Raw genomic sequence first — 67,492 nt, forward strand, 5'->3', positions numbered from 1 at the left:
TAGTGAATAGCGTAGCTTGTTGTAAATTATCAAAGAGAAGTGGTACTCAAGAGCCGATGCTTACTCTGTTCTTAACAGAAAAAAAGACTCATATGCTAGCTGTGTCCGCGCTTCTGTTGGGAACATTGAGTCCAACTTGACTTCCTCGATTGTGGCCACAGTAGAAAAAGCCCTTACTAAGGTGGTGGAGCGATTGCTAAACACTTTTTTGGGGGCGTTGGCTCAGTTTGTTGCTGTTCAATATGTGTCACCGTCAACATCCTCCGCTCTGCCAGTCACGTCTGCATCTGTTTCAGCTTGTGCAGCTAGTGCTGGAGGCTCAACATCACCTCCTAATGCACCCCAAGTCCCAGCTAAGATCTCTGTTCCTAGCAGTGCTTGTCGCACTGACATCTACACAACAGACGTCGGAACGTCGTGCCCAATGCAGAAGCGCCGTGCTTCCTCGTCACCATCTAAATCTAGTTCTGGACGTTGCGACAGTTCAGCTTATAATAAATTTGGTCTTATGCCTGTTGAAATAATCTGCGCAGTACACGTGTGGATTCGAGGCTAGGAAGGCTGTGAACACACTGGCGTACTGGCCGACATCAAGGTCAAGTTGGCTGTTTTGGTCGAGATGAAAGTGCAAGTTGATGGTTTGGCGGGTTTGCGAACAACAATAGAGAGTCCTGAAACATCTGTTCAAATGATGTCTGATAAGTATGATGAAATTCCGGCACACCAAAAAAAAACAGGATTCTGATATTCAGACCCTCAAAAAAATTATTGGCGACCTTGAAGCAACTGATCTTGCAAATGAAATTATCAACCTAAAATTGCAGGTCAATGAGCTTGAGCAGTATGGTAGAGGTCAAAAACTAGAACTTCATGGCCTTAAGCAAGGTGAGGATGAAAATTTGCGGTCAAACGTGAACAAACTTGCTCGTGAACAACTTTAACGTGAACAAAGTGGCTCGTGTAGCTGTAATTCACAAGGGCGATGACGCCAACAACCTCAACAACTACAGACCGATTTCTGTTCACTCTACTTTTGCGAAAGTTGCTGAACATGTAATAAATAATCGCCTGTATAATTATCTGGCACGACACGAAATTACTTCGAAAGAGCAATATGGTTTCCAAAAGAATGAAACAACAAAATCTGTTTTGCTTAATACAAAGGAACAGCTAATTGATAATATAGAAAGAAGACGAGTAACAATAGGAATTTTTCTCGATTTCAAGAAAGCCTTCGACTCGGTAAAACACGATATCCTTCTTCAAAAGCTGGAACGGTACGGGGTAAGAGGTCTTGCTCTTGAGCTTCTAACCACTTATTTGAAAAATCGTTTTCAATTAACACAAATAAATGCAGTATCATCAACATCAGGTGAAATGGTAGTTAGTGAACCACAGGGTTCTATTTTAGGGCCGATAGTGTTCCTTCTATATATTAACGACATAGTGAACATACCGCAAACTAATAATATTTTTATTTACGCAGATGATACTAATGTGTTCTTTTCAGGAAATAATATGGCTATATTAGAAAAGGAAGCAAATGTATAGCTACAAGAACTTTCTTCATGGCTGGAATCTAACCTATTGAAACTAAAGGTTAAAAAGACTAAATATGTCGTATTTAGAGCCAAAAACATGACCATTACTGAAGGTTTTCAACTAAAATTTCAAAATTCAACTCTACTTCGTAAAAATTCAATAAAACTTTAGGAGAAATTTTCGAGCAGCACTTACTGTGTAATGACCATTCAGACTATTTGCGCAATAAAGTATCCCGGTCAGTGGGTACAATAAATATATATATATATATATATATATATATATATATATATATATATATATATATATATATATATATATATATATATTAACGCTAGCTATAACACGTTGCTTCCTCCCGCCCTCTAGCGACGCTGGTAGAAGCTTCTCTAAGGTAATGTCTGTCGCTCGGGTAACAGCGGCGATAAGTGACCAAGCTTTTTCTACGCAGCCCCCAAGGGCCTTAAATTAGATCTTGCAGATAGCTCAACAGTGCTTCGTTCCGATGGTCTTCGAGCGGTTCCACACGTGTGGACCCGAAGCCGTGACGACGCATTTCGCTGCCACATCTTTCATGCGCGGACAGTGCTCGCCGCTTTTCCCATGACGATACGCTTTTTCTTCATCCTCGGACGTCGCAGGGGTGATGGCTTGCGATGAAGTGATATCAAGATCTTGTTTCAGACACGCGCGCGTCTCGTCTGGCACGCCTGCAGGCAGTTGCTTAGACCACGTTTTCGTCGCTCTTGTCTGCGATCCTAAAAATGGCCGGCGAGTTAAAGCTTCGGGGTATTTTTTTATCGCATCACTTCCTGTTAAAAGGACACTACAGGGAAATGTAGAACCTAGAAAGAAGGATAGATTATTCTTCTGGAACTCTATATATGGATGTTTATGACGCAGTAACTGCCAACTTCTCGTTAGACACCTCAACCGTGCCGAGATGGAAGGGAGGTAGGAGTGAGTGAAAGAAGGGAGAGAGAAACAGGTGCCGTAGTGGAGGTGTGCGGAATAACGCACTAACATCGCCAGCACACAGGTGCCGTTTGCTCTTCGCCTCCATCTAAACGCGGCCTCCGCGGCTGGGATTTGAACCCGTGCTTGTGGGTTCTGCAGAAGAAAGCCATACCCACCGAGCCATCGCTACGGAAAAGAACGAAGACAGATGTGGAGGGTGAGCAACGTAAGAAAAATAAAAATGAGGGGGGGGGGAGATTGAGGCGGACCTCGAGACTTCGGCTGGGAGTGCCTTATATAAATCAGCAGCCTTGTACAGAAATCTGGCTGAACCTTGTTGAATTTTGAGCAAAATTTCAATCTATGTCCTAATCGACAGCAGCAGCTGGATTATGAAATTGGCTAAACTTGGTTTTGGTTTATGGGGTGTAACATCCCAAAGCCACTCAGGCTGTGAGGAACGCCGTAGTGAAGGGCTCAGGAAATTTCAACCCCATGGAAATCTTTAACGTGCACTGACATCGCGCAGTACACGGGCCTCTAGAATTGCGCCTCCATCGAAATTCGACCGCCGCGGCCGGTATCTAATCCGCGTCTTTCGGGTCAGCAGCCGAGTGCCATAACCACTGAGCCACACGGAGGACTCAAGTATTGAGTTTTCCAACATTTCTCTATCATTTCATCAGAATTTACTAAAAAAATTATCCATCAAACGGTTTCAGCGGTTTAAGTTTTCTTGGCGCGTGAAATATTATTTTACCACTTCGGCGTTATTCAACAGAGAAATTCATCATTGTTCGCATATTTGAGCAGTAAGTGAAGACCGGGGCTCGAACAGAGGTTCTTTCCTACACTCATGGCAATCACATTTGTCGTTCTGCTGCATAGGCTATCTGTGTCAATCAAACGGAATCTCGCAAACGCCACAGGATAGTCCACGTTTCGTCCAGCATAAGAGGAATCCTACGGTGTATATGACATTTCCAGGGGTTAACACGATTCCACCGTTTTGTAGGAAGTGTCTTTGTATTCGACTCACCTATAAAGGCGCTTTGCAGTACAGTCGTTGTTGTTGTTACTGTTAGCCTATCAAAAGATGGCACATACACTGAGGGATCGGCAAGAATCGCGTGACTATTCACCTGTATTCAGGTAATTGAAATGAAAAGCACGCGGGAAAGCCACACCGTAGGATTCTTCCTCATGAACAGAAAAGGGATGAAAGTTTTGACTTCAAAATTAGTAGTAATAATATTAATAATAAAGAAGAGAGGATCTGCATGGAACAGAATTATTAAGCCAAAATGTAATAATTGAGAAGAAATAAAATGTTGTAAGCCATAGCATGGCAGTCGGTGAGATTCTAGCAGGAAATTTACAACAGCGGTACAGTCAGTGCAACGATGGCGCTGAGAAGAACCTTCATTCTCTTTCTTGACACTAGACACGTGGATGCTAGACCGTTATGGCTGCCTTTAAGTCGAGGGGCCTTCCGCGAAGCGTTAAATACAATTTTAACCGCACACTGCGACACTGGGGCCTGTAGCTCTTTGCTTTTTTATTCATGACAGGCGCTTTCATTCGCATGTAATTAGATATGAATTATAAAAAAAATGACCACCTGGTTCCCGCTCTTTAACGCGAATATTGGTGAGAACTGTCAATGACGCATATTGTTGCTAATATTCGCATTACGATTTGGGGTCATTTTTTTATTTTAACGCGTAACGTCATCGCATGGACCGGCACACGGCCGCAGCTGCTTGTTTTGCCTGCCTGATATCACTCTACTTCGGTGACTCACGGCATGTCTAGACGTTTGTTCTGTTTGACCTGCTTGAAAGTTTGTTCTGCACTTGCACCGAGCAGTTAAGACTGCCATAGAAAATCAATGGGGTGCGTTTTTGACAATAAATGGCAGGCAGCTGCGACCATCCTGATGAGGGAGAACAATAACTAGAAAAGAAATGTACATCTGCCGATCATTTTCACAGCGTCAAACTTCGCCCTTGCGTTATATTACTGGTCCCATTTTATACGTGTAAATATTGTATACTTAGGGCTTGGACTTCTCGGTTTTTATTTTGAAAATTTGGCGAACATTAAACGGTTTTTATTTCAGATCCGAGGTTTCGGTTTTCTTCGGCGAATATTATTTCCAAGTATCAAATACTGACTTTTTCTGGTATTGTTACGCGGCAATACTCTGTGGTCAAAAGCCAATTGAAGTCTGTGTTCTTGTCATCACGAACAATTTATTTACCACTAATTAGCGTGCAAACGTTATTACCACAGGCTGTGCTTGTAGAAGAGTTTGCTGCCTTCATTAAAAGAGTAAGTCAAGTTATACATGATAGCGCCCAGACAAAAACGAAAGCTGAAATTAATTTCTAAGATCTAGGTTGACTTATTAACACTGGGTTGTCGCGCTGGGCTGAGCGCAAGGGCGGGGCATCACGTGGTCTCTTTGTTGATGGCAGTGATTGAACTGCCACCTAATTTTTGGTGGTAGCCAGAGCTTACCTTTTCATGACGCCCGTGCACGGTTCCGTGTCATTGTCCTGCATGCTCTAAGCAGGTGATGATAGTGAACAAATAGTGCTTAGCCTGCATGCGGTGAGAGGTTGCTGCTTCCCGGTCGCCACAGGCGTGTAAACTAGCAGAGCAGTACCTCAAGTCACACAGCTGCGCTGCTTATTGAACAACACCATCGTCGTTTCTTGCCCCTGGCTTCCTGCTTACTTAATTTCAGCTTTGACTGAGTGCACTTGCATTCAACAGCAGCTATCTGTGCCTTGGATGCCAAGAATTCAGAATTATGTTGAAACTGAATTTGAAAAACTAAAATCAGCCCACACCAATCGTTTTATTTCGGCTTAAAACGAAATGTCCAACCCCTAGGTACACTGCTAGGTGGCTGAGCCCTTTGCGAGATTGTTACAATTAGGCTTGTGCGAATATTCTTTGAAGTGAATATAAAGTGAGTAGTAGTAATTGAAAATGGTGGTGGTGGTAGTGGTTTTAATTAAAATAATAGTAAAAAGGAAGGAAAAGATTTCTTGCTAGCCCCGGCATCTGCCATCGATACTGAAGCACCTGAGCTGGGGCAGCGGAAATTAAGAATAGCAGGCAGAAAGAAATGAAATGAGAGAGGTGAGGGGACAGGAAGAGAGGATAGGGGGAGAAGTAATATGTACAAACTATTTACACAATAAGAAATGTGTCCAGGTTGTGCGCGTGATTAGTTCATTTAGAGGAATTAAATCACACACGCGCACAGCACTGTGATGGTTACAACTGGAGTGGGGCGTCCAGTTATTAATCCTTCAAGGTAGAACCCGCGGAGCGTTCGGTCACTGCGTGTAACTACCTGACGGAGAACAGACGGGACGTGAAGCCCGTGTGTTCGATGAATGCACAGCGGCTCACCAAAGTTCACTCACGAGTGCGCGCACTGCCCTGCGGCCACAATAGCGTCTTGACGGAGTCTGGTAGTATGCATTGCGCCCAATAGGCCGCGAGCATATGGCGACGAGCATCGGCGAACGCGGCACACCGAAGGAGCAGGTGTTCTATTGTTTCCACTGCAGCGCATCCGTCACACACATCACTCGTCGCGATTCCGTGACGCACCCGTCGTTCCCCAGGCCACACGCAGCCAATGCGCGCGCGGAGGATCATTGCACGTTGTGACCTTGTAAGTGCGCGACAGCCGGTGACACTGTCGATGCGCTCACCTCCCGCGATGCGTGGGTCGGGGTGCTGCTTTCGGAGGTGGTCGTGGATGGCCGCACGCACGTCCTCCAGCGCAAGGGGCAGATCGCTGGCAGGTAGTTGGTGTGCAGCGGTCGCGAGGTCGTCAGCTTCTTCGTTGCCGGCGATGCCGCAGTGACCGGACACCCACTGTGCACGCACGGCACAACCTCTCTGCGCCAGGCGCTCGATGCGCGAGCGAATTTCCCGCACTAGTGGGGTACCGCGGCCGTTAGATTGCAGGCGGCTGAGGGCGGCGCGGGAGTCGCACAGCAGAGCACTCCTGGGCGGCGGAGGGCCGAGGGTGAGCAGCAGGTCCAGCCCTAGCCGGATCCCCATCAACTCCGCCGTGGTGGAGGAGCCCAGGAAGGCTGCGTGTTGCTGGCTGTGCAGTTGCAGGGCGGGGATGGTGGCCGCCGCAGCAAGGGAGCAGCTGTCGCGGGCCACTGAGCCGTCGGTGTACACGAGGAGATGGTCGTGGAGCTCCTAGTGTATGACGGCTCTGGCCAGGTGCGGCACAGCACAGAGTAGTGTGCTCCGCTTTCCCGCAATGCCGACTATCTCTCGCTGTACCTCCGAGGCAGCAGGCCATGGCGCGCAGGAGCCGTAGGGGGGTGGTTGGTCTTGTGTCAATTGCTTATACTCGAGCAGCGCCGCGCCAATTCGTGAGCGCGGGTGCGAGCGCATACGCTGCAGCAGCGAGCCGCCGTCCGGTGCGCGGTGAAGCTGGTCGATGTGATTCAATGCCCTGCGCGCTGCTTGGAGCTCAAGAGGCCACGCTCCTGCCTCGGCCAACGTTGCGGCGCACTGCGAGTTTTTGGGCAGGCCTAGGCACACGCGCAGGGACTTGCGGTGCTGAAGCTCGAGTTTCTTCCAGCACGGCTTGCGCACCGTGACGAGCGGCAGCGCATACAGCACCGCCCCCAAAGCTGCGGCATTGTATAGACGCAGCGCGGCTTGCTGGGAGATGCCCTGGCCTCGAGCGGTGAGCTTGTGCACGGCGGCGGTGATCCTCTTCATCTTCTGACAGGCCTTGGTCGCCGCGGGGCGGAAGGAAAGGCGAAGTAATTAAAAATTAAAATTGGTTTTCAGGATAGGAAATGGTGCAGCAAGTGTCTCACATATCTCAGTGGACACCCGAAGTGCACCACAAGGAAAATGATAGAGGAGGGAATGAAAGAAGGGAGAAAGAGGTGCCATAGTGGAGGGCTCCGGAATCATTTGGACCACCTGGGGACCTTTAACGAGCACTGACATCGCACAGTACACTGAGTAATTGCAATGTGAATATTTTGAATTATTTAAGGCAGGCACTCTCAATCTTGAATATTTGGCTTTCTACGAGAAACCTCCCAAATTTTCAACTCTGCCCTTTCTTTCTTAACGCGCATGCATAAAAGAGTATGCACATGCGTGACCGCTAAAAAATCCAATCAAATTAAATTAATAGTGACTGGCTTTATAGTGTAAGTCTGCTACAATAAATTACAGCACAAGTCCCAAAATAAAGTACGCCAAAAAAAAGGAGGGATTGGGGTAGCTGGCATGGTGGCGGCGGAATGTGTCGATTCGGCAGTTCTCGAGCGATCACATGAGGATGACGACAGCAAAGTGAAACCCAAGACAGTCTAGTGGTCTCCGTCATCTGTCAAATGCTCAGCGTGGAAGACCTGCTGAGGTGGCTCGCGAGCTCACAACATGACCACATGCAATCCTATCGGGCATACGAGCGACGGGTAAACCTGTTGTTGAAGGCGAAGGAAGAGCAGAAAGAAAGGACCATTTTCACCACAAATGACTTTTTTCTCCTTGAGGAATTTACAACATGCTCTGAAGGATTGTTGGCACTCTAAATACGAATTTCTATTCAGCGAAATTTCAGTGTCACAAAGTAAACTGCTGATTCGACCAACTTCGTTAAATCCAGGCCTAACTGTATAACTCGACCTCAGCCTGTTCAAAACAGCAACAGCCGAGGGCTCTGCAAAAATGGAAACGGCACACAAAAATAGGAAAGCAACAAGTGTCTTAATATTATTGGCCAAACAACATATCACGCAGTAATGCGTGCGACACAAGGAGTGCAGCAAGGCCTTCGACACTTTGATGCATGCAGACACTCATGCAGTAGCAGCCGCCATCGCTGCTTAGCCACCGCTGCTTCACGCTTCGTGCTGTCTGCTCCCAGTGCCCATTTTTTCTTCTCTCTACGGCACTCGTCTCTTCCAGTGCCTTCTCTTTCTCATCGGGCCGAGCCACGTTCGCCTTTGCCCATGCACACCAATAGACACCCCAAGTTAAGCTGTCTTCTAGCAGTTCGCGAATCAAGTGGCGAAGCTCGCTGTAGCTGTCATAGAAGTAGCCGAAAAAAAAAACACTATGTTCGTATCTTGGTTTTGAATATAACGCATGATGTGTTCCCAAACCGACGGACTAAGGAAAAAAACTCTCGTTACGTTCCTGCAAATATGGTAATTGCAAAGGTACTGAGTGGCCATCGATGCAATACCATCAAAGTACCACGGATCCTGATTGCTGTACTGTGACTTATACTTGCATTGCAAAGAGGAGCTCACCTGCTGGCGGAGTTTCGCGATTTCTGCCTGGGTTGGATCGATGTTCGCCTCCGGCTTGTTCTTGGCCATCTTAGCCCGGTCGGCGTAGCACAGTGTGTCCAGGGTCTCCTCACGGTTGCCGATTGCCGGACTAATACGAGCGATCGTTACCGTGTGGCTACTACCTCCCAGCGAATCTGAGGAAAAAAAAGTAAATAAATAAGAATGGGAAGGAAAGCAAACGCTAGGGAGTGACAGATTTTTAAGAAAGTTCCTGCAAACAAAATATAGTGTCGAATGCAGAAGTTAAACTGCACAGTCCACGAGCATACCAAACACAATAGAACTTTGAACAATTAGAAGTCCGTCGGACCTTGAAAAACATTCGAATTAAACCATAAATGGCTGATGCTTCTCATCAGAAAAGTAGTAATAACGGTTCTCGAATTTCAGAGCCCGAAGCTGCAAACTACGCCTCTGTAAGCTTGGAAAGCTAGACAGGTACTTTATTGGCCATATCACGAACACCAAACGACCTTGTGGGAAAGTCAAATTAATCTGAATATTTTATAACGGTCCCTAAAACTTCAAGGAAAACACAAAAGGTAACCATTCATGCCAGAATGTAAAGTTCGCTAGTCAGGACCGCGCACAGACCGAAACATGTCCCCTGAGATTGCTTCCTCGGCAAGAGGCGCTCATCTTGGAGGTCACGTTGTGCGCAAGCCGATGTTGCCTCAAGATGCAAGGGTCAAGATATAAATTACGGAGGGCACTTCAGGCTATTTACCGGTTTTGAATGCGGAGCATTCGTAGTTGACTTTATTTTCTTTATTTAAAAAATGTTTTCCTTCTTTGTAATGACACACCTACTGATTAGAAACACTCATAAGGCAACACATATACTAGGTTCACCTTAGTTCGGCAATCGACCATGCGGATTTTTGTCCAATGTCTGGCGTTCCCTCCTAGCGACCTCAAAGTTCTGGGTTCGATTTCCCGGCCTGAGGAAGGAGTTTAACTTTTTTTGCGAGGTAGCATATGGGTTTTCTGACACGCACCGTCTGTCAGAAATAATTGGTAGCTGTGTAAAAAAATGTATCATGATAATTTGTGGTTCTAGTGATTGACGATTGATTGGAGTGCGACAGGCAATGATGAGTTAAAGAAATCTTTTTTAATTAAGGAAATGAAGAAATGAAAAGAACTAGAAAAAGCGGGTTCAAAAGTGTCACAAAGTGTCACAAAATATTAATACACCGCGCAAGCCTCCGCTAAGTACATAAGGAGTCTGCCAGGACCGCGTCCCCTAGCATTTCGTTTCGCTGCAATGACGAGGTGTGGTGTGTCGATGTGGCTATGTCTGCAAGGAGGACAGCGAAACGGGGAAAGTACGCTGTGTGCAAAAAGTCGCATTGGCGAGGGAGGAGCAGCGGTGGGAGACAGTACTGTGCAACGCTTAGTGCCCGGACGGACCGACGCCACGTGGGCGATTGTGTAACAAGTTCGCACCTGCAGATTGCATGGGGGTGCGTAAGGGCCGCTGCTCCTGTGTATCTTACTTCTGTGTTCCCCACTATGAGCTGCTGTCTACCGACGCACTTCCTTCACATCAACATAGATGGCGTGCTTTCTTCTCTACTTACCGATCCTCATAAATCATGGCCGCCATCAAAAAAATCTCTCACTGCCTTGCATGACGCATAACAAGGAACTGGAGTCCGCATGACACTTTGCAGTACTGACCACATGTAACGCGCTATTCACCAAAGCTTAACCTCAAATATTACCATGTCAAAGGTCAAAGAATCTGCCATCGCCGTCACAGAACACCCAAACATACGGTATCTCCTCGGCGCACCCAATATTATAAGAGAGTGTGCGTAAAACAGGTTGCTCAAATTACCTAAAGTCTCGGCAAGAATTTGTCCGGGAGCAGCACCTGCTTCGCAGTTGCAGCCTCAGGGTTCTTGTCGTGGCAGCGAAGCGTGCTGTTTGGCTTCTCCCGCTTTCACTCTGCGGCTTGAACGGGTTTCCGGTAGTTCCAGGCCACAACGGAAACGCAAGTTTCTTCTCGATGACATCTGCAATGAAAATATTCATATGATGCTCTAGATGTTTTCAGATTCAGTTATTATGCCTCGACAATCTGCGTAGCCGATTATTGGGTTGACAACTGTACCATTTTCAGACAGACGCAGATAAAACGCCGCCAATAAATACTGCACTTTCGGGTGCCTGGCCAGGCATAGAAGCTTTGTTTTCGGCAGAAACGTAGAAGCTTCCTGTCCGTATTTAAAGCCTTCGATGTCCTCAGAAAACAAAATGTCGTCTCCCGGCGGAAAAAGGTCAAACCTATACGGAAGCTCCCGCATGGGGATACAGCCACCATAACCCTCAGGAGAGCGTCGCTTATAGAGACATTACTATGGTTCGGCGCGATCTTCGTTTGTTCAGATCCACAAGGGGCCTTGCCACAGTTCGTTCTCCGTTTAGGCGGGGGAGAAGTAGCAATAACGTTGACTACCAGGGTCATCGACGGAGCCCAGCTAGATATCTCTCAAGATGTGCGCTTTACCATAGCGTCGCGGATGTCATATGAGCACTTGCTTATAGACAAAGATAATATGCGAGCACCTTCCTATAGACCGAGATAATATGCGTTCGAAGCAAGCTAGAGCTAGTCATGTATTCTTGTTTTTTTTACTTCAGATGGGTATTATGTGTGCCTGAGGTATGGAGCAGAAAAACACGTCATGGTCACGTGAAGCAATCAGTGGTATTTTCTTGTAGCCGGTGACTCATTATAGGTGGGGCTTTGTTCCAGCCGGTTTTATAGCTGGTGACAGGCGGTGCAACACACGGCGAAATCGGCTTTACCTATCGTAGTGAAGCTTTAGCTTAAAAAAGGAAACTTAAGAGAAAACAGGGGTCACTTACTACGAAGACAGAGGAGTTGAATAATTTACTCATTCCTCCTTAGAGATAGAGCCACCATTCGGAGCAGTCAGGCACGGAGGAAAATATTAATGGAGCGCGCACCATGCCCATTGGCTCAGCCATTGCCGCATTATCAACTGCACTGCAAACTGCTTATGAAAGTCGTGCCATCACACGATGTCTATGAGCTTTGGCGCCCAAATTCAGAGGTTGCACGAAGCGGGTTACCCGCCCCATTTGATTTTGGCTGTTTCTGAAATGTTAATCCAGAAATTCAAGCGGCCTTGTGATGAGAAACTTCCGGAAGCAAAAAAATTGGTCCCTGTGATTTCGTACATGCATAAGGTGTCCCATGGTATAAAAAAAGTCGCAAGCAAACATCAGGTGCAGGTTGTGTTCTCGGCCCCATCAAAGTTGTCAAAGATTTGCACAATGTCAAAACCCGATAAGAAACGACCGGTTTGCCCTATTAAACATCAAAAACTGTTCACGAAATGCACATCACAAGTTGTATATCAGATTCCTCTAAGCTGCGGTTTAGTTTACATAGGGCAAACCGGTCGATGTTTTAATGAACGTGCCAGTGAACACTTGCGGAATGTGCGCCAACATCATGGAAGTTTCCTTGCAGATCACTGCAAGACGTGCAAGGGGTTAGTCCGGATCTGAGCAAAACAACTTTTTTGAAGAGCGGTAAAGACAGATTTGAGCTAGAAGTTGTGGAGGCATTTTTTATTAGGAAAGCGGGAAGCGCATGCGTTAGTAGGCCGTCCATTTCAATTAGTGACGCTGAGGTGGTGTTTCTCGAAGGCTGTCTTTAGGTTTCAACGTTTGCAAGTTTTCTGCATACATTGTTTTTCATCGATGTGTTTTATCGACCGAAAAGACGTTTGTGTAGAAACCAATATTGTAGCACTTTGACGCTGGGAGGTTCTCTCAAAGGTTTTAAATTTTTGACGATAATTATAGTACATTGACGCTGGGAGGTTTCCCCGAAGGTTCAAGTTTTCATGTCCACCAAATTTTCCGCGTTTGTTGTTGGTCATTCTTTCATTTTCACTCTGTGTTAAATCACGATTGTTGAGTTTGCGCGCTGGTTGCCTTGCCCAAGCGTGTGTGTATCATTTGGATGATCAATTGCTTTCATGTGGGTTACGCAATCATTTAATCTGGGGACTTATAAAGTAAGAATAATGCTGTTATCAAGTGGATAGTGCAGAAGGCGTCTCTGGTCTGTAAAAGTAGCGCCTACTTCCGATGTTCTTACTATTGAAGAAATTGCGTTTTGTTGTGTGATAAGCTTGTTGTGATACGGCTCAGTTGATGCATAAAATGTAGGGGTTTGGTGCATTAAACTTCAGTTGCAAGTTGGCGCCCGTCCTGTTGTGTTCGTGCCTCTTTGTCTTTGTCGTTTTAGCGCCGTCCTAACTTCTTTCAAGATATGAACCAACTAGCCCAAATCAAAGTACTTATGAGACTAAGTATGGGCGAATGAGGAAACTTGTGACCCTCCTTTTCTTGCTTCTCGCTCGTGATTAGAAAAATGGGAATCCGTCGCGACTCACGAGCTCAGTCAAACCAGGGAGCATATGAAGCGTTGCTAATGCGTAACACGGAGATTACAGGACGAGTAGACACTCTTTAACAAGCCTTGTTGCATAAATGGGTGGCCGCAAACGAGCAAGACAGCACGGAAGCACCAACAAATTTATTCTTATGGTTTTGTCTTACGCGACAGGAGGCAGACGAATAACTACCGACTACCCCACACCTTCGCTTCTATTTATCGAGAAACCACAGGCTTACCAGACAGATAGGAGGCAGTGACTGCCTGAAGCATGCTGCTGTGGTGGCAGTGCGCAAAAAACCTTCCTGCTTCCGTGCTACGGCTGGCCGGCGGGAACCGCCTTCCATGTGTCTGAAGAAAAAGGACAAATGAGCAGTTATCAGTTAGAAACGTACCTAAGACCCACATAGCCAAAAATACAGGTACCTTGCACGGAGCGAGCAGTAAACGCATGCGTTGACGTTTTTGCGATGAAGAATTTGCAGTGACATAGATGGGCGCTCATAATGGTAGGCACTCCGTTTTCGTTTATCATAAGCAGAGAGCGAGGTGGGGAGGGGGGGGGGGATTGTGGTATTGCATTAGCCAGCAAGAATTTAAGATCGAAGGGACAGATGCCCTTCAAAGGAGGCCCTCCAGCCAATGGCGCCGGCCCATTTTCTTGAAGTCGCGGTTAATCCTATTAACACTCTTTAACTTCGGGATCTCCTTCTGTTTGATATACTGCCCGTATGTAAAATATTAACAAATAAAGACAGATTCTCATTCTGAAGCCGTAATTATCCTCCATTCATATGCCGCCCCCTGGGATTTCCCGCTAACGGGTTCAAGGGCACATGTTAACAGGGAGAGGTAGAGAATCATTCAAGGGGGAGGATTGATCGACGCCACTGGCTGGAAGGGCTCCTTTGAGGGGCACTGGCCGCTTCATTCTTGAGTTGCATCCGAGTACAGCAACCAACCGCTTTTTCCAGCGTCAGCTCTGCGCGGAGATCAAGTCGTTCGCAATAAAATAAGACGCTATGTGGACAAGCGACGCATTAAAGTTTTAACGCGACAGCTCGCGTCGCGTCGCAGAAAAGCCGGGGTCGTCAGCGTCAGCCGTGAGTGAAAAATCCCTCCTCCTCCTCCCCACAATGTATGCCACTGCCTCAACAAATTTGAGGAAGGAAATGGAGCAGTAACTGTCTCACATATGTAGGTGGACACCCGAACCAGGTTTGAGGAAAGGATATGGCGTATAACTGTCTCGCATATGTCGGTGGACACCCATGCGAGGGCTCGACAACTAATTATATACTGTACGCGCATTTCTGTGACGGCCACTGGCAGACGTATCTTCCTTTGTGGGTCACCAGGGCTGTTCGTAGTGTGCGAGCCTAGAGGTTATAGCTCGTTGGCCAGTGCGAAAGCCCCGAAGTCTCGAACCAACCGGGCTGTGTTATCCTGGAGCAGCTTTCCCTTATGACGAGGAGCTCCTCCGTCTCGGATGCTCTGAGTGGTTTGACGTCGTTGAAGAGGTTAGGCCGGACTCCGCCAGCGCCGCTTACCTGCGCGACGAAATGAACATCCTACAAGTGGAATGATCTATCGCCGCGCAAAGAGAAAAGGAGGGGACACAAGAGTTTGGCAAATCCTTAGATTCAGCTTGCGACTATCACGAATCCTACGCGCTAAAGCGCTGCACGTAGTAACAGAGTTGTTTGTAATGGTGACACATATCAGATAAGAAAGCCCAGAAATGACAGCGATAAACATTTCCGATGTCTTGTTTTGTGCAGTACATTTCAAACATACATTTGCATGCTAGTGCTTCTGATGTGACGGACACACTTTTGCTGGTTGTTCTATATTATCCAAGTCGACACTGATTAAGAGATCTGGTCTGTCTCGAGGCACAACGTAGTGATATTTCAAAAACGCTTCCTAGGACCTGTACCGATCGCTGTTGCACGAATGGCAGTCACTGCTTTTATGACGTGGATAAAAATGTGCAGTACAAATTTGGTACTTACTCAAAGGCTAGTCGAGAACAATAAAAAAGAAAGCTGGAAAAGCGGGTAACTCGATCAATAAGAAGGGCAAACTGCTAATCTTAGCTGTTAAATAAATGTCTACATGTGACATGAATACATAAAACGTTTGCACAACCTTATTACTATTTTTGAAGCAAAAGCTTTACTACTTCCCTATGCAGCTTCTTCGCCATGTGCGCCGTGTGCGCGACTTTGACTGAACCGAGGAGAGACCACGTGACAGCTATGACATCACTCACCCGCCAGCCCAGAAACCGAGCGCTCGCCTGTTTCTATAATTATTAGTATAGGCTGTCCGCGTTCATTCTGTTCATTGGCGTTGGCGTTACACTTTTCGAACAAATGATCCTGAACTCCTGTCCTCGCATCAAGGGAGCGATGCCTGGCCAAGCATGGGAAAGGTATAAATGATATAACCCATTCCCCAGAATACCTGCCCACAGTAGTTCCGGGCACCGGGATTTATTTTAACGCCATCATCCACCATTCTAGGCGGGATTGTCGTATACACTGTCTTCATGTACCAAGCAGCCGGAGGCTGAGTCAGAGATAGTGACCCCTTTACGCACTGAATTTTTATCATTCCGTACACAACAAATTCTGACTCATCGAATCTACTATTTCCATATCATACATGATGTAGCGGAGTGGTACGCTTAAGTTTCAACGAGAGGGTTGTGTACATTTGGCGCATCAAGTTTTAAAAGGTACTCATGTATGTGCCTCGTTGTTCCGTTTTATTTCCCATAAACCTGAATTCAGGCTACGCAATATGAGACTGCGGTCCAGTTGTTACGTGATGTCCCATTTCTCCTCTGGCAATGGTCCGTCGTGTGAATCTACCTTAAGCGGCGCTTTCATGCGCCAAATACAGGGTTAGAATTGTCTTCGTTTCTCGCGGGCTCCGTTTTTGCAAGAATTACATATCGCTTCCCATATTTCTGCATAGAAAAGCATTTGCTCATAACAGTTGCGTGAAGCCACGGGATCGAACCTTGCAAATACAGGTTGCAAATAGTTATACAGCGACTGCTATTAAAGACCAACTCACTTGGCTTAGCGGCGTATTGTAGTAGTAGCAGTCGCGTAAGCAGACTCTCGCTGAATCTCGCGTTACGTAGTGGCAGCCGTTCTGTAGTTTTTTTTTCTCTTTTGGAGCACACTAGAATGTCCATCATTCGGTTTGGTTTGGTCTATGCGGGTTTCACGTCCCAAAGCGACTGAGGCTATGAAAGACGCCGCAGTTAGTTTCACACGTAATGAGCTGCGACGGGTGCGAGACGATTTTGAATGAGACGAAGATTCTTGGCAAGGGCACAGATAAGACGGTGCGTGTTAGTCTGGAGGCTTTCTACATCAAGAAATATGGCAGTAGGTGCATCAGTACCCCTTCTTTATCTCTCTTTGATTCAGAGTATCAATTTTTAGATTCAGTTATCACGTAACTTTTTATTTTTCTTGTATGCCTTTTGGCTGCCTGCCTGTTTTTTGCGAAGCGATGTTCCCTTTGTTCACCTTCTCCTCCTTGTCACCCTTCTCTCCCCTTGAAGCTTCACCGTATATAAACTGCTTCCTGCTTCAATAAAAAGCCAGTTGTGAGTTAAAAAAAATAGCGCTTGTGTCTCGTCTGTTCTGTCTTTGTGGTTGCATGTTTTTGCGCTAGGTTTTCTCTAAATCAAGTAGTTAATGGCTCCGGAAATTTCGACCGCCTGGGGTTCTTTAACGTGCACTGACATCCCGCAGTACACGGGCCTCTAGAATTTCGCCTCCATCGAAATTCGACCGCCGTGCCAGGGATTGAACCCGCGTCTTTCGGGCCAGCAGCCGAGCGCCATAACCACTCAGCCGCCGCGGTGGCCTAAGGGAAAGGTATTGGTCTAAGTCTAAGGTAAAGGTATTCGAATTACGAAGGGGGCACCAAAACAGGAGATACTCGCAAACCAAACGTGCAGTTCGAATCAACTCGAATTCGAATTAAGCGAAATAACGAGATCCTGCCCTAGTGGTAGCGGCTCTGTTTTAGTGGGGTAGAGAGGCTACACAGGCTACGGGAAGGCCATTGAACCCATGCCTACCGATGGTTCCCAGCGTAGCGGCCGCCCGATGTCGTCCGTGTGGCGTCGTCCAAAGCGCCACCCGCTTCCTCGCTGCGGTCGCTGGAGGTGGAGCCTCACGTCCAGGAACTGCGTGTTATTCCCCCGATGAGGTATTGGAAGCGCACGACTTTCCTCTCGAAGCAGAGCATGCTGGAATGAATGCAAGTCTCATGTATATAGCAGATAGACGAATGATGCGGCGAAATGTCATGTGCATTCGGTCGGGGCCACGCATATACTGAAACATGTACTCATATATTACTCGCACGGCAAGGGCCATCACCAAAGAATATTGCCACGTGAAAGGTCAGAGAATTTGCCATGCCGTGACAGAACACTGAGACCTTCCGGGTCTCCTCGGTGCACAAAAGCTTAGAAGAGGTCGTGCGTACAACCCGTCGCTCAAATTACCTAGAGGCCTGCTCGCACGTTCGCAGGAGCCGCCGGCACCTGCTTCCCATTTCCAGCCTGATGGTTCTTGTTGAGTCGGCAAGATGTTCGCCGGCCCCACCTGCATTCACGCTGCGGCTTGAACGAATTTCCGGCTGTTGGCTCGCTGTGCATAGCTACAGCGGAAACGCTAATTTCTTCTCGACGACACCTGCAATGAAAACATCCATATGACAGCCTAAATATTTTCAGATTCCTTTATCATGCCTCGATTATCTTTTTAGCCGATTATGGCGCTGACAACCGTAAGATTTTCAGTCAGAGCCATATAAAACTCCGCCTATATTATTTCTAATTGCCGCAGTTTCGGCTTCTTGGCCAGGCATAGAAGCCTTGGTTTGGACAGTAATTTAGGAGCTTCCTGCCCCGACATGAAGCCAGGAAAGAAAATGGTGCCTCCTGGCGGAACATGGACAACCCTAAGCGTTGGCGCCGTAACGGAAACACCCGTTTCTCGCAAGAGACCTACTTACAAAGACGCTTTTATGCATGGGACAATCTTGGTTTCGTACAGGGGCATAGAACTTCGGTATTTCTACCTCGAGCAGGCTTGACAAGGGCAGTGTTATCTTGCACTGCTTGGAAACGCTATGTATTGAGCAATATCGGCATTAAAACAAGATTTTTAGATATAATGGTCAGCTTTTTTCGTATATGCTCCGCCGTCTTCGGCTGGCACCATCAGCTTCCCTAGAAGTCTGCCTTGCATCTCTATGTATTGGGTCCATGAAGTTTTTCATATATTTTGTCAGACATGCCAGACTGTATACTCACTGCACATTTTTCATTAACCCTTCTACGTGCTTTTTTTTATTGTGAGATGTATCCGTGGCTAGCCCTTTGTCTGGAGAAATGAAAAGCACTCCCTCTTCGTATCGGCTGGTAATTAGTATAGGCCGCTGAGCCATTAAAAGCATTCGGGGGACTTACATCCGTGTCTATTATATACAGTATCATTACTCGAAAAAGCCTGTGACAGAAAGCACATTGGACCTGATATACAAAATCCTATTCATCGTAACTAATCAAAGACCTGAGTAGAAAATAGGAAGTTCATTTTCTTTGCAGTAATGCTGCAGTGGCAAACGTACACATTAAAACGTTAGGAAGATGGTTGTTCAGGAGAGCCCAAACGGCAAACACAAAATTCCCGATGTAAATAAAAAAGATCGCGAAGGAAGAGTAACAACATCCTGAATCACATGTCTTATGCGGATATATCTCCTTTTTTCGTCTCGACTTCAAATCAAAAGCGCTCTTTACTCTTTTATAGCTAGGCGTTCATTCAGCATATGCGACGCACTCTTCTCACTGACTTGAGCCCCATATCTTTGGTGAGAGGATAACGTGTTTGGCAAATATTCTCACGCGTTAGAAGATTTCTGCCCGGACAGTTTTCTTTGCTCCCGCCTTGACGGGGTGCCGCTTAACAGCGCCGAAGAATATTTTGTAATTGTCGCCGATATTGCATCTACCGCCGCATCGAAGCTACACTTAAAGCTTAAAGATGTTGAATGCAAGTGTCAATTTCTCTCACAACCTAAGTTACGGCTATGTTTAGTTGGAATGTTATTCGCTTACTGCCACCAAAAATCTCAAGTAGATAGCAGTCTCAGTGGTCTACACACACATTTCTCTTGCGTTTTGCTTTACTTTTGTTTAAACTATAAACTACCACACTTCCTGAATCGTCCGTAGCAACACAGCAGATTACAGAACGCAGCAGAAACTTTGTTCCAGGCTAGGTACTTTCAGCTTTAAATGCAACTGCGGCGTGCTGTTGGCACGAAGAATTTGCACTGCGTTGTATTTTTTGCAGGCCAAGGCAATGTCACGTTATCTCACAGCTGCCTCGTTTTTACACCAGTGATGTCAACTACGCCTTGTCCACGTATACATGCACGCCCACGCACACAGACATGTAGTTTATCGGTAATTTACGCATGTAATTTACCTGCAGTTGTTGGCGGACTTCCGAAAAACCTTGTTGGAGCCAATGTGGTGTCTGAATTAGACATATTTCAGAAAATCTGAGGAACAACGAAATATAGTACATGTAATGGCGCCACCGAAGCGTGGATTGCATTCTAATCTGCACAGAGGTTAGTCCGGCAGAGACGTGGTGCGCTACTTGAGCAAACATGAAATCTTATTGGAGATCGGGCAGAGGGTACCCACGCCGTGCCCACCTGCTATCTCGCTAAGGCTGCCGCCGCCTAGGATGTTCCTGGGTAACAGGAACATAGATTATATAGGGGACAGAAAAAATGGTGTACCAACTACCCCAACCCTTCCCTTCATAAGAAAAAGTATCCACACGCTCACCCGACCAGAAGAAGACAGCGGCGCCTTTAGGCCGCCGGTCGGGCAGAGGGTGTCCAGACCGAGGCCACCTGCTTTCTTCTTAAGGCTGCTGCCGCCTAGGATTTTCCTAGGGAATGGGGACATAGATTATATAGGAGACATATAAAATTGTGTGCCAACTACCTCAATCCCTCCATTCAACACAAAAAGTATCCACAGGCTCACCCGACCACAAGGTGACAGTGACGCCTTTAGGCCGCCGGTCGGGCAGAGGGTGTCCACGCCGCGGCGACCTGCTTTTTCGCTAAGGTTTCCGCCGCCTACGATGTTCCTGGGGATCAGGGACATAGATTGTACAGGAGAGAGATAAAATGGTGTGCCAAGTACCCCAACCCTTCCCTTCATCACAAAAATTATCCGCAGGCTCACCCGACCAGAAGGGGGCAGTGACGCCTTGAAGTCACTGGTGGGGCAGAGGGTGTCCACGCCACGGCCACCTGCTTTCTCGCTAACGCTGAAGCCGCCTTGGTTGTTCCTGGGGAGCAGGGACAGATTATATTGGGACTATAGTGGTACTATATACTGGGATTATTTTGGGTCTATATTGAATATATTGCACTGATTTAAATTTGACGCGCTTGCATTCATTTCAGGTTAGAGGAAAAGAGAATCTTGCGCGATTGTGGCGCCACCTGACCTAGGTAACGTGACCTAGGTGGCGATGTAACGGACGGACGGTCACCGCGAGGAGGTCACCTGACCGGACGCACGGTCACCGCGATTATGAGCAATTAAAGGCTTTTGCTTTAGAGTATTACAACTGCGCCGAGTCTGAATTAAGGGGAGCATTCTCTGTACACTTGGTGTTGAGAAAATGAAAGTGCCAATTCGAAACAACCGATTTCACGCTAACAAGATTCCATTATAGTCGAATCTCGGTCATTCGTTCTCGAAAGGGACCGAAAATTCGAACTGAGCGGGGTTCGCGTTAAGGGAGCTTCCTCAATACACTTGGTTTTGGCATACGAATTAATGAATTGCTGCTTTACTGGCGCAGGGACGATTGATACCATGAGCCAAGTACTCGGGACTAACCGGAGGGCTCAGCCCCCAGTTGCGGCGCAATCAGCACCGATGGCTCCTCCTGCTTCCGCGTTGCGGCTTCGGGGGCGGAACCGACCTGTGGGTGCTTTCTCCGCAGGAATAAGTGGAAACTCGAGTGTCTACTCCAAGACCGGCTGGGATGACAATCTTTACTCCAAGACCGGCTGCATTGAGAGGACGTCAAATGAGAATGCCACAAAATGAATAGGTAGTTCAATTCAGTACACTTCATTTTAATTTTAAAAAATGGAATGCGATAATGCCTTGGAGGCGATGCAGGTATTCTGTAAATAAATAAATAATAAAAGACATGAATCTGTGGAGACCTTGTCTCACCTTGAAAATTAATAGCAGGGGAAAATTTTCAACTTTAATATTCAACTTCAATATTTCAAGGCGCCGCCCGGGGACACCTGGCGGCAATATATTCAACTTAAGAGATAAAACGTCGACACATGCCAATACTCAGTGCAGGCTGTAGATTAATACAACTTACGCTTTGAAACAAACATGATCGCGACAACGCACTGGTCAGAAAACTGGTCGGAAATCTCAAAGTGGAAATAATTTGAAATAGTTAACATGGAAGAAACCTGACAACAAAGTTATGAGGTCTGATAATACATATGAGTGTCTGTTGTATGTATAAAATGTTCAATGGCCATTAAGACGTGTATACTGTAATTCGAGTGGCTTAAATGGCAGCGTAAGGTCAAAATAGCGCTCGTGATGGCAACGCAACTTTATTGCTTGATAAGTAAGATCCTGTTTTCAATAATTAGTTCTTACGCTTCTTGCTTTGTGTGCGTAAGTTCTAAAGCGATATTGAGGAGATATATTATTGACTTCGTTAAAGCCTTTTGTGTGGAATACTTGAGGCAGTTTAGACTAATGTACCTTGTTGGTAGGCATTAAATCGCATCTTAAGAAGAGTGGTTGGGCTGACAGGGGCTTCAACAAATGCAAAACCACCACAGGGTTCTTGGTAATTGATTGTCATGCTTCTGTTCGCGTAGCCAATGTATGTGCAGGGTTTTACTCCTCCAGTTTTCCTTCTTGTTGAAAATGTATTCAATTCCGCCAGTGTTGATATTAATGCCACGTGTTTCCGGGAAGATTCGTAGAGCAAAATGTTGGGCCTGTTGGTGTAGCAACATATTCACGAAAACTTTGCGCAGATTAACACAGGGCGGAAGGGAGAAACATGCACACACACACGACCACGAAATACTTTCAAAAATGTTCGAAAATAGGCCTTCCGGGATGAAAATACGGGTTTTGCAGCGTAATATTACCATGTTCGCGTACATCGGAAAGCTGGTGAATTGTCTTGAGTAGCAAGCTGGTTAACCAAACTATCGCTGACAGGCAACTAACTGGCTACAGTAAGGTCAGCCTTACCGGTCGCTGAGGGGGGGGGGGGGGTGTGATGGAAGTGGGTGCGACTAAGGTGCTGCTGTTCCAGCAAGCTGCCCCCTGTTGCCGTGCTGCCGCCTGAATCCCCTGTGAAGGGGGGGGGGAGGGGGGAGCTTCGGCGCAGTCCCAAGTATTTGCACACAGGCAGGAAGCTTTTCATGGTGTTCATCCGCGACATCCCCAACCGCTTTTTGTCATCAGTATCTAACGAAAACACAATCCTACAACACCCAAAACATATGTTATAATAAGGAAAAAATACGTACAAATCCAGTTTTTTAAATGATCACCATCCTGCTGTAAGCATTATCCAGGAAAGTCAATCATTGAAAGCTTTCAAAAATAGCATCACTATGTATCTGTTGTCACTGCAGGCATGACCACTATTTTTGTTTTTATTCTGTCGTTTCTCGCAGTTTTTGCCCTACTGTTGTACATAAATGTTCAATATGAAGTAACTCAAGTTTCAATGTTAACCAATCCACTCTGTAATTCCTCGTTTAGTGTTTATTTTATACGCTGAATGTCTTGTGCTCTCGATTGGGAGCAAGAAGGGCACAGACTCTTTGTCAGGCATCCATTTGCCTTTTGGTCTGCGCCCTAGGCAAATGTACCACACGTTGCCTGAATAAACTCTTTGACTCTTTGACATGGAATGCGAGTCGGTTGCAAATGCTCCACAGCCCAGACTTCGTTTGTCTGGCTGGAAGCCCCCTCGAAGACCCCACTTCGATATCGGAAACAAACACGCAGCGGCTGGGTGCCGCGCTCTTTTCACCAAAAGGGAGTGCATGCGGCATAGTCGTTTTGGACATTTTGGTCGGCCTTTGAAGCCACGTCGGCCAGTACCCATTCAAACACCCCTCCACACCTGCTACCATACACTGACAAGGGGCATTGTGGGCCGCAGCCCACTCACATGGCCACGGAGAGTGCCCTGACAGTCCTCCTGGGGATTCGCAACTCACTGCAAGGTAGGCCCCCGTGGGAAACCCCGACTATCGACGTAGCTACTGGACACGGAACAGCAGCCATAACCGCCTCACAGCCTCCAGCACAAATGAGGGGCAACCAACCAGCACGTCCTAGTCGGGTTCTCCATCGGCTGACACACCTTTGTGGAATGGGACACGTGTGGGTCAAAATGTTTCGGAAATGCAATTAATTCCTTTTCAGCCTAAACATGCTGCCGCAAACCAAAGAAGATAGTCTGCACTGCCCCGCCGTCAACTGCACCTTGCATACCTAAATACGTGGCCCCGTCTCTAAGCAGCCAGAAAATTGATCGTTTTCTTTAGATTAGTGTCTCGAGAACTTCTTGGACAGCCGCACCTTGGACGAACAGGGAAGCCAGGCTTACCTGATCAAGTGCTTCCTTGGTAATCGAGCATAAGCCGAGTGCTCCAGGCATGTCCCTGAAAAAAAAAGAAACTGTCAATGATCATTAAGATTTCAGTGCCATCTGAGTAATCGAGGACGCGGTGAAGTGGTATGTCATAGGGACATCACCCGTAAAGGAGGACGAAATGGTATACGATAGTAGCGGCAGTAATGTGAGACTTTATTTAGGCACAACACTTAGACGCCTAAGACGACGATGGCCTGCTGCACGAGAAAACGCTGTTCGTGTTCACCTTCAGCTTCAAGCCAGTCCAGCCAGCTCCCGACAGTGCGTGTAAGGGGGTGCGAAAGAAATACGATTGCAGAGAAACCGGGTAGGAGAATAAACAGTAGGCGAGGTTGGCATAAGGGGCAGGACAGTTGGTATATGAAGGATCGCGACGGAATTTGTACAGGTAAAGTCGTGCAGTTGTGATAAGTGTGTTGAGTTGTATCTGTCGAAGGATGTGATTTTCTCGCTCAGAAAGACTAGGGTGAGAGTTGGGTTAAAGCTTACGGTTGAGTCGGAGAGCGTTGTATATAAAATTCTTCGATGGAGCAAAGGTAGCTGTAAACCGCAATAATAGTGCAAAATTCATGTGGTAGAAGGCGTATCTTGTGTCATAAAAGAGATGTTTCCGGAAGGGAAACATCCTTCTAAGGCAAGGATACATCCTCGGATGTTTGGATTTATTCTTCACGTTTGCTGAGCACGCCGAATTAAACACTATGATCCTTAAGTCAGGGGGCAGTCGCATGCACCGGAGTATCACCCACACGAGTGTGAGAGAGGATATACAGACATCCTAAACCTACACAGGGGGACGAGATCTAAATACCCCCCACCGCATAAAGCCCTGACGAAAGAGGAAGCAGCGTTTTCGCGCAGACTGCAAGCAAACTCCTTCCCAAATTTATACATCCTAAACAAAATCTACCCGACGCAGTACAGAGATACCTGCCCCTGGTGCGGGGCCACACCCACACTCTACCACATCACATGGGAATGTAAACGCAACCAAACATTCCGCCAACACAATAACCCGAGTGCGGAGCAATGGGAGAGTCGGCTCACCAGCTGCGAGCTCACGGCCCAAAGGGCTTTAGTGCAGCACGCAAGTGAGGTAGCTAGGCTTAGTGGACCCCTGGAATAGGGGCCCAACCTTGCTTAAGAAGAGGCCTCAAGTCGCCAGCGCAGTGAAGACGACGGAGGCCTCGAGAGGCCAAGCTCTTGAAAGCACCCAAATAAAGATTTTTTTCTCTCTCTCTCCTATGAATACACTGCAAAATCGAAACACCGACAGAGCTGCGCTCAAATTTCGCATTGAATATCGTAATCATCCTTAGAATTGTTTCGTTCAGGTAACAAACAAACCGAACCGTGAATTTCTTTACGCACACGAGAACTTTGCGGGTGGCACGAAGGATCAGTCTCGACCCGCCCTCCCAGGTTATTCGTAAAATTTTGATAATCAAGTATGATGATGCGTTTCCAGAAATGGACAGTATAAACGGACATGAATCATTTCCCGCATTTAGGCGTCTTACCTCCCAAAAGCAAGTACTTGTGCGTTACTTGTGTGCGCGTGATTCTCACTTTGGAATGCACTTCTCCTTTAAGAATGTGGTTAAGAAGGCCCGAAGTTTTCATTCGCTGCGTTCCCTATAAGACAAAATCCATCTCATTTGCGAAGATGACGGATGCAAAATTGATCTGAAACAAATCACTGCTTAGTGCAGCCAACTCTCAGAAACAAATCCAAGATCACTTCGTACAAAACTGTGTAGTACACAGCGTGACAAAGCGTTAAGTTCATTCACGGGGAGCGACATCACTGTTCAGTATATCTGACTGAAATTTGACATCGCGTGAGGACTGTTTTAGGTGTTTCTGCCCTTGGACGGACGGAGTTGTTCGTATCAGTAACCCGGTTCCCGACGATTACGTAACAGGAACACCTGAAGCGTCTGCACACGATGCGGATGCTCAACTATATGACAGGACGCATTATCTGATTGGCCGACAAGGGGAAGTGAACTCAATAACGACCCGCGAAATATCCACAGTTGCACTTTCCTCTTCCATCAAGACTGGTAATGCCAAAATGTGACTTCGTGTAAAACGCCAGTTCGAATTACGGGAATTAGTACTCAGATTCTACCGCAGTAGTTCGGCACTTTACCGTTAAAGCTAACTATGAACCGAGGCATATCGTGACTCACCGAGGCACGCAATCCAATAATTCCGGAGGCTGGCCACGCACCACCGGCTTCCACGCTTCGGCCTCGGGGCTTCGGACGTTGGGTGAGGTCCTGCAGGCACTGTGAACTTTTCCCGTGACAGGAAAGGAAACGCAGGATTCTGCTCGAGCAAGCAGGCCTGGCAAGAATACAAGGATGCCTCATATAGCAGGTCGAAAAAAAATTAGCTGGGGCTTAACTCGCTTAAACCAATGTGCGACGTGCGAAAGCGTGGTGAAGTAAAGGATGACGCCACAAGCGACGCCATAGCAAAGAGATGGCGCAAAACGCCATTATATGTTGGCGGCATTTGATGCTTTTACCAGATGTAGCTTGACCTCCGGATTTTTGACGTCACTCCACTCCAGTCAAAGAGAATGCTTCCGTCTGATGAGGTGTGTGCCCTCCATCTAGTTGGAGAATTATAAGACCGCCGAAGCATTTTGGCCTCATGGTGCGTTATTGCTATTGAGTCAAAACCAAATGAAACATTTACTTTGCTCTTTTAGTACAAATTCCTGTCGCGAACACTGCCAGTCCTGTGGAACTTCCGTGTCCGTTCAAACTCTTCCTGTCTTTACGAATAATTCCCCGGCAGCACAACTGATCGGCCCAATATTGGAAATATATTGGCAAAGGCCAGTCCGACGTAGGACCATAGTGAAACCAGTCATTTCCAATACTGAGCCGATAACCTCTGGTGCTTAGGTTTCGCCTGCCTGAGGATCTTAACGTGCAATGAAATCGCAAACCAAACGGGTGCCTTCTGTGTTTCGCCTGCATCGAAATACGGCCACTGCGACAGTGACAAATATTTGGCGATACTGAAATTAAGGAAGCAGTAACCGCATCGCACTCGGTAGACACCTGAACTGCACCGTGACGGACGGTATGGAGGAGGGATAGAAAAAAAGAAGGGAAAACTAGATGGTGCAGCGGATGACTCCGGATTAGATTCGACTGCCTTGTGTTCTTCCTGCACTGGCATCGCAGAGCGCATGGCAGTTTTATACGCATCACCTTCACCGAACCGTGGCTTGCATTTGATACCGCATCATCGGGCTCAGCGGCCGACTGAATGAGTCACCATGGCTGATACTTGCTTTCCTTCGCTTCTGCACGGCGATCACCTTCGTAGAACACCACCGCGGCCATTTTAAGTTCCAGACAGCCTTGAAGCCAGACGTCTTTAGTGATATTAACGCTTTTTATTACATCAGGCCACTAAGACGTGGGGTCACTGCGAGTTTTCTTTAGAAACCTGTTTTGGGTGCCTGAATCAATGTGCCCTACTGAACAAGCGTCTGCATCTGGCTTTCGAAGATGGCAACAAAACCATGAACTCGAGATCTGCAGCGAACGTCATATAATATAATGCGTAGCGGCGAGTAGGATATGAGAAAAGCACACCCTGAATGTTCCCTTCTTTCAGTCCCGGTTTCTTCTGCTGAAGTTGCATTACATACAACTGCCAGAGATGTGCAGCTCATTGCACTCAGAGACAAAAACACGAGGCCACGCTCACTCACCCAGACCGTTGACCACACTGGACAGCCACGTCGGTGGATTTGCCTGCTTCCAGGTTATGGCTTGGTGACTGGGCGGCCAACATGGACGGAAAGCTGCTCTCCAGCATTGATGCTGCGGCTGCCTCGCCCTGTCTGCCCATAAGGAGGAAGACTGCGAATATGCGGAAAATGCCAAGCCTCTTCTTTTGGGATGTGACAACACCTGTGACAGGTAGACATATCGCACTAATCACACTGGAATCTGCGCTGTACAGCTGGCCGTACGATTATTCCACTGCGTGTATTGAATGTGTACTGTCACAAATTCTTTTCATGCCAGTTCCGTCCTGGAATATACCTTGCTCAATATTACTTGCAAGAGCACCAAATACTGGTCAACGGGTTTATTACGCGAAGCTTTACCATTTGGCCGCAGAAAAACAATAATTCCATTCAAAGAATAGTAGTTTATGCTGACGCTGGCGCATTATGCTTCGCTGCCTCCGTGCAGTGCCCCATCTGACTGCTCCTACGACCGAGACCGCCGGAAGCAGGTTATCACCAGGACTCACTCTTGCACATAAGACATGCAAAGAAAACCGTTGTGCGTTATGGGTATGGTCCCTAGACCCTATGGGTTTAGGAAAAAGGAGAGATTCTTAACAAGATTTATTGTTGCCGGCATAACAGTGGCCATGACGCCATAGCCTACACCTCTTCATAGCAGTAGGCCATAGAGCCATCTTAAATGAAGCTAGTTTTACCAATAGATCACGTAAAGTAGTTTTTCCAACGCCCGTCGATCGCCGAGGCACGCCGAACGCGCCCTGCGTCCAACGCGGGTAATGGGTGAAAAATCAGACGCGTGACTGCCCTGTATCAAGCAGTTCGACGGCCCCAACTTTTTGTGCCAGTATAAATGCCACCACAAAACGTTTGGCCACGGTTCCGGCCCAGGACACCCAGGCATATAGAATGCACGAGGCAGACTGCGTTGTCCCGAGCACAAAGTAAGAAAGCGGAAATGCATTAAACTAAACGCGAGCTGAACCAATGCGAAATTTTCCCGAACTTGCGAGGCTTTCCAGAAGTGCGAGCTCCACAAGGTACTCGTCTACAGACGTAGGAGAAAGTCATGAGTCACGTGTCATGGAAGAGGACGAAGAAAATTCATAACAGGTAGAAAAGAGAATGAAGGGGCGTGTATAATGCCAGGTGGGAAAGAAGTATGGTATGATGCGGTATGACGTGCTATGGTATCGTATGGTATCATACGATATGGTATGGATGACAGAAGCCAGAGTGCAGAGTTCCGGTTTAATGTAAGCTGCCGGGGGCTCTGCAGTGGGAGGGTGTTCCAACCGGACCCCGAGGTAACCATAGCCGACAGCGTGGAGTAAGGGCCGGATTTGCACAGGTCCTGCTGCCTTATGCTGCGTAGCCTTGGGGTTACTGCGTTCTATTTGGAGGAAACACAAGGATCTTTTCAAGGTCGGCTACCACGTGTATTCAGAAGACTCCCAAACAGGAAGTCACAGAAGGCTCGGCATCCTAAGAATTACAAAGAAAAATACACCTATGGGCTGAACTCCCTGCTTAGAACTCGCGAATTTGGACCTCGGAATTCACGATGTACAAATTTGCAAAATACTTCTTGATCTCAAGGCGCCTGCACCGGCGTGCTTTCAAGGCAGCTGATAGCGGCCTGCCACGAGATGAGAGAGAAAAAACGAATTCAAATTCGAACTTATTGTTTGGAACTCGAAACAATGGCGCCACCGTTAGAGGCGGAGGTTGTTTGCAGCACTTGCTGTGCAACATAGCTGCAGTGGCGCCCAGGATACGTATAAAGATCCCACCGCATGGCTATTCCAATGTGTATCATCGTTATGCTAACAGCTCTGAAAGTCATCTATAATTTATAGCCAGCCGGCTTTGCCAAATTCCTGCTACAAGGAACTTTCGACTAGCTACAAATTTAAAATCTCATTTTCCTCTAAGAGCGAGCTGCAGCAACGGGATGGAGCCCGCAACATTAGATTGTCTCTATTTTTGTGGTACAGTCTCAAGGCTAATATCCGAAGCTAGAGAGAAACAGACGAAGGCGTCGAATTATTCAAGATTCAAATACAGAGGTTATCAACAACGCTAACCCTTAAGTTTCCGTTAATCACGTTAGCATTAACGGGATTTCACTTTAATGGCATCGGCTGCGATTTAGTGGCTTAGAGCAAAGGCAGGCATTGCGCCGAAACTTGATCCCATGCCTACCGGTAATCCTCAGTGTGGCGGCTGAACGTAATAGTCCGGTTATCACCACGTCCACCTGCTTTCTCGCTGCGGTCGTTGAAGGTGCAGTCGCTAGTTTTCCAGTCTTGACGTGCTTAAGTCGCGGGAGGCAGTGGAAACGCAACTCTCTTTTTGGAACGAGACAACGCTGCAAATAAAAGAGAAAGTCTCGTATAGTTGGTTAAAGAAAATGGCGGCGTGTGCAACGAGCCTTCAGATCATTCGTCCGAAATTATTCGCTCGGAAAATAACGGTCCGTCGGCGCGGAGGTCGCTTTGCCCACACGAGCCATGGGTCATAAGGATTTAATGGTTCTGTTTCGATTTGGTTTTATTTCTGACCCTTCGTCAAAGGCTGAAACAACGCTATGAACCCGGCATAAAATTCCTGGCAACGCGCTCCTTTCAGATTTATAAGTCACAATAATGATACAGAAGAAATTATATCAAAACGTGTAATTGCTTGGCTAGGTTACAAAAGGTAGGCTCTGTCCTGTTCGTGACTAATGTCTCTTCAGTGCTCATATTCTTATGCGGCAGTATTAGCGTGCGTTAAACTATCTTCTTAATCTATTTCATGCGCTCTAACGCTCTTCAGTAAAGAGTAATCTGCGGAAAAAATCTGTTTCAGCTTCAGGCAGTGGTCCTTAGAGAGAGGTTCAGAGGTCGGCCTGCGGCGCGGTGACCGTGGCCTGCAAATCCACACTGGGGAAGGGGGAACGGGACATTTTGGGTGGATAAAAGTTTAACGTTCAGAAATGTTAAATACATTTGCCGTAAACGTTAAAACTCTAAAGGGGACACCGAAGACAAATCCACTGAATTACTGTTTTCAGTATAAAGTGAATCTCTGGCTCTTTCTACGTACGTTAAAGTAGGCCAGGCAACAAAGCCGATATTCACAGCTGAGAAAACTGAATTTTTAAAGCCAGATTTATTGTCTAAGGGCATCAGTGATGGGCGAAGGTGTGATGAACGATTTAGTAATGATTAAATTATGAAAAAGGCTAGCTGATTTGATAAAGTCCAGTAGAGAGCGATGGTATGGTCTCTGCGTCCTGGAAATATATGAAGCAGGGTTGCTTGGTGAAAGACCCGCTACCTTCAGGTGCCGGATCATTGTAGGCTTGAGTGCTTGGCAGTCCCACAGTAAGTGACGAATTTAGGCTTCAATCTCCTCGCGTTTATATATCGGACAACAAGGCCAAGAAAAGAAATAGCGGCCAAATTACAGATTTTGCCCCCATTAGTTTCAAATTCTTGACATCTACACCGAGAACGACCGGTTCCCGCTGTTTCAAGTGAATGGCGATGCAGCCTGCCCTCCGGGATCAGAGTTTGAAGTTCGATATCGACGCCTGCATTTTGCTTGCGAAATCGACCGATGATGGAGACACTCGTATTTGCTTTCTTCTCTTTTCTTCGTTATAAGCGATCTGTTTTCTGTGAGAGTTTTCTCTTTGCTGTTAGAATTCCATAGTCTGTTAATACAAGCACTTTACAAGTCAGCCTTCTTACAGAAAAATTGGGTGAAAAGGAATAATTTCATCTTAAAATGAGGAGGAACACTTGTTTGCTAAGTGGTTTATATGTTTTGCACAAGAATAACGCGTGATTCGCTCAAGCTATGTCCTGACGATATTCAAGCTGAGCCTTATATGGCGTTTATATGGTATGTGCACTTTAATACAAAGGCTGCTTTCGCTAGAAACCGCATAATCTGCTTTCTACGCATCAAAACGAGAAACAGGCGAAAAGCGCCATCCCGAGAATTTATGTGAAGAAAGCCTTCTCGCTGGGAAGAAGGGGAAAGGTATGCATGTGGTCGACACAAAGCGCAGGTGTTTATGCAACCTGTCGCCTGTTGCTGCGCTGCAGCCTGCTTCATATTCCTACCCTCACCCCCCCCCCCCCCCGGGAGCACCCAGTCCCTTCCGGGGGAGGGTGTGCTTTGTCGGCGCACTCCCAAGTATTTGCAATGCCGCGGCGATGGCGCCCTCGCTGCCAATTGTGGGCTGCTGTTCCCTTGCTAGACTTTTGAACATTACCTTGGTTCTCTGGAAGTTAAATTTTAGACCCAGCGTTCTGCTCTCCCTGTCTAACTCATTGATCATGATTTGCAGTTCACCTCCTGAGTGACTCAGCAAGGCAATGCCATCAGCGAACCACAGATTATTTAGGTAATCGCCATTTACTCTTATTCCCAACTGTTCCCAATTCATGCCTAGGAATACCTCCTGTAAACAGGCGGTGAATAGCAATGGCGAGTTCGTGTCCCCTTGCCGGACGCCCTTCCTTATTAGAATTTATTGCTGACTTTATGGAGGAATATATTTGCTGTGCAGTTGCTATATATATCCTCCAGAATTTTGACATAAGGCTCTTCTACCCCTTGATTACGCAATGCCTGTATGACTGCTGAGGTTTCCACTGAGTCGAATGCTTTCTCGCAATCAATGAAGGCTATATATAGAGGTTGGTTATATTCTGCGCATTTCTCTATCACCTGACTGATAGTGTGAATATGATCTACTGTGGAATATCCTTTACAAAAGCCTGCCTGATCATTTGGTTGATTAAAGTCTAACGTGGCCCTCATTCTATTAGCGATTACCTTAGTAAATACTTTGTAGGCAACGGCTAGTAAGCTGATCGGCCTGTAATTTTTCAAGTCCTTGGCGTCTCCCTTCTTATGAATTAAGATAATGTTTGCATTCTTCCAAGCTTCTGGTACAGTCGAGGTCATAAGGCATTGCGTATACAGGGTGGCTAGTTTTTCTAGCACGATGTCCCCTCCATCCTTAGACAGATCTGCTGTTACCTGATCCTCCCCAGCTGCTTTTCCCCTTTGTATTGCTCCTAAGGCTTTCTTTACTTCCTCTTACGTTACTTTCGGGATGACGCACTGCTGTGTACTACTGTCTTTCTCATTAACACTCTGATTACATTGGCTACTGTACAGGTTAGTGTAGAACCCTTCGGCTACGTTGGCTATCTTATCCATATTGCTAATGACATTGCCCTGCTTGTATTTCAACGCATACATCTGGTTTTTACCTATGCCTAGTTTCCTCTTCACCGCATTTAGGCTACCTCCGTTCTTTAGAGCGTGCTCGATTCTCTCCATATTAAACTTCCTTATGTCGGTTTCCTTGCGCTTATTTATTAACTTCGATAGCTCTATCCCTTCTATTCTGTCGGTAGGGTTAGACTCTCTCATGCTTTGGTGTTTCTTAATCGGATCTTTCATCACCTGAGATAGCTTTTTGGTATTCTGTCGAATTTTCCTACTGCCTATTTCTACTGCGCACTCCGTAATGATGGCTGTCAGATTATCGTCCATTGTATGAACATCACGATCGCCTTCCTCAGTTAAAGCCGAATATCTATTCTGCAACGCTTTCCTAAATTCCTGTACTTTCCCTCCTACGGCTAACTTGTTAATGAAGTTTTTCATCACTAGCTTCTTCCGTTCCCTCTTCAAGTATAAGCTAATTCGGGACCTTACCATTCTGCGGTTGCTACAGCGCATCTTTCCGAGGACGGCCACATCCTGAACGATGCCAGGTATAGCGCACAGTATGAAGTCGATTTCTTTTTATGCCTCAACACTGGGGCTCTTCCCGGTCCATTTCCTCTTTTCTCGTTTGCGAGAGAAAGCATTCATGATCCGTAAATTATATTTATCGGCGAATTCGACTAATAACTCTCCCCTGATATTACTAAAACCTAGACCATAGTCAACTATCGCGTGGTCGTCAGCCTGCTTCTTGCCCACCTTCGCATTGAAGTCGGCAATCAGTACAGTGTACTGTAATTTTACTTTATTCACTGCCGATTCTACGTCCACATAGAAACTTTCAACGGTGTGGTCATCATGGCTGGATGCAGGCGCGTAGGCCTGCACCACTTTCAGCTTGTACTTCTTATTCAGCATAATTGCAATAGCTGCTACCCTCTCGTTAATACTACAGAACTCCTCTCTGCTGCCAGCTGTATCTTGATTAATGAGGAATCCAGCACCTGGTTCTTATCTATCCTCTAATCCGCGATAGCACAGTATGTGTCCGTCCTTTAGTACTGTATACGCCTCACCTGTCCTCCTAGCTTCGCTAAGTCCTATCACATCCCATTTAATTCCCGCTAGCTCCTCGAACAACGTTGCTAGGCTTGCCTCACTAGATAAAGTTCAAATGTAAAACGTTGCCAGGTTCAGATTCCAATGGTGGCCTTTCCGGAGCCAGAAATTCTTAGCACCCTCCGCTGCGTAACAGGTCTGACCGTCGCCGCGGTCAGTTGCTCCGCAGCCGCTGGGAACTGAGGGCCGAGGGTTAATTGGTTTGTTCGTAGAAGGTTGTGGCCAAGTACTACACCAGGGTGGCGGAGTCCTGTTCTGTTGAGGGAGTGCGTTATCGGTTCTGGTCACCGAGATCAGGCCGCACCCCAGGCCTCGTTATGCAATTCCATCGACACACGTTTTTTTTAAACCCGGTGGAGAATTGTGCGGCACCAGAATTAGAGCCCTGGTCCTCTTGCACGCGAGGCGGCCGCTCTACCTCTACGCCATCGCTGGCTCCTCAGAAAATTTTAGTAATTGCAAAAATAATCTGCTCATGAGAAACAGTAAAGACCCCCACCTGGATATCCGTGAAAAGAGGCAGGCTCTTTCACCATTTAACAATCTTGTAGAGACGATGATCGGCCACGTTGCAGAGCTTGCACAACAGGCTTGGGCCCCCGTCTGCTCCCAGGGCGCCAGGGGAATAAGGGCCACCAGCATCAAGTGCTGTGGCTCCAGTAGCAGACGCCTTGTGGCCAAACTGCTCGGACAACATGAAGCACATTTCATACAACACATGAGAGAATACATACTAGTAAGGACCCACATTATACTACAGAAGTCTTACTGGACAATCATTGGGTTTCAGTTAATTAATCACCACACTTGCGACACGCAAAGGTGCCAAGATGACCTCTGTAATTCATATAGTAGAATGGGCGAATTACCTGTTCCGAAAAACGGCCTCCAAACTAAGAAAGGAGAGCCAATTATTTGCCTTTAATCACATAAAATAATGTTCGACCAATGGCTGCGTTTTTTTCTTTAGAAAGATATGGGAGCCTATTCCAAGGTCAAGAAAAAAAGACCAAAAACAGCTCAACCACAAGAAAATGGCCAATGGTTGTTTGCATTCCCCGTGTTGCATAGAACCTTTCTGACTAGTTCAAAGCATCCTAGCAGAGCTGACAAGAGAACAAAAGTCTCAGTGTCAGGTTCTTATGCTACTTCACCAGTATTTGGGTCATTCCATGCCAAATGCTGCAGAGTTTGCGCTTCGACCCTCTCTGCTTTTTCACACAAAATCTGTAGCATTTTACTGAACCGTCCAAAGCAATTTCTCTTAATATCCGCTTGGAAAAAATTTTCCTGTCTTGTGATAGTCCTTTCAATTTTGCTAACTAGTGCAAAACAGCCTGTAAAAAATTTAGAAAAATTATCTCCTTTTTCTGCTCAAACTTTTTTATAAACAATGTATATGATTTTTACTCTCGTATCATGCATGAACAAATTGCCAGTGGGAAGTTTTGTGTTCTTTATTTCGTTTCTTTGAACCCAAACCGCATAATTTTTTACTTTAAAAACCTCTATGTGGCATTAATGAGGAATATAAAAGCTTTAATCAGCTGCAAAAACATGTACTACTAGGTAATAATGTTTACAATAAAACTGAATAACATTCATTAAACATAATATTCCAAAGTTGCAAAAAAGTATTAAGGTGCATTGTAGGGCGAGTTGGTGAACGAACATTAGGAAGAAACACAGCGCTAAAGAAACGGGACAGAATGGAATGGGACAAGGTATTTGGCCGGAAATTTCATACAGAGGTGGCCTTAGGAAAAATGCGAACTATGACCACACTAATAGTCCGTTTCAAAGCAAATTCATCCCAGGCGACGTCAGGCTGGGCTAGCTGCGTATTAAAGACGCGTTGCCAAAAATAAGCATGCGCTCCATATTGTGGGTGTTCGACAGCGTCCTCCGTCATTTTTTGCATCACAATGTCTGCCTTACGGAAACAACTCCTGATGCACGCTGCAGGCAGTTCTATCCACGCGAACTTTTTCCATGGTGGGGAACAGAGTCACCCGGACAGAGACTTCGGCACCTTATCAGTCAATTGCGATCATTGCTCTTAGTATGGACAGGAGTCGGGGCTCCGACAAAACACCTGGAGCATGTGAATTACGCCAATGTCAAGAGGCACGTCTGGCTCGTCGTGTTTGTTGGCAGAAAAATGTGGTTGGCACAGTCAGAAAAGGTAGCACATGGTGCGCACCGACGGTTGTCGAGAACGAACGGGATACTCAAATTTTTTTTACAAGCCACTCGGCAAACAAGTCGCAAATTTATGTTTAGTGGCGTACTCATTGATTAAACTCTCATGCATTGCCCAGTCGTCGCACGAGTATGTAGATTTTAAAGCACTGCAGCCTTGCTACTCTCCGCAAAGACACATGGTGTCCGCTGGTCGCTCTCTTCCATGCTCAGGCATTCAAGGACGGTAACTCAAAGCTTACTGCACTTTTCATCACCCTCTTTGAAACCATGCGTTTTCGATGGCCGCATCTTGCGAAAAGCATTGTTGGCGCTCCATACAGACCGTAATTTATTCTTTTATTTTTGCTTTCCGGGGGTTGCGCTCTTTCTTTAGAAATAGGGCAGGTGTTGTCAGTGCTGTGGCATGTTGCAAGTTGCGCGTCCGCGCCATAAGTGTCGCCACGGTCGGAACGATTGCAGCGATCCTGGTATCTGGCAGCAAACGCGGCTGGAGTCAATGACACAACGCGTCTGCGCCGCCAGTGCCGCCGCGGGCAACGCTGCAGCGCAGTGGCAGCAGACGACAGCGACCGGCGCAAGCATAGCGAGCAAAGTTTTGAGCAATTTATGTTTTTACCGCCAACTCCCAGGCACCGCCACCGTCGCATTTCAAAATCGTCCCCATTGGCTCTACGGGAATGTCACACCCTTGGTGTTGTCATGCGGACTTTGAGGTGCTCGTCGCTCTCTGCTCCAGAGAGAAACTGAGGTTTTCTACTTCAGGACCGAGTTCACAGTGCCTCCTCAATCGCTGTAGCTGAGTTGTGCAGCCACACTTGTTCACTGTGTCTCAGATGCAACGCCATTGCCCTAATACATAATTTGATAGTAAGTCTGCCTTTGTTCGTAATAAACGAGTGTTCGTTATAACTCCAGCAGTTATAAGTGGGCTCGACTGCATTCGCGCACCCCTACATAAAATGCAAGCTGTGCTTTAGATATCTTAAATAATCTCAATTTTCTACCGGTTGTATCCTTGCTGGTTTACGCAGTGTGGCAACATTGTAAGAAATGCCGGTGCCATCATATGCCTGGGAAACACTTGGTAGCCAGGTTGTTATCACAGCATAGGTGCTTCTTGCTAACTGTCCATATTTTCTCTGATTTATTGAATACTTAATTTTAAATCACTTTATCCAGAAATACGTTCGATGACCATTTGTTTTAACTGAAACTGCTTTATTTTTTATCCACAAGCGACAGTGACGACACCTGCAGATTGCCTGAAGTATTGTGCGGCAGTCAGGGTCCCACTAGCCCTTCCTGTTCATTGCGTGCGCGTCCTGTAATCGATAGTTGACTTCTGGTAACTGTTGTCAAAACTGTTGGCCCGCACGTGATTGACAGTCACACTCCAAGCCACATCTTAGCTCTCCTGGAAGCAACGACGAGTGAATAGGATCTGCCACTGGAAGAGGTAGCTGTTTTTGTTGTGTCTGACAATGCTCCAAATTTCCGCGCAGCTCTCCGGGACTTTCAGTGCAGTGTTCGGGCCATACATTGCAGTTGATCAACAAGTATGCCAATGAAGAAACTGCAGGAGTACCAGCCATTCTTAAAAAAGGCCGTGCAATAGTAGGCTCTTACAAACACAGTGCCCAAGCTGCAGCAAGACTAAAGGACTGCCAGCAGCGGATGGAGCTACCCCTCCTGGAGCTCGTCCAGAATGTAGACACGAGGCGGAATAGCGAGCATGACATGCTATCACGTCTCCTTCGGCTTAAAGAAGCAGTTTGCCTTGAACACGCTACGTCGGAGACAGTGGTATCAAACCTGACACCACAGGAATGGAAAACAGTGGCTGGACTGGTCAAGGTCCTTGAGCCAATTGCATCAGAACAAAAGACATGAGTGGGCAGAAATACGGAACGCACATAGTGCTGAACGACTGTACTGCAGCGAATGAAGACACGTCACTGTTCGCAAAAAATACAAAAAACTGTGAAGGCAAGATCTCCTAACCACAATGAGCAAAAAGAGTACATCATGGCAACGGCATGCGGCCCATGATTCAAAAACATCTTCTGTACTGAAGCTTTACAAGAAACAAGGCTTCTGGAACGATAAGGACTGAGCTGCAGAGCTCGCCAATCCCACCACCCACTGACTGTGCGGAGCCCTCAACATCTACAGCACAAAAGCAGTGCAGTGCCAGCATATGGGACAATATTGACAAACTTGCAATGTCATCTGGCAAGAGAGACAACCGTGAACCAGGCAACATTGATGAACTTCAGCGGCATCTTCGAGAGCCAGTTTGCAGCAAGGATGAAGACCCTTTTACGTACTGGAGGAAAACAGGCAAGCAGAACTTTTAAGGTCTGTACAGAATGGCCATGAAATACCTGGCAATATCAGCAACGCAAGTTCCAAGTGAAAAACTGTTTTCTACAGCTGGCAACATTGCCACGTCCAGGCAAGAAAACCTGTTGCCGGATCACGTGCAGCAGCGGCTTTTTTTGCATGAGAACTTATAAATTACAAGCACTTCAGCACATGTTTGAGTAAATTTGTTACTATTCGATATTCGATTCAAGAGGTACTATTCGGTGTTCGCACACCTCTACACTTGTTCTGTAATGGCTTTACCGGAAAGAAACATGTAACTATTGGAATCATTCTCTAACCATGCAGGGATAAGGCCCAAGACTACAACCCTTGTGACTACACTGAAGGAGTGTTGTTCTTTGTTTGTTATGCCTTTACGCTTTACGTTTTAATATGCAAACCTCGGTCGAGAAATACTAGTTTTGTCAATCTGTATACTTGTCTTTTTTTTTTCAATCTACAAAGCTCAGCCAGTGGTTTGTTCATTGCAATGTTATCATCAACATCGTCACCAGTAGCAATAAAACTGTATGCTGTTTCTACTTTTTATTTCATTAAGAAAAATCTCTACGCTGGTGAATTTTGACTGACATTTTTTGGAACATTGACCTACTAATAATCTATGCTGACTTAATATTTGGGTTTCTAGTCCCTTTAAAGTTTTTATGTGATGCCAACAGTGTTGGGAGTGTGGACAATTTTAATTGACTCAATGAAACTAATTCAAAGGAAGGTTATCTTCTGGTTCACATTGAATAGGAGAATGGTTTAAGTTGTCAGCTGCTATTGATGCCCGATTCATGGGTAAAATGTCAGTACGTGAGGGACCCAGCTGGCATTGGCCAATGGTGTGGTGGAGAATCTGGCCATCAATGAGTTTTGTACTCCACCCATGCAGCTCTAGCAGCTGTGGTCCTGTATGTTCTGTCGGAGACAAAAGTGCCCAGAGAACGCAAGATCTAGCTGAAATGCAGTGCTATATCACCTGCCAGTTAACCACTTTCCTATAGAGAGGTGCGGTCGTATGAAAGCATCCATGGAGTGGTGTTCTATTGTTTCGGTTCGATGGAAGAAGTGCCGCTGTTGAAATACAGAGAGTGAAATGTTGCTGATCTAAATTATGTTGTCCACACCCTATCAGAATAGCGGCATATGGCAGGAGAGTATCCACTTTCATGATTCAGTTGTTGAGGTCGTTTCCTAACTAGGGTCCAAAAAAAGTAGAGCAGATGCTTTTATTTGGACCCCTCAGTACTAATAACATCATGTGTGGGATCGATTCAACAGGTGCTTGGACGTCGTGGGAACTTTTGCTTAGATTAGAACACCGCGCCGCTCCATTGCTGCCGCGGTTTTCGGCTCCGTCGCCGCCACTGCGTAGAGGAGGCCGGCTGTGAGAATATGCCCGAACGCGGTGTGATGTCATACCAAACAGCGGCGGCGACGAGCCGCGCGGTGTGCCATCGTGCCAGATGGCGCGGCGAGCGCGCGAAGGACAGTAACCGTCTCACATATTTCGGTGGACATTTGAACCGCGCCCTAAAGAAAGTGATAAAGGAGGGAGTGTAAGGAGAAAGGCAAAACTGAAAATTGAAAGTTGCATTTTGAGGAAAGACAGCGGCGGAACACTTATGGCTCGGTGCAATTAGTGGCGCATGTGCAATATTGACTAGGGAGCGAGAGAGAGAGAAATATCCGCGGTGAGGCGCGCGCTGTGACTTTATGTGCCTCGTTGGAGCACGGCCACGTCAAAATCGCAAGTTCGGGGCCAGTGAAGCTTTCGCTTTAAAATAAAAAGACGCCCGTGCGGTATGCGGTGTCGGTGCAAATTAAAGAGCTCCAGATGGTCGTATGTCGTATTTCGAGATATATCCGGAGCGCTCCGCTACAACGCCTCTATCGGTACACATGGCCCATCAAGGACACCGTAGTGGTTGTCCCCGGAATAGTTTTAACTAGCACCGAATCCTTAACGGCACCTAGAAGACTTATAACCAGAAATGTTCGTCTTAAAATCTCAAAAATAGTAACTGCTGACTAAAAAACCCAGTTGCCAGTCGCAAGTCGACTGGGGAACAGTGCAGCTGGGTACCGAGACATGGTTTAAAAGGGTCCCTGTCAGAATCTACAACGCTGCTCGGCTAGGTTGCAGTGTGCAAGCATTTGCAAAAGGCAGAAATGAGAGTGCACAGCAAGACTGAAGACGTTGGTCGAGCAAGCCTGAGCAGCGACATAGTAGCTCGCAACTCAAGAACGAAGCGACGTATCTCCTTGAAAGGAGGCCCTGTAAGCCCACTGTATTGATGTCGTGGTTAATGCGGTTAACCATTGCTTAGTCTCCTTGCAGCTACCAGCTGCCTTGAGATGCCACGCAAGCAGGAGCAAGGAGATTAAAACCACGACATTACAGGTGGTCGATGCTGTCGGCTAGAGGGCGTCCATTGAGGAGCATTTGCCGTTTCTGTCTTCAGCTGTATAAGACTGTACCTGGAAGTGACCATTGAGTCTGCTTCCGCGGCGCCGCGTCTTTCAAGATAAAGTCTGGTCGAATAGCGATCAGCATCCACTTCGATGTTCACAGACTAGTCTACAAGTAGCATTGCCATAGTTCCTACCAGTTTGTAACCTTTCCAAAAGCGTACACGGTTGCTGCGGAATACAATCTAATAACGTTGATGTGGTTAATTATCCTTAACCAGATCTTACATTTCCCGAGAGAGCTTCCCGGTATCCTGTGCAGCCAACCTACCGTCTGGTTCTGCTGCGGACAACGTAACACTGACTGTGCTGTGAGGTTAACGTTTGCTTCAACAATAGCGAAACGAGCACTCAGAGGTCTCTCGGTTACTAGAGAATTCTTGCTGCACCTAACCTGTGAGGTAATTCCCCAAGTTCCCTTAAACATGCAAGTCTCCCAATTCAACTTACCTGTTGAAGGGGCCATGCCTGCTTCTTCCGGCTTAGGAGGTGTGCGCCTGCGGCTGACCCCATCTGCTTTCATGTCACGGCTTGGCGACCAGGCAACCTTCTTCGATTCTGCTGTCGGACCTGCTTTCACTTCGTGGCTTGGCGACAGGGTAAGCCTCCGCGATTCTGCAGTGATAACGGCTTTCTTGCTAAGGCTTGGCGTATTGGTGCCGCCTTGGGTGCAACGATTGCAATCAAGTTGGACGCGGTGTAAACGCGTTTCTTCCAGCCAAGGAATCCACCTGAAAACGAAGACGCGGTGGAGATCACCCTGAGACCTACGATTTTTGGACGCTATGATTTTTGCACAGCAGAACAAAAAAAAACTGCTGTCGAACGCCACTTTAGATTCCTTAGGAGTCTATTTGCACAAAGGCGACCAAACTGTGACCCCGTTCTACAAAGACGCGAGGCCGACTCATGGCGTTCTTTTGGTGCTCCCGACTGTTTAAATTGCGCAGAAGCACGGTACACGCAAGCTCAAAGCTGGTATTATAAGCTCCGACCTCCGCTCATGAGCGTGTGTGTTGCGGCACTGTGATCGACTGGAAACTTTCCAACACAGATCCTTTGCAACATTCTCTCAAGGAAGGCGCAGCGCACAGTCAATGTCCTGCGCACTTTGCATGCGGGGTCTAAGTTCGAAGGGTTGGTGGAAGCGCCATTCATTAACAGAACCATTAATCGGAACGCTAACCATTAATCGCAAGCGTTTCACAACGGCGCTTAGCTGAGCGCACTAATCACCGGGCCACCACGGGGGGGGGGGGGAGTGAACTTAATCCGAAGCATTTCATTACGTCTTCCAAGTCGCATCTCTTTTTCACTGCCAACATCCTTTCTCCCTCGATGAAGTGTGCACTGAGGAGTCGCACTGTTACTGCGGCTTTGCTCTCCTGAAGAGAGAAATTATGATCTACGACACAGCACGCGGCTTTTAAAGAGTTTACTGATATTGCATGGAGATGTTGTGGTACCAGACCCGCTAAAATTCCCTCAAAATAATCGCTGTGCGGGGACAGTCTTAAGGCGATAAACGTGCTTCTTAAAATATATAAACGAGTGGATGGGCAGAACGAAAATCAACACTCATCATCATGTTCAAGGGCTACCAAGCAGCAGATAACCTGTCCCTTGTGCCCACACAACAGGCAGACCAGTACTGAATAAACACACGCGGCACACTGCACAGATCCTGTTACTTATGGCTCGAATTCACCTCTGCACCGCTCTCATTTTTTAGCCGAGAAACGTGGTATTTTTAGTGACGCTGAAGCTGCCCACCCGGAAGAATTGTTACTGTACTGCGAGGTACGCGATGTAACAATGCTAGTGAACTGATGTCCTCAACTTAGAGTGGTCAGCGTCTCGATTCGACAGCGAGTCCTCTCATACGGCCAATGCGCATGGCGCGTCTCGCCCCTCTTGGCTGCAGGCTTTTCCGCAGGCCACGCGGCACAATTTCTTGGATGGAAACGTTTAGACGCGACCGAGCAATGCGAAACGCTCTGCGGCACTACGTGCGCACCCTTAATATGGACGGCCGGCACGCCTCGAAGCCCGCGACGCGTAGTACTCAGGACCCGCCGAGGTGGATCAGTGTTTACGGCGCTCGGTACTGACACGGTGTACCCAGGTTCGAACCCGACCACAGCGGCCGCGTTTGGATGGAGGCGAAACGCAAAGGCTCCTATGCGCTGCTCGATGTCAGTGCACATTAAAGATCCCCAGGTGGTCGAACTTATTTCGGAGCCCTCCACTACGGCACCTCTTCCTTTCTTCTCTAGTCCCTCCTTTGTTCCTGACCTTACGGCGCGGTTCAGGTGTCCGCCGATATGTGAGACAGACACTGCGGCAATTCTTTTCCCCAAAAAACAATTTTCATTTTCATGGGGACACCTATGCATTTCTTACATGTAAATGCGGAAACAAGTGTAACTGGCTCCCTGGGTCACTGGACAACTCAGTCGCGCTGTGACTAGGCGGTCGCGTGCGTCTACAAATTGAGGAAGTTATGAGCCTTTCCTTTTCTTGAAACCAGGTTAATTGCCTCCGACTCTATTTTGAGGAAAGGAAAGACACCTAATTGGCTCCCCGGGTGGGTGGACACCTCACTAGTGAGAGAGTGGACACCTCATTAGCGCTTTAAGCTACGTGGTGGTGAGGGCGCCGGGACTCCATGGCTGCAGCAGGGGCGACGATGTCATGTGCGTGTCCCGATCCGGCCACATGTTTCTGATGACGGGAGGGGGTTGCTCACATGAGTCAAGTCTACTCTCGCAATGCAAAGCGCGCCGGCGTACTAAAAGAACAAGCCTCGAGATGACTAACTTCTCTTCAAAGAACATTTAGACAAGAAACGGGCACCTCGCGCCACATGACGCCACATTTCATTTTTCTTCAATTAGGCACCAGCAGAAAGAAGAGAAAAATTTGCAATAATTAAATTCGGCATATGATTAAAGGAAATGGCGCAGTATCTGTCACGCCTTGGTGGACAACTGAACAGCGCTGTAAGCCAAGGAATCCATGATGGAGTGAAAGAAGAAGGGAAGAAAATGGTGCCATGTAGGGCTCCGGAATAATTTCGACCAACTGAGGATCTTTAACGCGCGCTGACATTGCACAGCACACTGACGCGCTTTTGCGTTTCACCTCCCCGAAAGCTGTTCGGCTCTATGATTCCGCTCCAGAGAGCGCCCGGAGACTGAGTCCGGGTCCCCTGGATGAGCCCTCAATGTTTGAGTCTTACTACACTGTACATTTTGCAGACAGTAGTCCACTACAAGAACTGCGTCTAGCATAGCTCGACTAGGTTTTGCAACCAGGCTGCAAACTCTACAGTGGAGCCATGCTAGAGGCCGTTCATTCTGTGCTCTGCAGAAAGCCTCTCATGGCTTTACAAAGCTTTCAATTATCTCACATAACAGCTCAATCGAACTTACGGGGTCAAGCGTGATGGCCGCCACTTTCGATGGAACGGTGGCACCTGCTTCCACGCTACGGCCGGACGCCGTATAGTTTCTTCGCCTTTGATGCTCTGGAGAGGTCGGTTCTCGACGCCGAGGAAACACGTCTCTTCTCGAAGAAACACGCAGCCTGCAGCGAGGAGACACGCCGCAATGACCACGCCGGAATCTGCGTTGCCGAAGTATCTTTCCAGCGTGCAATTAAGAGAGAGCTAAGCTCCAATAAGCACGCCAATGAGCGAAGGCAGTTTTAGCTTTGGTTTAGCGATATATAGCGCTGCATTCTGGCTTGGTGGACACCTTCTGGTTTCGCATTCCTCCGCCTGCCGCCTGTCGCCCTCTCTCTCCTCCCTATCCTTCCTCATAATCGTGGAGACGACCATGTCCTTTTCTTTGGTACTTGCTACGGTTCGCAGATGGCAATAAATTTTAAATAAAAGATATAATCCCATGATTGGGCTGACCTGTTCACGAAGTAGTTATGACCATATGGCTGGCGCTGGAGGTTCAAGATAAAATGCAGGGCTATATCGCTGCACCAAACCAATAACAAACTTCTCTGTAAAAAGTGCTTCGCTCCGATGAAGCCTACTGATGCAGTAAGGAATGTATTGTAAACATCGTCCGCAAGACTGTCGAAGAGCTAGAACAAGGAGCAGCTGAGCATGTTAAGGTTGTTTAGCAAGCTGCAAAGCTGAACAGAATTCCCTATTTAAAGCAGGCGCTACCGCCTGCCCACAGCTTCTACCATCCACCTTCTTGAATCCCAACTAAGCACATCAGTTCAGCCATCGCAGTGCCCCACGAGGCGAAAACCATACGGCAGTTCTATGCGCACCCCAAATCATTCCGCATAGGCATGTTCCAAACCACGAGTGAGTGACTAAAAGCTTCATTGGCCGAAAGAGTAGAGCGTTGGTCAGGTAGGTGACGTATAGAACCTACAGGTCTCGGGCGGTATAGTCCCATTCGACGGCCTTGACTTGAGTATCTCGGGCATCGCTGGCCTTTGCTGAAAGCCACGCGTCAAATAAAGGAGCAGTCCTGAGACCGGGGGGTGGGGGATGTGCTGTGGGGGATGCGCTCTACAGTAGCAAATTATGGGTCTAAAGCGGCTTTTTCGCCGTAGAACCGACAGTTCGAGCTAAACATTTGAGCAAATAAAAATAAGAATTGGTTTTTTGGGGAAAAGAAATGGCGCTGTATCTGTCTGATATATCGTTGGACACCTGAACCGCGCCGCAAGGGAATGGATAAAGTAGGGAGTGAAAGAAAAGAAGAAAGAGGTGCCGAAGGGGAGGGCTCCGGAATAATTTCGACCACCTGGGGATCTTTAACGTGCACTGACATCGCACAGCACATTGGCGCCTTAACGTTTTGCCTCCATAAAAACGCAGCAACCGTGGTCGGGTTGGAACCTGGGAACTCCAGATATGTAGCCGAGCGCGCTAACCATTGAGCCACCACGGCAGGTCGGGACAAAGAGAAGGAAGAAATAGGTGCCGTAGTGGAGGGTTTCGGAATAATTTCGACTGCCTGGGGATCTTTAACGTGCACTGACATGGACAGCGCACAGTTTCGCTTCCATCGAAACCCGGCCGCCGTGGTTGCCTTCGAACCTGATTATTGGTTTTGAGAAAATGGAAGACGCAGTAAATGTCTTACTTCCCAGTGGACACGTCATCCGCGCCGTGAGAGAAGGGCGGAAAGTGGGAGAGAAATATACAGACGGAAATAAGAGACATTTTGCGAATTTTGAAGAGCATATGGAGCAGTAGCTGGTTTTCTTCTTGGTGGACACCTCAACGGCGCTGTCAACGAAAAAAGGGAGGTGGGAGCGAAAGAAGAAACTTAGCTGTGGCTGTACTGCTGAACCTGGTTAGAGAATGAAATCTGTGGTGTATCGGGCAAGTAGACGTGGCGTGGCGTCTGTTACCTTGAGTGCGCTCCGCACACTGGATAGGCAGCGTGTTCACCCTGCCACACTGGTAGGTGGCAGTTAAATTAAAGGTTGACCGCGAAAGTTTCGTCACCCAATGAACGCTGCGGCCTATTCGTGCAGTGCCGCCTGTGTGATACAAAGTTGTCAGCGCTAATGCATGAAGCCTACATCTCTCTCACCACCGCCAGGTACATCAAAGCGCGTTTGAGGCGTCCACCGAACCAAGGGGCCAGATACACGCCCTTCCTTTTCTCAAAATCATAGGAGTCTAGAGCGTTGCCGACGCCCACGAACACAATGGATGCCGATGGCCTATAGAAACAAACACGCGCTCGGTTTCGGCGGCGGCGGGTAGTGAAGTCATAGCTGCCAAGTGGTTCAAGATGGGTTCGATGTCAAACCCGCGTACTCGGCGAAAAACCTACGGATGGGGTGTTACAGCTTTCATAGAAGAAAAAAAGAGGTGTAATAGATGGAGACTCCGGGATAATTTCGACCACCAGGAGATGTTTAACATGGATTGGCATCGCACAGCACACGAGAGCCTTTTGCGTTTCACCTGAGCCGAAACGCGGCTGTCGCGGTAGTGTTCGAAACCGGATACTCTGGCTCAGTAGCGGAGGGCGCTAACTATTCGGCCACAGCGACGGGCGAGCAGCAAACCCCATCCTAAGCCGTTTACAACTAACCAATTTACATGCCCGTGTACTTTTCTTTTCGTTAATCCAGTGGCAAAGTGCAGTATGGTTGGAAGCCCTTGACTACTCTATTGTGAAGACTTGGATTTCCCTGTAAAACCCTTTTGTGCAAAATTCTATTCCAGCTGCTGAGTTCTTCCTGCTGAGAAATCTTGCCCCCAAAAGGGGGACACTTATTCGCTGATTACATGGGACAAAGCGATAACATAGTCGCCCGCCCTAGACACCCACGTCATTGACACCCATAGACACCCGCTCCCATTGGCACCATTGCATGTGCTAATTGAAGGCTCGAGGCCCGACCAATGGCTAGCGGAACTTCCGACTAGCAGTTCAGCGCTCGACCTCACGCATATTGAAACGCTATCAGCAAAGCACTAGTGCGACAGTTTGGGGGACGCCTCGTCACAGAGTGTGGGCCACACAACGACGCCGGGAAATCGCCTCCACGTGCTCACGCCCTGAGGTTCCCCTTCACGTCGAATAGAAAAGCTTCGCCACGGGCCTCAACGTCTCGGGGACCAAATCACTGTAACCGTGGTTTCAAATTTCTTGAAAAGTCTCCTTCACGTGGAAAAGGAAAGCTTCGTCGCTGGCCTCAACGTCTCGCGGTCGAAATTACTGTGAGCGTTGGTTCAAATTTCATAAAAAGTCCTTCACTTCGAAAAAAAACGCTTCGCCTCTGGTCTCAGCGTTTCGCGGACCAAATCTGTAATTGGTTGGTTCAGATTTCATGAAAAGTCTCGTTTACGTTGAAAAGGAACGCTTCGCCGCCGGCCTCAACGTTTCGCGGTCCATATTAGTTTAGGCGCTGGTTCAAATTTCATGAAAAGTCCTTCACGTCGAAAGAAACGCTTCGCTTCCCGCCTCCACGCCTCGCGGAAAAAATCACTGTAACCGTTGGTTCAAATTTCATTGAAATACGATTCTGATGTGGCCTGTGCGCTACCACGGCCGCCGTAGTGATGTGCTTTTACGCGAGAGCGTATGCAGCTCGTTTGGTCGAAATGCCCTCGGCATAGTATTTAGAACCCCGTGTCGGAAATAATCGAGGGCTGCGTGGAAAAAAATCGTATTAGGGTATCTTATTGTTCTAGTGACTGATGACTTCTGCGTGATAGGTGATGATGAGTTGATGAAATTGTAATAAAGAAAGGAAAAAAAAATGCGAAAAAGAGGGGTTCAAAAGTAAAATCGCTGAGAATTAAAACAACTACTTGATGTTGCTAATTAAGGAAATTTAGAGCGAGTCATTGATAAAATATATGAAACAATTGAAAGAATGAAAAATGAGTTCAAAGGTATGCTCAGAATGGTAAGCATAAGAGAGCGTTGTTGAAATTGTAAGCCTAACCCACTATGTACGCTATCGCGTCGTACCCTTAAGGCTGTTCATCGCATGCGCTTATAAAGCGTTGCTCACGAGATTTTCGAACCAGAAAGCTCCACTTTTCGCATGCAAAGCTGACGGCCAAATGAGGCTTAGATTTCACCTCTAAATTGAGGCTCGCCATAGAAAAGGTGCATGGCGGGTTCACTTTGTGCACGCCCGAATAACTCCACGAACGCCGACTGAAACAGTTGTCAAGCTTTTCGTGAGCGTTCGTGGTGCGCTTGAGGAGTCCACCGACAAAGCGAACGCGCTGCGCACCGCAGGGATCGCTAGAAGGAGCCCGGCGCCTCCAAAGCTCAGTCGAAGACTTGCCCCAGTTCTGGCTCCATGTCTTTGGCGGTGCACTGGAGGCGCAGGGCTGCTTCTAGCGATCCTTACGACCGAGAGCGACACGAAGCAGCGTTGGCTAGAGATAAATCGCGAAAGCTGGCTCGCCGCATTCGAGGTTCGTTTCCGGGAGCCTGACTCATGCGCCGAACGCCGAAAATACAAAGCCACAGTGGCGGGTACTCACCTCGGGAAGCTGGTTAACGACGTATTCTTCGGCAGGAACACTAACACTGACGCCGTCTGTTCCGTAGATAAATCCCTGTGATCTCACGTTTGCAAGTCATGTGCACTGAGGTCGAACTCTTCCAGAAACTAACGAAAGTGCGGCCAACCTCAACCTGGCACAGCGAATTCTCTTTGCAATCCACGGGGCAGCCTTTCATTGGCGGAGACAGTCTAGTGTTGACGAATCACGGCACAGGAGGCAGCAGCACGTGCTCTAAGGTCCAGCACGCGCACTCTCCAACGCCACCTGTATGGCGTCTCAGCATTAGACGCCGTCATGCAACATGGAGATGTTCGAATGGGTTGAAAAAAAATTTTTTGAACACATTCTAAAATCTCCATGTGTGATGCTCGATGGCTGAATGGTTGGGGCGCTCAGCTGAGAGCGGGAATACCCGCGTACGAACGCGGCCGCGGCAGCCGCATTTCTATGCAGATGAAAAATTAACAAAAACTGAAAATGGATATTGGTTTTTGGGGAAAGGAAATGGCGCAGTATCTGTCTCACATATCGGCGGACACCTGAACCGCGCCTTAAGAGAAGGTTTTTTTATGGGTTTATAGGGGTTTAACGTCCCAAAGCGACTCAGGCTATGAGGGACGCCGTTGTGAAGGGCCCCGGAGATTTCGACCACCTGGGGTTCTTTAGCGTGCACTGACATCGCACAGTACACGGGCCTCTATAATTTCGCCTTCATCGAAATTCGACCGCCGCGGCCGGGATCGAACCCGCGTATTTCGGGCCGGCAGCCGAGCGCCATAACCACTCAGCCACCGCGGCGGCTGAATATAAGAGAAGGGATAAAGGAGGAAGTGAATGAAAAAAGGAAGAGGTGCCGTAGTGGAGGACTCCGGTATAATTTAGACCACCTGGGGATCTTTAACGGGCTCTGACATCGCACAGCACACGGGCGCCTTAGCGTTTTTCCTCCATAAAAACGCTGCCGCCGCGGTCGGGTTTGAACCCGGGAACTCCGGATCAGTAGTGGTGGTGGTAGTCGTTTTATTAAAAATAATAGTAAAAAGGAAGGAAAAGATTTTTTCTAGGCCCGGCATCTGCCATCGATACTGAAGCACCTATGCTGGGGCAGCGGAAATAAAGGATAGCAGGCAGAATGGAGGAATGAAATGAAAGAGGTGAGGGGACAGGAAGAGAGGATAGGGGGAGAAGTAATATGTACAAACTATTTAAACAATAAGAAATGTGTCCAGGTTGTGCGCGTGATTAGTTCATTTTAGAGGAATTAAATCACACACGCGCACAGCACTGTGATGGTTAAAACTGGAGTGCGGCGTCCAGTTACTAATCGTTCAAGGCAGAACTCGCGGAGCGTTCGGTCACTGCGTGTAACTACCTGACGGAGAACAGACGGTACGTCAAGCCCGTGTGTTCGAGGAATGTACAGAGGCTCACCAAAGTTCGCTCAGGAGTGCGCGCACTGCCCTGCGGCCACAATAGCGTCTTGAAGGAGTCTGGTAGTAGAGTGTACTAGAACATTATAGTACACTCTACTGGTAGTATGCATTGCGCCCTATAGGCCGCGAGCATATCGCGACGAGCATCGGCGAACGCGGCACAGCGAAGGAGCAGGTGTTCTAGTGTTTCCACTGCACCGCATCCGTCACACACATCACTCGTCGCGATTCCGTGACGCAGCGGATCAGTAGTCGAGCGCCCTAATCACTGAGCCACCGCGGCGGTTGGAAATGAAAAGGTGGTGGTGGTAGAGGTTTTATTAAAAATAATGGTAAAAAGGAAGGAAAAGATTTTTGCTAGCCCCGGCATCTGCCATCGATACTGAAGCACCTGAGCTGGGGCAGCGGAAATAAAGGACAGCTGGCAGAATACATAGTGGGTTAGGCTTACAATTTCAACAACGCTCTCTTATGCTTACCATTCTGAGCATACCTTTGAACTCATTTTTCATTCTTTCAATTGTTTCATATATTTTATCAATGACTCGCTCTAAATTTCCTTAATTAGCAACATCAAGTAGTTGCTTTTAATTCTCAGCGATTTTACTTTTGAACCCCTCTTTTTCGCATATATTTCATTTCTTTATTACAATTTCATCAACTCGCCATCACCTATCACACAGCAGTCATCAGTCACTAGAACAATAAATTACCATGATACGATTTTTTTTCACGCAGCCCTCGATTATTTCCGACGCGGGGTTCTAACTACTATGCCGAGGGCTTTTCGACCAAACAAGCTGTATACGCTCTCGCGTAAAAGCACATCACTACGGCGGCCGTGGTAGCGCACAGGCCACATCAGAATCGTATTTCAATGAAATTTGAACCAACGGTTACAGTGATTTTTTCCACGAGGCGTTGAGGCTGGAAGCGAAGCGTTTCTTTCGACGTGAAGGACTTTTCATGAAATTTGAACCAGCGCCTAAACTAATATGGACCGCGAAACGTTGAGGCCGGCGGCGAAGCGTTCCTTTTCAACGTGAACGAGACTTTTCATGAAATCTGAACCAGGGATTACAGATTTGGTCCGCGAAACGCTGAGACCAGAGGCGAAGCGTTCTTTTTCGAAGTGAAGGACTTTTTATGAAATTTGAACCAACCCTTACAGTAATTTCGACCGCGAGACGTTGAGGCCAGCGATGAAGCGTTCCTTTTCTACACGAAGGAGGTTTTTCAAGAAATTTGAACAAACGCTTACAGTGATTTGGTCCGCGAAACATTGAGGCCGGGGACGAAGCGTTCCGTTTCAACGTGAAGAAGACTTTTCATCAAATTTGAACCAATGCTTACAGTGATTTGGTCCGCGAAACGGTGAGACCAAAGGTGAAGCGTTCTTTTTCGAAGTGAAGGACTTTTCATGAAATTTGAACCAACGCTCACAGTAATTTCGACCACGAGATGTTGAGGCCAGCGACGAAGCGTTTCTATTCAACGTGAAGAAGACTTTTCATCAAATTTGAACCAATGCTTAACAGTGATTTGGTCCGCGAAACGGTGCGACCAAAGGTGAAGCATTCTTTTTCGAAGTGAAGGACTTTTCATGAAATTTGAACCAACGCTCACAGTAATTTCGACCACGAGATGTTGAGGCCAGCGACGAAGCGTTCCTTTTGAACGTGAAGAAGAGTTTTCATCAAATTTGAACCAATGCTTACAGCGATTTGGTCCGCGAAACGGTGAGACCAAAGGTCAAGCGTTCTTTTTCGAAGTGAAGGACTTTTCATGAAATTTGAACCAACGCTCACAGTAATTTCGACCACGAGATGTTGAGGCCAGCGACGAAGCGTTCCTTTTCAACGTGAAGACTTTTCATCAAATTTGAACCAATGCTTAGTGATTTGGTCCGCGAAACGGTGAGACCAAAGGTGAAGCGTTCTTTTTCGAAGTGAAGGACTTTTCATGAAATTTGAACCAACGCTCACAGTAATTTCGACCACGAGATGTTGAGGCCAGCGACGAAGCGTTTCTTTTCCACGTGAAGGAGACTTTTCAAGAAATTTGAAACCACGGTTACAGTGATTTGGTCCCCGAGACGTTGAGGCCGTTGGCGAAGCTTTCCTATTCGACGTGAAGGGGAACCTCAGGGCGTGAGCACGTGGAGGCGATTTCCCGATGTCGTTGTGTGGCCCACACTCTGTGACGAGGCGTCCCCAAACTGTCGCACTAGTGCTTTGCTGATAGCGTTTCAATATGCGTGAGATCGAGCGCTGAACTGCTAGTCGGAAGTTCCGCTAGCCATTGGTCGGGCCTCGAGCCTTCAATTAGCACATGCAATGGTGCCAATGGGAGCGGGTGTCTATGGGTGTCAATGGCATGGGTGTCTAGGGCGGGCGACTATGTTATCGCTTTGACCCATGTAATCAGGGAATAAGTGTCCCTCTTTTGGGGGCAAGATTTCATAGCAGGAGGAACTGAGCAGCTGGAATAGAATTATGCACAACATGGTTTTACAGGGAAATGCAGGTCCACAATAGGGTAGTCAAGGGCTCCCAACCATACTGCACTTTGCCACTGGATTAACGAAAAGCAAAGTACACGGGCATGCAAATTGGTTAGTTGTAAACGGCTTAGGGTGGGGTTTGCTGCTCGCCCGTCGCTGTGGCCGAATAGTTAGCGCCCTCCGCTACTGAGCCAGAGTATCCTGTTTCGAACACGACCGCGACAGCCGCGTTTCGGCTCAGGTGAAACGCAAAAGGCTCTCGTGTGCTGTGCGACGCCAATGCATGTTCAAGATCTCCAGGTGGTCGAAATTATTCCGGAGCCTTCATCTATTACACCTCTTTGTTTTCCTCTATGAAAGCTGTAACACTCCCCATCCTTAGCTTTTTTGCCGTGTACGCGGGTTTGACTTCGAACCTACCTTGAACCATTCCATTCCATTCCAAAAACCTTTATTTCCACCAGAGAAGATGCTCCCCTACTCCCCATCTCTGGCACGCAGGCCTAGGGGTGGGGGCCGGGAGCCTCGCATCTAAAGGCAGGCATAGAGTTCTTGGTCTCTTGCGGCCTCCAGTGCCAGGTGAATGACTTTTTTCTGCACGGCGGGGTCCGCGCTTTGCAGAAGGGTTTCCCAGGCTTCCTTGCTATTTATTCCTTCTTTAATCCCTGGGGAGTGTGTACATTCCCAAATGATGTGATCTAGGGTCCCCCTATTCTCACATTTTTTTGCATTTTTCCTCTATTTCCTTTTCCCTAAATACGTGTGATGCCCACACCGGGTTTATGAAGTTCCCAGCTTGTAGTCTACGCAATGTTGTAGCTTCTTTAGTCCCTAGTGTTTTGTCCGGCGGAGGGAAAATGCTCCTTTGACTTCTATAGCTCTCTATTATTTCTGCATAGCTGATCAGTCTCTCATCCAGGTCCTTGCAGTCGGGCGGCTCTCCCCTGGCTCGGAAGTAGAGGTCTCGAGCCAGGGTGTTTGCCGCCTCGTTTCCAGGGATGGATAAGTGAGCTGGTACCCACACGATGCGTACGTCCCTCCCAATTTCCTTCTTTTTTAGAATTTGTGCTGCTTCTAAGGCAATCCTCCCTCTGCCATAATTGTAGACTGCAGTTTTGCTGTCACTAGCTATAATTTTGGCCTGCGTTCCTACGCATGCGAGCGCTATTGCGACTTCTTCCCCCGTTTCCGGGTTGCGGCTTCGAATGGATGCTGCTATCTCAGGTTCCCCCTTTCCGTTGACCACTGAGGCCACGGCTGCGCCTAGCTTCCCACTTGCTGCATCTGTGTATGCCACTGCTTTCTTATCTAGACTGTCCAGACCTCTGGCCATGGCTTCTGCCCTCTTTTCCCTTCTTTCCTTGTTGAATTCTGGGTGCATATTTTTGGGCAATGGGTCTACTCTGATCTTTTCCCTAGCACATTTTGGAATGTCTTGTTTCTTTTGCATCCCCCTGTCGGTTTGCCTGTCGACCGCTTCTAGTATAGCTCTGCCGGTGCTCGTCCTGCTGAGCCTATCTAGCTGCGCTGATCTTACCGCTTCAGCTATCTCACTCCAGTTGTTGTGAAGCCCCATATTTAGTAGCCTTTCGTTTGAGGTGCTTATTGGCAACCCCAGCGCCTTCTTATAGCTTTTCTTGATTATGGGATCAAGCTGCCTTTTTTCTGTTGCCCCTATCTTGAGGAAGGGGGTCGCGTAGCTGATCCTACTTAGTATATATGCCTGTACTAGTTTCATTAGGCTCTTCTCTTTGAGGCCTCTACCTCTAAGCGATATCCTTCTGAAAATTCCCGTGACTTGCGTCGCAAACTTGTCTATTCTTTTTAGGGTTTCATCATTGTAGCCGTTACTTTGTATGAATAGGCCCAGAATTCTGATCATATCTACCTTAGGCACCAGTTTTCCTTCCACAGTGATTTTAAAGTCCTCACCCTGCTTGAGCCTGTTTCTTTTTCGGTTGTATACCAGAAGCTCAGATTTCTCTGGTGAACATGCCAGTCCTCTTTGTGCTGCAAACTCTACCACAGTGTCTGCTGCCTTCTGGAGTTTCCTTTCTATTTGCCCGTCGTCTCCTTTGTTTATCCAGACATTGATGTCGTCTGCATACATACTGAACTTTAGACCCTCTATTCCTTGAAGTAATTTAGGTAACCCTCTCATCGCTAAGTTGAAGAGGAGTGGGGATAGTACCGACCCTTGGGGGGTGCCCCTGCTGCCCAGTTCTATGTTCCCTGATTCTATGTCCTGATATTTGATCCTCGCTGTTCTCCCAGTTAGGAAGTCCTTGACATAGTTATATGTTCTCGGACCTACCTCTAGACTATGTAGTTCCTCTAGTATAGCCTCGTGTTTGACGTTATCGAACGCCTTTTTGAGGTCGAGACCTAGGATTACTTTTGCATCTTTGGATTGCGATTCGATTATGTCGTGCTGCAGCCTCAGCATCACGTCTTGCGTACTCAGCCCCGGGCGGAAGCCAATCATCTCGCTTGACCAGAGCTCGTTGTCTTCCATGTATCTGGTTAGCCTTGTCTGAATTACGTGTTCCATTAGCTTCCCTGCGCAAGATGTGAGGGATATGGGTCTTAAGTTTTCGAGCTTCGGCGCTTTTCCCGGCTTTGGAATGAGTATGATGTTCGCCTCTTTCCATTGCGCGGGAAGTTTTCCGGTTTCCCACACCTTCTGCATATATGGAGTGATTGCTGTTATCGAGCCATCATCTAGGTTCCTCAGGGTTTTGTTGGTGATGCCGTCTGGGCCCGGGGCCGATTTTGACTTTAGCTTAATTATTTCCGCCCTTACCTCCGCTTCTGTTATTGGGCCGTCTAAAAGCTCCATCGGGGGACCCTGGTACTCTGGGAGTTCTACCCTCTTCGTGTCCCCTATATATGTTTGTATAATTTCTTTAACGAACTCCTCGTCCGTCCCCTCATAGATGTGCTTTGTCTTGGCTAAACAAATGCTCGCCTGCGTTTTAGAGTTGGTAGGGTCGAGTAGGTGCCTTAATAGGTTCCAGGTCTTTGTTAAGCTCATACCCCTTTCCATCTCGTCGCACCTGCTGCACCAGTTTTGCTCACACAACTGTCGTGCATATTTTTCTATGTCCCGATTTAGTCTTGTTATTCTTCTCCTGAGGTTCCTATTCCATCTCTGCTTCTTCCATCTGCGTTCGAGTCCATTTTTTGCCTCCCAGATGTGCAGCAGTTTGTTGTCTGCTAGTTCTAGAACATATTGCCCCTTCAAAGTTACGGTCGCTTCCGACACGTGCTTCTTAAGGGTATCTGTCCATTCCTCTATGTTTTGGATGGTTCCCCAATTTTGCTGGTCCCTTTGGGCCCTGAATTTGTCCCATTCCGTGATTTTGGGCAGTCTACCCGCTTTATCTTTGATGCCCGTGCGTACCGTCGTGGCGATAATGAGGTGGTCACTTCCTAGGTCCGTTCCTGTGTTCATCCAAGTGGCTGCCCTAACGTTTTTGGTTAGCGTGAGGTCAGGTGTGGTGTCCGCCATGACGCTATTCCCTCTCCTAGTTGGGTACCCCGGATCTGTTTGCAGGGTTAGGCCTAACTCCTGTATGTCCTCCCATAGGTGTCGTCCCTTTGTGTCCCTCGTACTATATCCCTACTCCTCGTGATGGGCGTTGAAGTCCCCTACTATGATCAGTGGGCTAATGTTTGCCACTTTCATTGCTTTCCGAAATATTGCCCTGAACCTGACTTTTTGCTGCTTCGGTCTCGAGTACACGTTTAGTAGGAACAGGCTTGGTTCATTCTTTTTGCCCGTTATCATCTCTACTAGGACGACTTCTGCCTCTGCCGTGTTTAGCTCATGCTCAATTGTTGCTATGTTCCTTTTAACGTATGTGGTGACGTGAGATTTCTCCCCTCTATCACTGTGGAATGCTTGATACCCTGGTAGATTTAGCCGCTTACCAGTTTCTTGCAGGGCTATGGCCAGGGGCTTTTCCTCTAATGTATCGATGTATTGTTGCAATACCGCTCGCTTGCTTCGGAAGCCTCGGCAGTTCCACTGCCAAATGAGGGTCTTGTTTTTGGCCTTTCTATCCATGTTGGATTCGTGCTATTGCTTCCTCCGTTCGTTTATGTTGCTCCGCGTGGGCTATCAGCTCCGCTCTCTGGCTTTGTAATTCTGTTCTCTGAGCCTGGACTTCAGACTGCAGCTGTCCTATTGCCTGCGTTATCTGCATCATGAATTCCCTCATCTCGGCTTGTAGGGTGGAGATTGCTAGCCTATTCGCTTCGCTCTCTTTCCTGAGCGTTTCCCATATATCTACCTCCTCGTCCCCTTTGCGTTTGAGTGGGGGTCTCCTTGCTTTTTCCGCCTCCTCCGTTACCTGCCCTGTCGCCTGGGGTTTCTGCGTAAGAGGTCCGGTCTGCTTTGTACCTGTTTTGGGCTGTTCTGCTTGTTTCATCTCTAGTGGAGCTGCTTTTGCGCTCCCCTCTATGTGCTTTTTCAGGAGTCTCTGTAGCTCCTCTACCTGTTTTTTAAGTTTTTCTATCTCTCTGTCTTTATCATCTTTAGCCTGGGAGGCCCCTCTGTTAAGTTTTTCTATCTCCCTGTCGTTATCATCTTTAGCCTGGGAGGCCCCTCCTGCAAAGCTTACTGTTTTCGGCTCCTTGCTCGGCTCTCTGCTCCGGTCGCTGCGTCCTTTTCCCCAGGGGTCCTTTGGGTCCCTGGGCCTCGATCTCTCCGGGTCCCTGGACCGTGATCTGGATCTCGCCCTTCTTTGTTCCCCGAGTCCTCCCTGTCCTTTGGGGGCTCCCGGTTTTCCTGGGGGCGTCTGGTTCCTTGCCTCGCCTTCCCCCAATCTGGGGAAGCTGCCGTCTCGGCGATCCGTTCTTCCTGTAGGCTTCTGGTCCTTCCTGCGGGTCTCTTCTTCCTGCCTTTTTTCCCAGATCTTCTTCTTGATCTCGTACGGTGTTCTGTATATTTCCTTGCATCTTCGGTCTCCTAGTGGGTGTTCCTTTGCGCATAGTTGGCATTTGGTCTTGCATTTGTGGCCTTCTGCTGGGTTCTATGCTCTGAGGGGAACCTGACGTCACAACGCGCGCCTCGCTGCGGAGGCGCACCGGTCTAACCGGCTGGCGCGCTCAGCGCGAAATAGAGACTGCTCTAAGTCTCCGCCAGTGCGTTCAGTGTGCGCCGAAGCCGCCAGTTGCGTCGGTGGTCAGGCTCAGTTGGAGTTCAGAGGGTCTCGCCTTGGCGGACGTGACGTCGCCGTGCAGCGCTCGCGCTTTACGCCGGAGTATAAACACGCCTTAACAGAGCCTGCGCTTAACTGCTAAGCAACGTATTGGCTGGCGGCATCTATGGGAACCACTGAAACCTCCGCACAAACTCACCTAAAAGGTTGCTGGGTGGGAAAAATGGAGGCCATTCGAGACGCTACGACATAGGAGCTGAGAGCCGTGCCAAAAGAACCGAATCAGTGGCACGTGAGCTTAACTTGGCCTTGGCTCTGGCTGCCGAAGTGGTTCCAGATGACGGTACCTCCGGCCCTGTCTGCATTTTATTCTGTTTATTTGTTTACTCTTTATGGCCGGGGCACGTGCGTGCACGCGTCTCTAACTTTTGTGTGTTAGGCGATCCCGCCACCGTCTGTTGCTGTGCACCTTACTCGCCGCCGCTCTGCTGCCTTAAGGGGTGGCCATTATCCCTTCACGCTCCTTGTTTTTCTTTTTTTTTTCTCGTCCCGGGTCGGCTCCCCGCGGCTGCGGGTGGGCGGCGGGGGACAGCGCGTTTTTCTTTTTATTGGTTCCCCCTTTTTTCCCTCTCTCTCTCTTTTCTAGTATTCTTTGCCTCCGTTTGTTTACTTTGTTCATGTGTAGTACATGTCTGCCAGTGCCAACTCCTTAAGAAGGGGAAGAAGATCCCTGTAACCGCAGTCTTGAGAAAGGACAGGCTCTGTCCGAAACGTCGACTTAAAATCAATATATGGTTAAGTGAAGCGTTTTCGACTTTGCATATATATATATATATATATATATATATATATATATATATATATATATATATATATATATATATATATATGAAAATGCAGGGCTCGTTAAACATGTGAGACAGACCAACAGCCACAGAAACCAAGGAGCATAGGATATATTTTATTTTATTTTTGTGCGGCTGACCCGTGGAGGTAATTGTTAAATATTTTCTTAATTCGGAGGTCGTGGGCTCGGTTCCTACCGGCCGCATGTGGTTGTTTTTTTCTGCTTTTTTAATCAGTACGTATGTTTCCGCGAACAAATATTGGCCAATAATCTCCATTGATCAACGCCACAACTAACCAAAATTGGTTGTTCATTTCCACTTTACTAGCGACAGCTGCAAAGCGAAAGCTTGGATTGGCTGTGGTTTTACTTTGTCAGGCGGTCCCTATCCTTTTCCATATACTTTGCATGCCCAGCAATATCTTTGGGATCGTCAGACTCGGACCGGCGCCGCCGGTACACAGTCGCAACCGACGGCTTGGTATATATGGCTATATATTAAAATGATTAGAGAATGCGAAATCAAATAAAGAGCGTAAGATAAGTTTACTCCTATGCTATCGGCATATTCGAATACAAACTTGTACATCACGAAACGGCAATTCGTTTGGTACCACCCGTATCCCTCTGCGACGACCGTTTAGCCCGCCACGGCCCTCGAAAGGTCGCCCCTCATTACGGTTTCAAGGACCAAGGGTCGTCTTTACGAATCCCTCGCACAAGCCAGAATTCAACTCGACTAACAACTCTGTGCGCAGTTTTGCGCTAGTTTCTTTGACATCGTTCCAGACGCTCTGTGCCAAACTGATAGCCCACAATTTCATCACAAATGGTGACTTCATGTGGAACCAGTCTCGGCACACGCTCGTATTCATACGGTACATAATAGCGAAACGCCAGCCTCATGCTGAAATTAGGAGAGCCGAAAGATAAGAGTGCAGCGGTTGTGGTCAACGATGGTTGTGGTTCACCTGAGCAAGTGGGCAGGCCCCAGCAGTTTCCTTTTCATTTTTTCTGCCACCAATAGCAGATTGAGTATGAGAGAAACATCTTTATTGAGCCGAGCTCGACGTCTTCTTAGATGTCGTCGATGGAAGTGGTTCGCTCTTCACAGGACCTATATGCTTCCCTAGCCGTTTGGCCCCTGAAGATCACGACGAGCTGGTCTTCCAGAGCGGGGCCAACTACCTCCTTTACGGTTGTCCCATAACTCAAACCGACAATATTAAGTACCTAGGTGTCCATATCTCCAGTGACCTATCCTGGCACAGTCATGTTACTAATATAGCTAACTCAGCCAATCGCGTCCTTGGCTACTTACGGCGTAACTTTTCCTTAGCACCCCCTTCCGTCAAACTAATTGCCTATATATCACTTGTCCGACCTAAACTAGAGTACGCCAGTTCTATATTCGATCCTCACCAAACCAACCTGTCGAATTTACTGGAATCTATTCAAAATCGCGCTTCGCGATTTATTCTTTCAGAGTACTCATATCGCGCTGGTGTAACTGGACTAAAATCTCGACTTGAACTTCGTACCCTAGCATCCCGTCGTCAACTAGCTCGCCTTTCTCTTTATCATACATTTTTTCACAGCTTGCCACCGAACAACGCACTCATCCGCCCAGCCCATCGTTTATCCCGTCACAGCCATTTCAAAGCAGTCTACCCCCAGCGCGCCCATACCACAACGTTCCAAAAATCATTTTTCCTCCGTACTGCCCTGGACTGGAACGACCTTCCCGGCCATATCGCTTCCCTTGAAGATCTTCAACAATTCAAGACTGCCATCGAAAATCATTTTTCTTTTGTCATAACTGCCGTACTCCCCGCCCACCCCTCATGTAATACCCCTTAAATGGGGCCTTTGAGGACTTAGTAAATGAAATGAATTTAAATAAGCATGATCTCCCATCGCTCGATAAGGGAGGATAAGGGACGGGGCTGGGTAGTGGGGCAGATAAGAGATGCGTGGATTGCCTTGACGAAATCGCATACTCTAATGACGTGTTAGGACGTGCCTTCTAACTGAGTCTTGCTGAAATTAATTCATTCTCGTACCTTTCCAGGTGCGTCTTGTTTTGAAGGTATGGGTGGGGTAAGGATCCTGCCTGTGTCTGCCTACAGATCGCTTTCTGCTTCTGCGAAGCGATTTGTGAGAATCGGGGTAACGTCGCCTCTCCGTCTTGTAATGGTTCATAATGTCCCTAAAGCTAATTATAGACTGTGGCTCACCTTCCTCTACCCGGTGTTCCATTTCTCGGGCGAACTGGTGGGCAAGCTCTTTACCCTCCAGCCCAGAGTGAGCCGGTGTCCATATCAACTCAACTTTCCTTTCAGGTACGTCGCGTTTACTCTTGAGAATATCTAGTGCCGCAATAGAAACCCACCCCTTACTGTAGCTGTTATACGCCCTTTGCGAGTCACTGACAATTCTTCCTACTTTGGTCTGCGCGAGTGCTAGCGCTATTGTTGCCTCTTCTGCCACCTCCGGAAATGACGACTCGATGGAGGCGCAAGTTACGAGCACATCCCGCGTCTTAACTGACAGCGTGGCTTTCGGTGAAAACATGGGTAACGAAGCACCTGTGTTGTTGTTGTTAGCCTATCAAAAGATGGCACATACCCACACTGAGGGATCGGCCAAGAATCGGGTGGCTGTTCACCAGAACCTAGTTGATAAAAAGGAAAAGCACGTGGGAGCGCAACACCGGTGAATTCTTCCTCATGAACAGAAAACGGATGAGAGTTTTGATTTCAAAATTATAGAGAGTGACTCCCTCTTCCTCTCCTTCTATTTGATCTAAAGTCTCCGTCAAGGCCGCTATACGAGGAGAGCCTCAGCGCCTTCTTGGCGGTGAAATACATTAGCACTCATGTACTGTGCAAGTCATTTTGCCCGTTAAATAACCAGAGATATTTTAAGCTAACCTGGAGCCAGCCACAGCTGCATCGAACACAGCCGTCATGCTGAACCACAATCTATCCAAACAAATCCGAAGCCCTCCGCTGCACCATGACACGAAGCCCTCATGCAGCTTCAGGGCATTAAACTTCATACGCCGTTCATCTTACTTTTTATGTTTAACTCAAAGGAGGCGACCAGATTCCTCCAGAGGCTGCGCATGTCCACACTGGTACTTTTTCACAGCGGAAAAGTTGCTCGGGATTCTCAGGAAAGCAAATAGGTAAGGCCTTAAAGCACAAAAAAGATGAATGAAACAAAGGAGTAATTCCGTACGTTGGCGCCACTTCGCTATTTTGAAAAAGGAAGGGGATAAGGAGCCGTAGTTAGATCACAATTTTACGCTCCACAGGGGCTTGCTACTGAATGTGAAGACTAGTGAGGGTTACCTTCGCGCAATTTCTCTCGAAAGCAGCACCATTACAGGATTTTAAAATTTGAGATTTGTGCTGTTTAGTTATCCTCTGGCAACTGAGGAGTTCGCAAAGACCGGGCAGTAAAACTAGTTAGAAGATCAGTTACATAGCAAAAGAAAAGGATTAATGGTCATCTTGGCTTTCATTCAGAAGCTGCACACATCGGTTGACTCGAAATTTATTAGAAACGTTGGATATTAAACATGAGGGCTCTCCTATGTCAGCTTTACCGCTGTTTTCGATTGTCGGAACAGCATTCCCACATTGCTATGACAGGTTGCAATTGCGAGCATCTCTGCAGAGGCCTTTTGCTCTTTTACTGGGTTCCTGTGTATATATAATATCATTTCTCGCACTATTCCGCTGCACACAAGATAAAAACTAGGTTGCCAGGTTCGCGTGTGCCTGCTCCTTCACGTTGTTCTGTCTGCCTTTCTATGTTCTTGTAGTCGAATTGTTTTGTGCAGTGTGAAAAATCGCAGTTGAAAGTTGTACAGAGTAAACCAAGTGATAGTGTGAAAGATGATTGCCATTATGAATTCATTACCTGCATGAATAAAAGCCGTGCACAACAGTGATGTGTACTTGCAATAAAACTTTTTTGGTTACGCACACGTTCGCCCTGCGTGTTTCTTAGTTTCTGCGGAGCATATGCACCAGAGAAAGTGGCGAAGACTCGCGGTTAATATTAAGCAGCTGCCTCGCCCACCACCAGTGGTTTTCAGCTGGCTCATGGCTTGCTGGATTTGATTGAGATTCAGTATCGAGCAGGCCATGAGCCAACGGCAAGCTTTTGAACGCGAGTGTGTAAATACTGGTTGCTATTCCATGCAAAGCTCTCAAGTTTATAGGAGTAAAAAGGTGAGGGATATAAGACAAAGCCGCAACAAAACAGCTTGCCGTCGATTACCGAGGCAATGTCAGTGGATAATTGGACACAGGTCTGAAAGTGAATGGTTCTAACTTGGGCTTGCATTCGCACATGATATTGGGCCACATACCAAACAATTCAAATTAGATCTCGGTTGTGCATAGGCTCCTGCTCGGCCCTACGCCAGGAATAAAAACACCTGTGGCTTCGGAGCACTTCCAAAAGCGACGTGACCGCGGCATCCGAAGACACTTTCTCTATTGCCCACGTTTGAAGCTGGAGCCGAAAAGATGCTATGTCCTCGTCATCGCTTTCGTGATCGGCTTCTCAATCAGGAAGGTGTGCAAAAGCTGTACCTTACCAGTACTAAACAACGGGGCATAAACGTAGAGGCTCACGAAAACGGGTAAGCTTAAGTTAAGGACAACGCAGCGAGCCATGGAAAGAAAAATGATAAGTGTAACCTTAAGAGACCGGAGGCGGGCATAGTGGGTGAACATCCTAGATGAAATCAAGAGCAAGAAATGGTCTTGGGCAGGATATGGAATGTGAAGGCAAGAAAACCGCTGTTCCTTACGGGGAACAGAGTGGATTCCAAGAAAACGTACGTGTAGCAGGGGGCGGCAGAATGTTAGGTGTGCGGTTGAAATTAAGAATTTTTCAGGCAAAGGGAAATGCAGCAGGCAAAAGACAGGGTTAATAGGAAAGACATTGGAGAGGCCTTTGCTCTGATGTGGGTTTAGTCAGACTGATGATGACGATGATGATGATGATTATCAACCTGAGGACTTGCAAAGGTCCTGATGATGTCAATAAGCGTTTAAATCTACAAAAACCGATGCGGTCCCAGGTTAAGCACCTTCACTTCTGGGAACACGGCTCGGCACGCCCTCACTGTCCGGCACCAAACATTCGGTCCAACATATATCACGCTGTAGCTGGTTGCACTGATTTGACATTCAATCTGCACCGGCTTGGGCCCACGCAGGGAGCTGCAGGCTAACGTTAACACATCTTTTCCTTCTGCAGCGAAATTTCTGCGAATGACTTTCGGCTGACCTTTTGCAAATCTACAAAGGCATCACTCACTTTTTTGATAATTATTCATCGTTCCACAACGCGCAAGTGAGAGTCGCTTGCTTGCGTCGGCCGTGCAGTGAACTTGAATATTCGACCACTGTACTGGCGTTGCGGATGCAGACTTTGGCTTGGCTTAAATGCGAATATCCTACACGCTGTAATGACGATAATGCTCAAGCGCTCATAATGCATTGTAGATTCTGGTCTATTGGAGTAAAAGGAGCCTTCACTGTTTTTTTTCTTTTCTGCCAATATGTGAATAGATTACCTGGTAGATTCTGGCCTTTGGATTAAAAGAAGTCTTCACTTGCTTTTTATTTTCGCATATGTGTGAATAGATATATTCTGCTCTCTCTTTTGCGTCCTATTGTTTTAAAAGCTCGGATTTATACTGTTATGCCCGAGTGGAGCAGGAACGAGCAGTTTTACTGCTTCTTTTCAGCCTCAAATTAGGCGAGTGGCATCCTCGCCAATTTCTAAAGCGTACCACCACATACTGCCTTTATGGAAAACTGCGCCGCATTCATTCGGGTGTCAGTTTACTGTCATGTAGACAGAATGCACATGTACTGGGAATTCGTCTAAACTGGCTAAAAACAAAGACCTCACGAATTAGGAATAATTGTACATTCACGTGTTCATCGTATTGAAGACAGTCCAGCACGATTCCCTGTTCAAAGAACAATCAGCCACCAGTCCCGCCGTGTAGAATGCGCGTGACGACGTCGCCACGGCAAAACCTTTTTTCATTATTTACATTGCGATGTGGTAATGTATAGCATAAAATATAGATTCCCATGCATCTCACGGTGGTAATAAGAGTAATTACTCATTTGCATCCAGCCGAGCGCTACAATACGGCTATAAAAAAGTCTATTGTACACTTTTTTCAGAAGCTTCTCAGTTATGTTCGTTCAGTTCGTTCGTTCGGGTGTCACAGTTTACTGTCACGTAGACAGAATGCACATCGTTGTACTGGGAATTCGTCTAAACTTGCTTAAAACGGAGACCTCACGAATTGAGAATAATTGTACATTCATGCGTTCATCGTATTGAAAACAGTCCAGCACGATTCTCTGTTCAAAGAACACTAACCAACCAGCCACCATTATCGCCGTGTAGAGTGCGCGTGACGACGTCGCCACGGCAAAACCTTTGTTGATTATTTACATTGCGATAAGGTAAGGTATGGCATAAAATCTAAACTCCCACACATCTTAGATTCGTAATAAGGAAGTTATTACTCATTTGCAACCAGCTGTGCACCACCGTGCACATAAAGGAGGGCTATTGTACAACTTTCTCAAAACTCAGTTAAGTTCGTTCCTGTCGGGGGTTTGAACCCGGGACCACCGCTTCACCGAAGCAGTTGCTCTAACAACTGAGCTAACCGGGACGGGAAGCATATGATGAGGCGAGTGTGAATTGCAGATGTAAGACAAGAAAAGACGTCAACTATTGGCAGCTGCACTAATTTCGGCGTATAGGCTTGATTTAACGGACATGGCTCAGATTCTCTGAAAGCGTAGGCCGCTTTGGAGTCTAGTTTTGCCTCCACGGCTAGGTCCGCGGCGGCATCAATAGAATCCGTTCAGCTTTCTCTGCCAATGGAGCGGAAGTTACGAAGTCGAAACGCGCCCATTCTTCTCACGCAATGGAATATAGTCTTTTCTAGAAGGCATATCTGTAACACACACGCCAACCTTATGTCGTCAAGAAAAGACTTTTTTATTAAAACTAATTCGCTAGGCCGGTCTTGTGTCAAGATGTTTCGGTAGATGACGCCAGCTACCCCATCGACGGGCTGTAGCTATAGAGCATAAAAGAGCACAAATGGTAAGGCGGCCAGGCGCACCGTCCTATGGCCGAAATTTTTGATGGCGTGACAGAATTACGGAGCCACCCAGAACCCCGACACAGGAGGGTCAAGGGGGGCAGCCACCCCCCCCCCCCCCCCCAACAGTTTTTTATGGGGGTTGTGCACCCCTGCCCCCTGGCTCCAATTTCTTGCACTTGGATCAGATTTCTGACAATTGAAACACTTAATAATAATAATAATTGGTTTTTGGGGGAAAGGAAATGGCGCAGTATCTGTCTGATATCGTTGGACACCTGAACCGCGCCGTAAGGCAAGGGCAAAGGAGGGAGTGAAAGAAGAAAGGAAGAGAGAAGTGCCGTAGTGGAGGGCTCCGGAATAATTTCGACCACCTGGGGATCTTTAACGTGCACTGACATCGCACAGTACACGGGCGCCTTAGTGTTTTTCCTCCATAAAAACGGAGCCGCCGCGGTCGGGTTCGAACGCGGGAACTCCGGATCAGTAGTCGAGTGCCCTAACCAATAAGCCACCGCGGCGGGGCACAATTGAAGCACTTCAGTTCTAGGACTCCTTTCGTGCAAAACAAAGTGGGGCTGAGCTATTTGTTTTCGTAGCCAGTTGTGAACATTTCGTATATGAATAACTCAAAGCAGCCCTTCCAACAGAAGTCAACTGTCTGTACAGTGTACATTATCATATTTAGCACAATTTAAATGAGTTATGCACAAAATTTTAACCGAACTGATCACTCGTCGTGCGTATTTCTTCCCGTCTATAAAACGTCCCATGCTACATCATTTTATATTGCCGTGAATATTTGCACTGTTTGTGCGTTCGCACTCAGAAGCACCGGCACGCGGCTTTATGAGTTTGCTTCGTGACGCCAGATGCGACCAGACTTATCTACATTGATCAAGGCTAGGTACGAATGCTTCCACGTCTTTCCGGATTGTTGTAGTTGGCTTTGGTTCTTTATCGCGGCCAACAACTGCAAGCATTCATTTCCATGACCGTTGAGCACGCTTGTGCCTACCGCC

The 67,492-nt window shown here is 47.4% G+C and overlaps 1 protein-coding gene and 1 long non-coding RNA gene across 2 annotated transcripts; both read right to left on the reverse strand.

Annotated features, from left to right (window-relative positions):
• Positions 1-14,730: 14,730 nt before the first annotated feature.
• On the reverse strand, positions 14,731-18,030 carry LOC144106227 (uncharacterized). Its single transcript, XR_013308936.1, has 3 exons — positions 17,858-18,030; positions 17,426-17,596; positions 14,731-14,864 (listed from the first exon to the last, which is right to left on the reverse strand). It is a non-coding gene; the product is annotated as an uncharacterized LOC144106227 (long non-coding RNA).
• A 6,054-nt stretch (positions 18,031-24,084) lies between these two features.
• On the reverse strand, positions 24,085-30,265 carry LOC144108606 (uncharacterized). Its single transcript, XM_077641800.1, has 4 exons — positions 30,121-30,265; positions 27,871-28,021; positions 26,324-26,480; positions 24,085-24,135 (listed from the first exon to the last, which is right to left on the reverse strand). Exons 2-4 carry the CDS (start codon positions 28,008-28,010, stop codon positions 24,085-24,087), a joined length of 348 nt encoding a protein of 115 aa, XP_077497926.1. The 5' UTR covers positions 28,011-28,021; positions 30,121-30,265.
• Between the last annotated feature and the right edge of the window lie 37,227 nt (positions 30,266-67,492).

Source organism: Amblyomma americanum, chromosome 10, assembly GCF_052857255.1.
Source record: "Amblyomma americanum isolate KBUSLIRL-KWMA chromosome 10, ASM5285725v1, whole genome shotgun sequence".
Classification (NCBI taxonomy): Eukaryota; Metazoa; Arthropoda; class Arachnida; order Ixodida; family Ixodidae; genus Amblyomma; species Amblyomma americanum.

Bases quoted from the DNA above. Each gene is read 5' to 3' on its own strand.
- LOC144108606 (XM_077641800.1), bottom strand. From the start codon at position 28,010: ATGGGCAGACAGGGCGAGGCAGCCGCAGCATCAATGCTGGAGAGCAGC. The intron at 26,481-27,870 runs GTGAGTGAGCGT...TATTCTTGCCAG, and splicing joins CAGTGTGGTCAACGGTCTGG to GCCTGCTTGCTCGAGCAGAA. The intron at 24,136-26,323 runs GTGAGTCACGAT...TTTTTTTTTCAG, and splicing joins TTATTGGATTGCGTGCCTCG to GGACATGCCTGGAGCACTCG.